The sequence below is a fragment of the Homalodisca vitripennis genome, chromosome 3, assembly GCF_021130785.1.
Source record: "Homalodisca vitripennis isolate AUS2020 chromosome 3, UT_GWSS_2.1, whole genome shotgun sequence".
NCBI classification, from domain to species: Eukaryota; Metazoa; Arthropoda; class Insecta; order Hemiptera; family Cicadellidae; genus Homalodisca; species Homalodisca vitripennis.
Genome location: NC_060209.1, coordinates 207,019,388 through 207,091,476, shown reverse-complemented (window position 1 = coordinate 207,091,476; position 72,089 = coordinate 207,019,388).

Genomic DNA, 72,089 nt, shown 5'->3' with positions numbered 1-72,089 from the left:
TGTTAGGAGAGCGTTGAAACAGTTCCAAGACTGCCGTTGAAGACTCATCACTTGTAGCTGTTCGAAGTCGACCTGAATGACCTTTATGCACATCACACACTGTTCCATGAACTTCGAATTTGTCTCGTATGTGTGTAACTGTTAATCTTGAAGGTGGTTCTGTATCATAATCCCTTTTCCACTGTCTTTGAACTTCATTTACATTCTCAAACTTCCAGTACCACTTAATAACTTGCTTACGTTCTTCAAAACTCAAACGTACGTCCGCCATTTTGATATTAAAAATTCTAACTATCAATATAACATAAAGGGACGATTATTCTGCCACCTGCCGAAGAAATATAACATTAGCCTTGTAGAGCGGTAAAACTACGATAGTTTAAAGTGCGTATACATTTTTTTGAAGCACCCGGTATAGTACGCCCAGTTAATTATTATTAATATTTCTTTTGTTTTTAGTGCTAGTTACTGGTTTTGACACTACCAAACTATGAGTAGGTGTCATATCTTGTTATCGGGCAATGATAACCCAAGTGTTTTTTTGCCCTTAAAAAAAAAAAAAAGAAGGTGACATACTAATGGTACAAAAGGTAACAAGGACATAAGGTCATCATACTTTTGTTTACTAATGGAATGTAGCTGATTGGTTACAACACTAAGATCTTCGGTCCATAGTACTTCATTCCTTCTTTGGGATGGTGCAAAGTCCATGCATTTAAATTCTTCATTGAAAGATGTTTTGGAAAATAACTGCCTTTGGTTTTCTTCCCTTATCTGCAAATGCACACACTGTGAGATGTACAGATGCCTTTTCACAGTTTACCTTCCTTTAAACAAAAGGTACATCCCTTCCAGGTAACATATCAAATTTCAGAAAATCATCCAATTCCATGTTGTAGACAGAATACTTGTTAGATTTGCTGCGAACCACTTGTTGCTAATCCCATGGCGTAGGTATGGTCGTGTTTGCTGTTTTCTTCATTTTCTTCTCGATTAGTGTATGGATGGTGTCAGCCTCCATATGTGTGTGACCTTTCAAAAGAAATTTGTGATTAATTTCCTTGATCCTAGGGTATTTATGTACAATGCAAAAGAAGCCCATTATAATACTTATTCTGCCCGCAGACTTCTATCATTTTAGTTTGTCAAACTTTGGAGTAAGTTACAGACAGGCCTTAGGTTATAATTAAATAACACAACAGACGCACTTTAGTTAGTGCACTCTTGTCTGGAGAATTTTAATTAAATCTCGTAGATCATACACAAATGACGTACTCTCTTCTCACTGGATGTCTGAATTAGAACAAACGACCAAACCGCTAAAACAAAATAGCCACATACATCACAAGATGATGCAGCAAAAGTTTCAAAAGTAAAACATGGTTATGCATTTGTAATAAAAATTATAAAGTAATATCAGATAAACCACATGAATCAACCTTAAAAATAGTGTATATGTGTACTGGTTCAATATTTTGTCAACAGTTCGTGCTCTCCTTGATAGGTCTTTCAGTTCATCATTAAAACTTAATTTGTACATTATCTTCCCCACAGGCAAGTATTGTAGTACATGCATGTCTGTAACTAATGGATCACCTGAAATATAAAATTTTCTGGACTTTAGTTATGGATGTAAAAATAACATCATAATAGGTAAAATAAAAATTTAAATGGTGTGCATGGTCTCAGGTACTATACCAGTGAATTGTAACACGTCAGTGCTAAAGTTTAAGAAAGTACTAAAACACTTTCTTCTAAACAAGTGTTAATTTATTATTTGCCCAATATTTATGTGACTTTACCAAATTTCTCTTTCGCATGTTAAAATTATTCTGATTCTCGTCAACTCTTCTATACCCACTACAACCGCCAAAGTCAAAAATAGTTGTTAAAATTAGTAGTAAGGAGTGAATATATCACAACATCACATTTGTTTATAGTACGTAGAAGATAATCTAATAATGAAGTCGACAAACCTGGTTTCCTTCCAGGGCGAATTGAGTCATAATAGTTGATATGACTGTAGTCCTTGAAGAAATCATAGTAGAGGTACTTAGCTTCATATGGGAAAGGTTTTTCTCTTGCTTCCTTGTATATTTCACCAGCTCATATGGGATGTAGACTTCTTTGTTTTTAAGTTTTCTTTCAATCATGGCATGGACACTGTCACCCTCCATTTGGGTATGGCCTTTGACTAAACATTTTTGGGTAACAGTAACGTTGTGTTGTCTTGAGAAGTGGAGGAGAGCATTGGCCAGGAATTGGTTCCTATTTTGATTTGTGCAACCATCCGTGTATATGACAATAGGAAGTGGAGGCTGAGTACACTTTTCTTTTATGTAGTCAATTAGAAATGATGAAAATGCATTACCAGTCAAGTCCCCCCTCTACTTCGCTTTATAACATAAGGCAGCAACTAGTCACTATTGGCATTACCACAGAACATGACACTTACGAGTGTATGTTAGATTTGGTCGAATTTATTATCCGTTCTGGGTACTTGCAGCCTCTCCTACAAATCACTTTTTTCTTCCCAGGGTCATCTGACATACAAGTCTCGTCGTAGTTATAAATTTTATCTGGAGATACATCTTTTATCGCCTCTTTCAAGTTCTCAATGTACTCTGTTATTATTTTTTTCATCAATCTGAGCTCGATTCCGTTTGATGTTAGACGAAAACTTTTATGAATTCTTAGATGAAAACTTGACCAATTCCTTGAGTCAAAAATTCCGTAACATCTTCTATGTCCTTTAATCATCGGAGTAATGTCTTTATCATCGCTCCCGATATTAGATCAATCTGAACCCGCTGGAATATCAAGATCATTGAACGCAGTCTTCAATAACTTAGTCTTATATCATCTTCTGGCACTCAATATCCCCATTCTTGACTGTAAAAATACATTCATTATTATTATTATTAAGGCTGTATCCTACATAGGATGTATATAAAATAATAACAGTATGCCTAAAAGCTAAGAAACCACAAGAGATCATCCAATTTGACATGACATGGTGCGGCGTGTTATACACTAAAGGTCACGTTTTTAGATAACATTTAAGTATTATCTTTTATCACATTTTGTATCTTTAATCTATACATTTCATTGGATAATAAGTATTTTTATTTACCACTATACACAAATAATCATCATAAAATAAAATATTTACAATGTCAAGTCTCCCAATATTCGTCCAACAGATTTTCGGTGGTGAAAGCAAGAATAAATTAGAAAAAGCATTTTATCAGCTGATTACTTCTAATTTATTTTCTGGTACCGGGTACCTAATGTTTCACTATGCAGTAATAGTGTCAAAACGTGTATCCAATAATTAATTCTAAGGTTTAAAAGATTTGGCACCATACAGTACCTCCATACGAGAAAAGGTTAATCCATCACCTTTTTGGTAACATTTACATACATCTCGTCTTCCGAGTGCTATACATGTCTCTTTTATCAGTTTGATCAGAAGTAGAAGCAGTTCCGATCCTTGGAAAAACGGTCAGTTACCGACGTCTGGACCACAGTTCCTATAGCCATTGCTGTGCCTCTTCCATTTTTATTTAAATATGCTTCTATTATATTTATAGTTTCTGTACATTTACTTTCCAGTGAATAAGATGTTTTCTTCCTTGACTTCATCATATTGTCTCTTAACAATGTTTTGATATAATTCAGTGTCCACTGCATGTGGAGGCTTTTTTTCGTATTCTCAAATTTCCTTCCTCTTTTAGGTTTGATACGTTATATTCCTTTTGGAGTCTAGTTAGGCTTCTAAGCAAAGCCTAGAAAGTCTTCTGAATGCGCACCTACGTATATCCGGCTGGTTTCACTGCCACTACAGCAAGTCCGTGACTAACTGACGTAGATATCGGTTTTGGTGGTAACTTGGTGTTTACACTCTTTAGAAACCATTCTTCAGATTTTTTATTTTTCTACTGGTTCATTTCAATTTTTTGTTTAAAAATCGTGTTGGTTAATGAGTTTATTGCCTAAACTCAAATTTCATCTGTCATAGACGCCACTGCTTTACTTTCCAGACAGTGGTTAGAGCTGCTCCAAAGTTCCAGTACAATATGGATTTAAAATGTTGTCACTACGCCAAAATCAATTTTTTTTAAATTACCCTATTTAAAAAAAATTTATAAGGTACAAATAGGTTATATAAATACAAATAACAACAAAAAATTAATTTATATTTTTTTATTACCTGTTTTACAGTTAGAAAAGTAAACAAAAAATATTAAAAGTTATTTACATTTAGATTTAAAGTAGTAAAATATATGAATAAAGATAAAATAATTGTGAATTGAAAAGAAACATAATGTTGTAATAAGAGCATCAATATATGAGACTGACATTCAATAATTTATGCATAATTATCCAAGGTGTGAAATGCTTCGAAGCAAATTTCGGGGTGTAAGGCTGGATGGTCTCCACAGGTTTTGCAGGAATATATACAGTTTCTTTCCGTAAACCTTTTTTAGAAAGACTACACATCTAGCAGTACCCTTCGGTCTCTTCTGAATGAATTGGAGTTTCCCGTTTAGGCGTTCTACGGAGGGCGTTGCTCCGTGGTTGGGTCGACCGCGACGTCCACGCCTAGGCGTAGGTTGAGCTACTTTGTCAGCCACAAGATCTTTCACCAAACTCTTTCTAAACTGTTCATGTGTCATCGGCTTTTTGAGATTTCTGTTTTGGATATCTTTGTACAAAATGTAGGAGTTGACAGTTGCTACCTCCAGTAACAAAAAACATGTTTTCCTGTACCATTTCTTCGTACGTCTCATAAATTGGTATGAGGATATAAAGGGGGCCATTTACCCAAAACCAAAAGTTTTTTAATTATAATTTTTTTTTTAATTTGACTATTTTATTATAACCTGGTTAGTTTTGTAAAAAAAATTTCAATGAAAAAAACTTTCTTTCCCCCCACCCTCCATTTGCCTTAGGGGGGGGGGGAGAGCAGTTTTTTTTTTTCACGGGAAACACTCTAGTTTTATTAGTATTATAGATAATTAAGTATTTCTTTTTTTTAATTGTAGGGTAAGCAAATACCTACACACTGTAGCATGGGTTTTAATAAATTCAGTCATTTATTACCATAAAAAAATTTTTTTTCCTCAAAAAATCAGGTTTAAAAAAAAAATTTCAAAAAGATTTTTTTTTGTGGGGTTATTTGTAGTATTTTTGTAATTTCCATGCTACAGTGTGTAGATAAAGTATCTAGGAGAGTACATAAAAAATTTCAAGTTGATATATTAACAAATAAAAAAGTTAGAGTGTTTTCCTGCGACGCAAAAACACAGAAATTTAAAACTTTCGGAAAAAGTCCAAAAAACAAAAGCTTGACACAATTCTTACATTTTATTTAGTTTAAACACTTACTTATAAGGATATAAGTTCCTAGAAGTTCCCTGCTCCATAAGTAGGCCCTTCTTTCTTCTTCTTCTTGTCTTCTAGTCTCTGCTTCTTCAGCTTCAAATTCCTTCGATATCTCTTGTAATGCAGATTGTTCTTGCGCACAGTGCTAGTAACTCTCTTTTTGTCTCTGATATTTATTATTCTACCACTGAACCTTCCAGGAGAGACTCCAGCAGCACTCATGCTCAATGAAAATACAGAGTTTCCAAAATTAAACTGTGAAACAGCCTCAGCTACTGCGCCCTCAAGAGTCTTTTTCGAAACGTTTCTTGTTTTAGGACTCTTTTTCCATATGGGTACCATGCAAACTCTCATTTGCATTTTGGGTCCTTCCTTTTACACATCTTTCCAACAAATCCTTTGCCACTAACCTTTGGTAAACAGGAAAGATGTGTCTGAGAACCTGTGGCGTGATGGCAGTACCCAAGTTGTCCTTATGCGGACCAGGTGTAACGTTTTGTAGCTTGCGCCCTTTTGTAAAAACACCAGCTCTTTTCTCCATCAGGACATTTTGAGTGGCGAGGCGCTTCATCTGTGGATGTACAATGATGTAAAGTGGCAAGTATGTCACTTTTCATTTTAGAAATGTCATCTTTATTCCTAAGGATGCTATTCTTGTAATATTTTGTCAGTTTTATAATTGTTGTTTCCTTGAGCATTCCGTAGCCTTTGCCACCAAGGGTTATACCTTTAGCACGACATGTCTTAATAATATTGCGAAGTCCCAGTCCCAAGGCGTTTGGCAACGTGGTTAACACATTCTTCTTTTGTTAGGACTAACTCATTTCCATAAATATGAAGGCTCTGGAGGTGACCAAATACAGAAGAATCACCGTCCGACAAAATAGTGACATAACGAAAGTTATAGGTCAAAGATATCTCTGCCAAAGGATTTCCGCAGCTTTTGTTTCCATTGCTGGGGATGACCCATCATAGTTTTTGTAGCACAAGTCTTTATGTCCACTAAACCAAATATTATATTCTGGAGAATCTTCACCTAACTCTGTCTTAGTAATTTCACACACCTGACAATACTTTGACAGTACGCAATAGTCTACGGACTAGGCCAGTTTGTAGCTCTATCACACATCCAATGCCTTAATTGGATGTATGGCCTCTCTTTGTGCCACGATCCATCGTAGCTTACACGAGATCAATGACAGAATCGTCAGTTACAGTACAATCCATTTCTTTGTATACTTCACGCACTCTTTTTTCGAGCCATTTCAAGATTACTTTGACTGACATCAATGGCAGTATTTGCTACAACTGAAGCATGCTTGTGAAATGTTTTGCTACTCAAAATATGTTCATAATCATACAAAACTGCTCTACAGCAGCATAACCTTTTCCTAATGCTGTAAAACTTTTCACAACTCTACGGTTTTACATTCAAAGTTGTTAGATTCATCAATTGTATCAGAAGTAAAAGAAGAAGCTTTTAATTCTTCGCAAGTACTACATGAAATCGTTAAGTTTTTTATTGCAAACCCACGTTGTCTGATGTCTTCAAAACTAAATTTTGTTGAAAGCATAGAGGGCAAGCTAGGCTAGTAACAAGAGGCTTCAAACACCTAATGTCAACCACTGCGTACTCCGGTGTGTTATGCGTACTGCCGTGAAGGCTTGTGTTATCCTCGCAGCTAACTTCCGAGTTACGCCTAGTAAAAGCTGTGTTTATATCTTTTACTCTAATAGTAGGTAGGCCTAATGATTTTGTAGACCTAATTAAATCACTCTTAATTCTCAGATGTTTTAGAAGTACTGGGAACAGGGTTAGAATCATCACAGGATGTGGTAGGCCTATAAGTTTTTTTCCACTTGCCCCCATCTTTTACTGGCTGCTAAAGCAGCTTTTAGTTTTTTGTTACTCTTAGTTCTAGCACTTTTCTGAATAGTAGAATGTTTTATCGGTGCCATTTTCACTAACAATTACAAAAATTCATAAGCTCACCACCAAAATTCTTCAAAACAAATCTGTCTACCTTCAAAACAAATCAAAGAAGACAGCACCGTCCTTCAAACACTTCCACTAACATATAAAACTAATATCAATTCACTATTTATAGTTTGTGCTTTTTCTACTGAAAATAAAAGCAAACTTCAAAAATTAACACACTGTGTTTTACTGACCACAACAAAACAAGGCTAGAGAAGTAAACAAAAACACAAACAGCTGGCTTTCTGCTTGCCAGTACAAAAAATCAGATTGTTTCTGGCTGGTATAGCCAACCTAACAAATCAAAAACTCTGAGAAACAACCACTGTTTATATTGTATAATTATATAATAATAATTATATAATAATTTGTATAATAATAATAATTTTGTTGGATAGTTGTATTTGGGTGTAGCATAATGAAGGTTTCTGCATGCAGGCGAAAAAATGGGAGTCAGGCAGTGGTATGCATGTACAAAACCACACAAAAAACCATGATTTAGTCAATAAAAACTTATTTAAATGTCAAAAACATGTCTTCCAGAATGTTTAAGAAATAAAAAACAGAAAAAAAAATTTTTGAAAAAAAAAAATCATTTTTATGGGTAAATGGCCCCCTAAAGTGATCACTTCGATCTACTCTCCCATGTTTTAGTATAGTCTAGGACTACATTTGGTTTAGCTGTTGGTGGCTTATCTGGCCACTTACTTTGAACATTAGTCATATCAGCCCTACTTCCTTTATTGTTTGTAGACAACATGTGTACAATCCTTTTATCTTTCCATGATACCACCAAAATATTGTTGTTTCTCTGAGCTAGCACATCTCCCTTTTTCAGCTTCTTAGTAACACTGTTTAGATTAGGAGGCATCCCCACTCTTGTTGGCATAACAGTGCCTGTTAGGAAACAACCTAAACTGAGCAGTTCATTTGCTAGCTCAGGGCTAGTATAGTAGCAATCTGTATAAACAGTCAATCCCGTTACAGGTTTGGCCGGGTCCTTCATAATTACTGTTTGGCAAAAGGCCTTGAATATTTGTGTTGTCTTTAGAAGTGTTGAACCATGTATAATGTCTTGTTTTCCAAAGTAGGGGATGAAATCATATATATAACCATTTTGACTGTCTGAAAGGACAAAGATCTTCATACCAAACTTAGTTGGTTTCTGTGGGTTATATATACGGAAGCTAACTTTACCTTTGAAAGATCTAGTGCTTTTGTCGACTGCAATCCTACTTCTAGGATTGTAAAACAATTTACATATTCCGGTAATGTGATTAACGATAGGTTGTATTAGGGAACCTTTTCTTCTAACATCACCCTGCCCTTGTTCATGTGTGAAATGAAGTTGACAAAAAATATTTAGGAACTCGTTTTTTGAGAAAACATTGCTAAAAAAATGGGATCCGGGATTCTAATTTTGTACTAAAATAATCCTCAATGGAATTCAAGGATATTAGGCCCATGTTTATGACAACACCAAGGAAAGCTTTCAAGTCTATAGAATTTATGTTGTTCCATCTCGATAATCTAGATTGTGGTGGCAGATGTAGTTGTATTTTTTTTGTTTGCATATAAGTTAGTTTCTTTAACAATATGATCAATTATGTCTTCATTGAAAAAGATAGAAATATTTAATAGGTGTTGTGTCTGATGTAAAATTTTCTGGTAAGTTTGGGCCATGATTGACATTATAAAGTGGTATAGTGTGACTAGAACCACAATCATTTACAGTCACATCAGTCAAAGTATTGTTTTGAGCACGTACAGTTGAAGGCTGAATTTGGCTTTGTTCTGAATCTGAATCACTAAAATGATCTTCACTTTCACTGACATTAAGTAGAACGATGTCATCTTGCTCATTTTCCTCAACTTCATTAACCACGGTTGAAAACGATGCATCCATAACACCTAAAACGAAGTCATCAAAATGTTCGTCGTCTGGGTTAAACATTATAAACAACACGTATTATATTTGTTCTATTTACAAACTTTTCACAAACACTATTCTAAACCTTAGGCAGTAGGTTAGGAGGTAATTCCAGTTCTTCATTTATCTCTATTGTCTTCACCAATCCAACTGTATTGTTTATCCAGCTCTTCAGGCATTGTTAGTAGTTCTAGTAGTGCAATTAGGAAGCTAATTGTAAAGTCTACGCTTATATTTAGGTACATGCGTAGTTTATGCTGTGTTAGCGTAGCTGTCATCACTTGTGATTTGAGGTCTGTGGTTACCGCACATTTTCACTGTTGACTACATATCACAAATATTATACAAGAACTTTGTTTTCATAAGAGTGGATGAACTTGTGCCCCCTATAAACTTTCTCAATAAATACACATTGTAATGTTGGGGCCATTTTCGAACAAAACTGTCATAAACTAAAACATATTATAAACTTTAATACTTATTCTAGTAACTTATGCAAATAATAAATACACTATTTCTTTAACTTAATGTGATATAAGTACCTTTTAAATAATGTATATTAAATTGAATATATTCAACTACATTCATGTAATTACTCCAGTCTAAATGGTTATCTACTTCCAATCCTAAACACTGTACGTTTTACTACTTAGCCCGTATAAAAGGAGTCAATTTGTTCTGCTTCGTTATTTTGATAAGTTTTAAATTCCATGATTAGCGTTTTATTATTGTTTAGTTTCAGGCCCTTTACTGAAAACTAATTCGATAATTCTGCCATTGTATCTTTAGTGCATTGAACAAGATTTTCCAAATTGTTTGCTTATATCACCACTTATGTGTCATCAGCATATAAAATTTCACTGTGTGTTAAGTTTCATGACTGGTCATAAATATATATATATATATATATTACGTTATAGTTAATGGAAGTTGACTTGTTTCCAGTAATACCAGGTCTAATATTGTCTTAGGCTTTGTTTTCTAACACCCAAGATTGCTAATAAGGAATCATGTTTTAAAATCTGATATTGTAATAATATCAATATAAGTTGCCGAGAAAATTATGAAAAATAGAGTTCTGTATATTCTACAGAATATTATGGTATACAACAACCATTGCATTATATGCAATTTCTAGAATGATTCTTGTTGCTCTCCTGATGATGTCATCCTTTTGCACATTAACCTTAGGTAATAGGATAGGAGGTCATTCCAGCTCTTCAGGCATTGTTAGTTGTTCTACTATTGCAATTAGTCAGCTAATGCTTAAGTCTAAGCCTATATTTAGGTACATGCGTAGTTTATGATGTGTTAACGGAGCTGTCATCACTGGTTATTTGAAGTCTGTGGTTACCACACATTTTCACTGTAAATTGGAATTCATCGTGGATTCATGTAGTCACACATCTTACATAAGAACTCTGTTTTCACTAGACTGAATGAATTTGTGCTGACTATACACTTTCTCAATAAATACACATTTTAATGTTGGGGCCATTTTCGAACAAAACTGTCATGAACTAAAATATACTATAAACTTTAATGCTTATTATATTTACTTTTGCAAATAATGAATACACTATGTTTTTAACTCACTAACAGTACAATATGGTTCATGGAATTTAATTTATTTCTAGTAATACCAAGCCTAATATTGTCGTAGGCTTAGTTTACTAACACTCACCATTGCTGATAAGTTATCACGTTTTAAAATATGATATTGTAACAATGTTAATATAAGTAGACTGTACAATTACGAATAATAGAGTTTTGGATATTCTACAGAATAGTATGGTATACAACAACCATTGCATTATATGCAATTTCTAGAATAATTCTGGTTGCTCTCCTGGTGGTGTCATGCAATTTCTAGAATAATTATTGTTGCTCTCCAGGTGGTGTCATCCTTTAGCATTTTGACTTTAGGCAGTAGGTTAGGAGGTAATTCCAGCTCTTCATTTATCTTTATTGTCTACTTCAAGCTGTATTGTTTATCGAGCTCTTCGTTTATCTCTATTGTCTGCATCCAGCTGTATTGTTTATCCAGTCATTGATAATAGTTCTAGTAGTGCAATTAGAAACTATTAGAAAGCTAATGCTGAAGTTTAAGCCTATATTTAGGTACATGCGTAGTTTATGCTGTGCAGCGTAGCTGCTATCACTTGTGATTTGAAGTCTGTGGTTACCGCACATTTTCATTGTACATTGGAATTCATTGTGGATTAAATGTCACACGTCTTACATAAGAACTCTGTTTTCATAAGACTTGATGAATTTGTGCTCACTATATATACACTTTCTCAATAAATACATAATTTAGTGTTGGAGCCATTTTTGAGCAAAACTATCATAAACTAAAAAAATATATTATAAACTTTAATGCTTATTATATTAACTTATGCAAATAATGAATACAATATGTATTTAACTTCATGTGATATAAATACCTTTTGAAATAAATGTCTATTACACTTAATATATTCAACTACATCCATTCTATATATTTATGGACTGCTTAATTCGAATGAAATATTGTGCTCTGAAGAGTGAGAAACTTTTATTCAGGAAATGGACGAAGACAAATAGTTCGTAGGCTATTAATTTTTAAACAGTTTAGTACATTTTGAACTATTACCTGTGATGTGTGAATGCTCATCTCAATCAATTCTAAGAACAAGAAATGAGGGCTGTACTCTTCGCTGAACTCACATTTTAAATACTCTTTTATATTAGATTTTGAGCCTACAGTTGTTGACTCGTCTACCCGAATGTTTTACCCGTAGTCTTTAAAGAATTGACTTGATAATTTTTGTTCTTATTTCACTTGAAACGTGATCAATTATTTCTGCAACAGTATTTCTAGAGTGTAGCCCAATTGCATTTCTAACAGCTCAAAGAAGTCTGAGTAAGGTCTATTGCTCTTGGCTAGATAGTAAGCAGTTCTTAAAACAACTTTTGGTTTTTTAGGTTTTCGTGCAGTAGAACGATTCACCCGGTGGGTTCACCGTATTAATAATATGGCACTATGTCACAAAACTTAAAATTTTCAGTACAGTGGTTTAAATTGTTTTTCCAATTTTCTTTGCATATAGAAAGTTAATTTATGTATACATTTTAACTAAACTTTGTAAATTTAATATTTGCACTATTTTCTTTCAAAATAATATAGTTATGGATTTTTAAAATTGTATTTTTTAATGCAAAATAATTATTTTTTCAAAAGTGACTGACATAGTGCCTTTTACTTCTTAATATACCCTTGAATAGTAGGGGTGGTATTTATGAATGAGTAAGGCATAGTGCACTGTGTCAATGTATAAAAAGTTTTATTGCCTTAAAATAATTATAATAGGTCGATAAGAAAACACTGTCATTCGATAGTTGGTTGGATGAGGGTGGTCGGCTCCAGGTATTTGGTGGTGGGCACATTGCTTGTGTTATGAGACGAGTTATTTGGTCTTGCAGTCTCATTGCCGTTGGTGGTCCTAGGTTCCGCAGCATAGATGCCACATATTTTCCAAAATAGTCATAGCAGTCTTCTTTTGGAATTTGAGCAGCACGAGTTGAAATTTCATCCAATTTTTGTATGGCACTACACATGTAATTAATTTGGGAATCTTGAACTATATTTTCTTCCTCTTGTGATGGCGAAGGTTCAGGTGGGGTTTACAGTTTACCATTTGGTGTCGCTGGAGCCTCCTCCATTTTTTCACTTTGCACTGTAGTATTTATAGCATCTGGAGTGACAGTGCTCTAGGAATGGCTTGCTGTATTTGGTGTATTTTCGCTGCAGATGTCGATAGAGTGTTCCTGCTGATCATCACCAACTGAGTGTGGACTAGTTCGATTCGCTGGCATCATCTGAAATAGAAAATTACAAGATATATATTTTTTAGATACCATATACTAAATATGAGTGGAAGAACGTTGAATATAACTTCAGAGAGCACTGGTTGTGCAGGAAGTCTCGATGGAAAGCATGTGATTATACGAGCCCCTTCACACAGTGGATCGGATTTTTACAACTACAAGAACAGTGTCAGCATTGTACTACTGGCGGTAGCAGACGCCAATTACAATTTTCTATATCTTGACGTGGGTGCAAAAGGAAGAGGTTCTGTTAGTGGCATTCTTCAAAATAGCTCATTACACGCAGCTTTGGAGACGAATTGCTTAAAATATGCTCAGAGACTTTGTCATTGTAGGAGATGATGCATTTCCTTTAAAAACATATTTGATGAAACCCTATAGTCGGCATAATACGACCCAAGAGGAGAGAATCTACAACTACCAGATCTACAGTCGGTGACTGTCAAGAGGTCGAAGAGTGATAGAAAACATTTTTGGTATTCTTGTTAGTAAATTCAGAATTTTTGAAAAACCAATATCATTGAAAATTGAGTGGGTAGATGATGTAGTCCTCGCCTGTTGTTCATTACACAATTGGTTACGGAAAACAAACCCCACTTACGTTTCTAGTGGTTTGATAGACTACGAAGATGAAAGCCATCGCGTCATCCGTGGCTCCTGGCGTGAAACCCCAACTGCCAGCTTGCAGGACTTCCGCGAAGTTTCTTCAGCTCTTGACAGTATGAACTTCTAAGATTCTTAAATTTAGTAATTACCTTTTTCGGTCCAAATCCGTTAATCCCCATTGCTTCGCTAATTCTCTTCGCTGTGGATAATCTTAAATCTCTGTCCTTGTAGTCTTTGCAATTCGAATCATACAGCACTCTCTCACTAGCTTACAATTCAATGAACTTAATTGATTCGTTGTCTTGTAACTTCACTACTCTAGGCTCACACATCTTACCCACTAATAAATAAATCGCTCACAACTAAAAAAGGTTCTACTAAACAACCCACTAAATAAATACGTGTCGACTCGTCAAAATCTGGCTGGCAACTGTCGTGTCCAAGCTTCAAAATCAAACACGTTTTATATGGAGCGTGAGCGGTCATGGACTCTCCACGATTCCGAAGGCTACTGAGGCAGACTCACTACACATCGTTCAGACGGGTCGTCTTTCACGAATGCGTGAGTCACGCCAGCGTGCCACGCCCCTTGGGAACGGGGCTTAAGGGTGCGCTCTACCATAGGCCAGAAATCGCAGTACGATGTTTAAAAAATCCGCTTGGAGCGCTGGAAAAATCGGTTGTAGGGAGGGCAATGAGTAGTTGCTGTGGAAGGGATCGGAACTTACCGAGCGCCTCCGACATTTGCCGAGCGGGGGACCCGAGCCAGGTGCGCGACGTCCGACTCACACACGCGCAGGAGTGCACAGCTTCGTTTTTAACAGGCCTTTCACTCTTCAGCCACTTTACCCACGCCACATGCGAATAAAGCAGACTATGCTTTATTCACATTAGTCTGCCCCTATACAGGGTGTCCAGCAATCATTCGAACAAACTTTGCCACATTGTTCAGCAGGCCAAAACTAACAAATAATGCAATATAACAGGTGCCCTATTTCACTTCGTTTAGCGTCTGTCTGTCTGTATGTCTTTTTTGGGAAAAAAAATTACTACTCAAAAACCACTTAAGATACAGAATTCAAACTTAACAGTTATGTTAACCTAGTGTTGGTCCTTTTCAGTGAAAAAAAATAAAACAAATATCTCATTGCATTTCAAAATGGCGGCCGTTCAAAATTTTCAAATTGTATTAGCTTTGAAACGGCTACTTTGACAACAAATTCACCAGGATAACTTTTTTAGCGTATTTTATTACCAATTTTTGTTTCAAAAAGATTGAATAACAAATAACTGAGTTACAGCACCAAACGCAAAAACAAGTTAAATCCATGCATTGCAAGTACATACAACAATGTAGTGGATTTTTACGAATAAACTTTTTAAGGTTCTTTATTAAAATACTGAACAATTATTATAACCTAAAAAAATATTACTATCATTTTTGTTCCATTTACAGTAATCAATGTGTTACACACACACACAAATAAAAAAGAAACAAACTATTCTCAATGCTCTTAAAAAACAATAGCATAATATTACATGAAAACAGCTGACCAACAATCAGCAACCAAATCAGGTGTTTTAAATGAAGAAAAACTAATGAACAAACTATCAAGACATTATTGAGCAAGTCTATGTTTTGAACGTGATTGTCACTGTTTGAATGTAATTCTTCTTTGTAATTCCTGTTAGTTTTTTCTGTTAATTTAAATTTCTTTTATTACTTTGTTTCTTGTACGATATGAACCGTTTTACTTTTGAAGAGTATGCTGATATTCACTTTGTGTACGGACTTGCTGGAGGCAATGCCAGATTAGCTAGCAGATTGTACAGAGAACGCTTTCCAGATAGGCTGCACCCAGTTCATAGCGTCTTCAGTGCCGTTCATATTCGTCTTAGGGAAACTGGACATTTGAAAAATAATGTTGTAGAACGGGTAAAATCCGTACGGCCTGTTGATTTTGAAGAAGAGGTTTTATTATTCGTAGAAGAAAACCCCTCCACCAGCGTTCGCGCTATTGCTCATAATTTAGATGTATGCAAAAGTTATGTGTGGAAAGTGTTAAATGAAGAACGTTTGTGCCCTTACAGACATCAGAAAGTACAAGCCTTAGAACCTTAGAACAATGGAGTTCAATGCGCATTCCCATCACAAAACCCGTAAATAAAGTTTATATCAGCGTATTCTCCAGTAGTGAACTCCATGGCAGCCTACACTTGACTAAATTGAGCAGAAAAATAGTTTATTGGAGGTAGATTTAATTCATGTGGACACTGGTCTTACAAAACAAGATAAGGAATGAATGTACAATACTGGTGAAAGTGATAAGATAAGGAATTAAAACATTGATAAAGGATGTGACCATTAATCCGTAACTAGCATCCACAAAATTATTTTAAACTGCTTTACGTTTTTGTAATCTTCAATTCCTTGTTTTATGAGGCATTTTATAAAACATAAAAATTAAGTACAGTTGTTATTAAATTGCTTTAATCTTTTTATAGCTTGCGTCTTTTAATATTCAAACCGATAAAAGTAGATAACAGAATACTTAACTATGGTCATATGGCATACCATTTTAAAGCCTATTAAATGGCAAAGTTTTTAATATGACTTGACACATTCTTTTGTACAGGGTGTGGTAAAAAGATGGGGTTCAATGATATTTCAGTTTTTCTTAGCCCTTTCAGGTCGCAAATTTTTTTATCCTTGATTTCAGCCAGGTCGCGACTGTTTTTAGTGATTTTAGCATGCATACATTTCTAGTTGTTTAAACAACTGTAGATGTTTAATTTGCCAAACAAAAATATATTCTTTTTTGTTAGGACTGTTAAAATTATTAAAATATAAATGAAAATACAGTTTTTTATCAAACTGGTAATTTTTTTTATTGTTAAAAAAATATATATCTAAAATTCAAATATGTATACAAAATTTTACATAACTTGATATTAGTTTATCATTACCTTCTAAAAATTAAACACATAACCTATTTATAACTTTTTTATGAATGTTTTATGATAGTTTCTTACCTTTTATGAAGATCTTTTGAAGGTTGAATACATACGCATTGTATAATAAAAAAACTATTTATAACACTAAAATATGTCACTTTATCGAATTCATTTGGAACACAACCAAAAAATTTTTTTGGTACTAAATAATTTACACTATGGAAACAATTAGATTACATATTTACAATAAAAGGCTATAAAGTTTCTAAACTGTGAAAATCAAATTTTCTATAATTATTTATATGTTTTGAGAGAGTGTGATACTTCTCAAAACACTCTGTAGGACACAAACTTGGTTTCTGGGTGCAGGTGGCGCAATAAAACATTGTCTCTTTCCTCTTAATTTTTTCTGTTGCTGCACACTTTTACAGTCTTTTTTCTTATTTTCAAAGCTTCTTAGGAAGTGCTGTTTACCATCAAGACGTTCAGGGTTGTCGGTGGTGGACTTGCGCTTGCGAGTTGCTGAGCTCCGAACGTTTCCAACAAGCTCAGTTACTAACAACTCCCTAAACTTTCGGTGTTCAATTTGTTTGGAAGATTTATTCAACTGTTCCATATTATATAGAAGGTAACTGTTAACAACTGAGACCTCTAGAAGCCAGAAAAATAATTTTCTCCACCACTTTACAGTTTTTCTCATAAATTTGTATGATGAAAGGTAGTGGTCAATGAGATCAACACCTCCCATGAATTTATTATATTCACAAATAACTGTTGGCTTCTCAATGTCTGTTGTAGCACCATTTTTTCCTTTCCTTTTTGACAATTGTTTTATCATTGTTATATAAAGTACTAAGCATAAGGACATCACGTTTATCACGCCAAGCGGAAAGTAAAACATCTTTATTGTGTCGAAATGCTTTTGTTTTGTGTTGTTGCAATTTTAAATTTTTTTTTCTTTATACCATCAGGTAACCCTTTTCCTGTTTTGGTTAATTGTGCCAGTCAGATGTATATTTAGATTTTTTAATTCTAAAGCCAATTCTAAGCCAGTGTAATACCGATCTGTAAACAAATGAAAGCCACAACCAGGATGGTTTTCACTCAACTTTGTAGCAAGGTGTACCACAATTTCTGGCAGTAAATGGTAAATCAGGTCTCGAATGAGAGATTCTGTGGTTGTTTTCCCCAAAATAAGGTTCAAAGTTATACACATAACCAGATCTAGAATCGCTCAAAACAAACACTTTGAGCCCCCATTTGTTAGGCTTGAGCGCATTATATGTTTTAAAATTTACTCGACCTTTGAAGGCAACAGTACTTTCGTCAATACTATTTTCAAAAAGTGGTACAAAATATTCCATAAATTTTGTTTGTAAATAATTTACAACAGATTTGATTTTGTCACTTCTTGACCTAACATTTGGATTTGGTCACTGGAGCAGGTAAGTGTAAACACCAAAAATATTTGGAAAAATCTCGTGCGAGAAAAAACAGAATGGAAAAAATGATTTGCTCAAAAAGCCAATTGTTTAGAAGTAGTCTTTTAGTGAAGGTTTTGGAGAGAGAGCCATAGCCAGAATTACACCAATAAAAGCTTTTAGTTCTTCCAAAGTAACATCAATCCATGAGTGCCAGATTGACCTAGGCTTTAGAGGTTGGGCTAAATGAATTTTTTCTGATGCAAATCGGTTGGTCTCTTTGACTATATTTGACAGTAGCTCTGATGTAAAAAACAATTGAAAAAACTGTAAAACACTTACAGGTTTGTTTGTAGATGGTGGTTTGTAGCCCCCACTTGCATTTGTGTATGAATATTGAACAAAGTCTGGCCCGTTGTAAGCACACCAATCAGTAGAGGGCCTATTAGATTGAGAAGGTCCTTGTCCTAAATTGCCTTCATCACTGTCATCAACTATCTTCATCAGATAAATTTTCTAACGTTGGTAAAATCACTTCTTCATCACTGTCACTACTGAATCCTGATAGTTCTTCATCTACGCCTAGTTCATCTGCAATTGCAGTGTCACTAAGAGCACTTGTAGAAGGCCTTGGGTTATCCATTTTATTATAATCACTGGATAAATGTCATAAAATATAACTGTTCATTGAAAAACTAAAAGATAATATTGTTTAGTCTGTAACTAAATAAAAACTAATTTTCAGCTGAGGCTAGTAGCTCAAAACTTACAACTATACACTTGTCTTCAAACTCCTTATTGCACACGAATAATTTATTTACATAAAAAGACACATTCCTGAACACATTATTACTTATACTACTTCTAACAACACCTACTCATTTATAAAACAAATATCTAAAACATTACGTTTAACCTCAACAACAACTCACGATCGAAACTCAGTGAGAAGTAAACACTGGCTAGCATTCGCATAGCAACAGACGCACGTGGCCGTGAGTCACGCCGGAAACAGCTGTCAACAGAAAAGAAAACCTCTAGAAGTTCGAAAATCGGCCACTAGAGCGCAACAGTTCACGGGCTTGCATAATGGCGCGGTACCGCGCCATACGCGCGATGTTGAAATATTTTATTGGCGCCGTACTGCGCCATACGACCGGAAAGGGTTAAACTTAGCAACTTTGCCATTTCAATCGACCTGAAGCTTAATTTTCTTTTCTTACCGTTTGAACCGATAACTTTTTCAAATTGAAAATTTAACGGAGAATCTAAAAATGATGTAGTTTGCTCACATATGTCTATACTTTGCTGATAAATATCAGATTTACGTAAAAGAAACACGGGTTTTTTTTAGAAAAACAAAATAATTCATTTCAGACCTAATTTTTGGAGTTAGACTTGTTTATAACCACCATTGTATCACATTTACATTGCATTATAACCCAAAAAATTTTGTCACAACCAAGAGCCACTCACTCTGTATACTGGATTAGATGCAAAATGAATTAAATGTCTCTAACATCTTTCTTCAAATTTTGGAAACAACTCATTTTAGTTATAAAAATACAATTTCTATTACAGTAGAACCCCTCATATCCGGCCTCGGTTTTACCGCACCTCGGTTTATCCGGTCACTTCCCGGAAGCCAATATCAAAATTTATTTCCCACGGCTTACAGACGCGCAGTTACACGCACTAGTCTCCCACGACTGGTGCGTTATCTTGGTGTATCTGTTTGTTTACACTTTCTTGTGTTTACTTTTCAGTAGCTGTGTTGTCCTCAGTTGAGCTAGTAGGTTTAACCTCTAAACAGTTCGTTGATTATTTCCAGTGCGGTTAGTTACAGTACAGTACAATTGTTTTGTTTCGTCAAGTGTTGTGTATTGTGTTGCAGTGTCGTTTTTATGTACAGTATTGAAAAAGGAAAAATGAGTGCGTCAAAACGAAAACGTAACGTGGTGACAGTGGAACAAAAAACTTAACGCGATCGAACGAATTGATAAAGGCGAATCAGTGGCCAAAATATATAGTGAACTAAACGTGGGAAAGAGCACGGTTAATGACTGGCGTCGTAATCGAAAAACTTTGATGGACTATTGTACACAAATAGAGAGTGAAAAGGTTTTTTCCGAACGGCGTTATTTGAGAAAACCTTCCAATGAGATTGGTTGATAACGCTTTGTGGCTTTGGTTTTTACAAGAGAGAAAGAAGGGGTACTCCTATTTCAGGACCAGTTTTAAAAGAGAAAGACTATGATTTTACATACTAAATTGGGAGTAAACACTGAGCTCGTAGCCAGTAATGGCTGGCTAGACCGCTGGAAAAAAGACATAGAGTTACATTTGTAAATATTTGCGGCGAGAAAATGTCAGCATATGCACCATCGGCGAGTGAATTTTTTGTCAAACTGGCAAAGATGATACAACAAGAGAAGCTTGTCCCAGATCAGGTGTATAACATCGACGAGACCGGGCTGAATTTCAAACGTTTGCCACAAAAGACATTCTCTGTTGGGGACTCAAGTTCAGCTTCAGGGTTTAAACTAAACAAAGAGCGTATAACGGTTGCCCTGTGTTCAAATGCATCTGGGTGAGCATAAACACCCACTTTTGGGCATCGTTAAATCCAAGAAACCCAGAGCCTTCAAACAAATTAATGTTTCTTCTCTTCCTGTGGTCTATCGTGCCCAGAAGTCAGCGTGGATGGACTCATACATTTTTATTGACTGGTTCGTAAACGAATTCATTCCCAAAGTCAAGAAATTCTTAAAGGAGCATAAGTTGCTAGAAAAAGCTATTTTAGTGCTTGATAACGCTGGAACCCATCCCCATGAACTAGAGTGTGAAGATGCTCCCGGAATAAAATTTTTTTTTCTACCTGCCAATGTCACAAGTCTTATCCAACCTGTGGACCAGGGTGTAATCGAATGTATGAAAAGACGATATCGGCGCAAACTTCTATCTGAGATTTTAGGAAAAATGGACACTGACGGTGTAGATCTCGTCTCGGCTCTGAAGCAAATTAACATAAAGGATGTTATCTACATGACTGCTGAATCGTATGATGATGAAATCCCCAGTACAACATTTGTCAAGTCTTGGCGGAAGGCCTGGTCAGATATTTGAGAAATTGGTCAATAGCACAGTTAATGAAGATTTGATCCAGGTAGCAGATGAGCAGCAAGAGAATTGTAATGCAGAACTTTATAAATGACCTGGCGAAGTTAGCATTAACTGGCGGTGGAAGAAATCTTAAATCAAGATCTTCAGGAATGGGTAACTGGTGATGATGATTTGGAAAACGAATATCTAAGTGATGAACAAATCGTGCAGAGTGTTGTAGAAGAGTATGAAAATGAAGAAGCAGAAAAATCAGATGATGACACTTCGGAAGAAGATAAAAATAAGCCATGAGGAGGCGAGAAATGCACTTCAGACATCACTAGCCTACATAGAGCAACAGGACCACTCAACAGCTGTTGACGTTATGTTATTCAAAAAATTGGAGGGACTATGCCTTCAAAAAAACAATGGACAACAAAGTTCAGCAGAAAATTACGGACTATTATAAGGCCTGATGTAATCTTCAAAGCAAATTTATTGTGAATAAGTTTTATATCTCCATTCTTTATTTAACATTAATTTATCTTATCTGAATTCTCAAATGTACTGTATTTTTATGTTAATTATTTAACCACTTTTTCTTATACATTAAATTTATTATTCGTTTTACAAACGTGTGTATTTTTATAAAAAATTATCCCAAAAGAGATTTAAACACTACTTTTGACTATATTTATTAATTACATATTATTATTAGGTATAAATTATCGTTTTTTATAATAGGTTGGTTTATCCGGCCGAATCGTTATCCGGCCATGGCCTCGGTCCCTTGGAGGCCGGTTATGAGGGGTTCTACTGTATCCTCATTACCCAAAAATATTAATGTTGCATTGAAACTAATAACACATACGGACCTATCTGTCATATTTAATTGTGTAGTTTGTTTTTTAACAGGTACCACTAGTCTCCATGACTGTAAGGGATAATATAGGTATACATGTGAATTAAATGAATTACTATATCAGCTGCTCTTGTCACGTCTATTGCATTATACTAACATAAAATTGTAGTTATAAAACATCTAGTCTGTCTCTCACAGGAAGCCCTCGAGGGTATCTTGGGTCAACTAGTTCTGGCAATATGCATTTGTGTTTAAAAGTTAAAAGTGAAATTTTAATTTAAAATGTTAAAATTGTAATTCCTTTATTTTGTAATGGGTAATAGCTGCTCATGTAATGAGATTTGTTTAACAATCAAATGAAGCAATCATACATTAAGTCAAATAAAACCTATTATAGTTAGACTATAATATTGCACTAAACAAAATACCTCATAATGAGGTATGTCACTCATATTTTGAAAATATTGACATAAATCAATAATTTATTGTTCCCCAGGAGGTAGAGGTAGTTGTTACACGTTACGAATGTATTGTTACGGAAAGAGTTCGCCAACACTATTTCGGTGATATGAAGATGTATATAGAGCTTCCACACGACACGATCATTCATTCCATGGGCGCGCAACGGTGGCGCGTAAGTAGTGTTTCGTCCATGGCCGCTGGAAAGACCCGGCGCGGCGCGATCCTTAGACACCGCCGCCCGTAAGCTCAGTGGCGCCTGTCATCCTATGCGATCCTACCCTTTCACACTGATCGGATGACGAATAAATAAAAATATTTTAGTTCATACTTTATACATACTTGTTCATAATTTATTATTATTTAAAAACCAAATATTTACTACAATTTTTCATTTGTGCAAGATAGGAACTTGATTATTAATGTATGAATAGATATTATAAATCAGCAAATTGAAGGAACACTAACACTGAAAGGCCACACGTTATAACCTAGCGAAAGCGGGTGAGGGGAAATATGCAGCAGGTAGTGGTGGGATAGTTGCCTACAGTTTCCGGCTGTAGCCGCCACGCGCGCCACCTGACAGAGCGTTGAATAGCGCTTGCAGACCTTTCATGTCTGCCTTATTGTACCTTAACTTTAGAACTTTTTAATAAACCGTTTGCAGTTTTACTCTTAATATTTTCCAATCTACGAATGTCTGTATTTTATTCTTTAATAAAAATTCACGTTTTTATTTTATGGAACGTTGAAAATACCCTTTTTTAAAGACTTTCCACCTGATGTGCAGCTTAAGTTGAATCGAAATTGAAATTTCAAAAACTAATGCACTTATATGAATATTTAGTTACTTAAATGACATTAATGTGTTTGTAATAGCTCAAAAAATGAGCCTACAATGAGGCAGATTCAAAACCCTTGCATCAGCGTTCACCAGAGTGGTAGAGCGCAGCCTTAAGGCATCATGCACTGTGTCAATGTATAAAAACATTTATTGCCGTAAGTTAATTAAAGCTAGTACAATGTTTATAATGGGTCGATAAGAAAAAACGGGCCTGCCATAATTTAGCTTTCAGGATTTTCTTCGTCTTGAGAACTCGGGTAATCACCTGCTAAGTTTGAGCACTTCAACGATTTGTAAAATGGGTGACATACAAAAGGTACAATGATGGTACAAAAGGTAACAAGGACATAAGGTCATCATACTTTTGTTTACTAATGGGATGTAGCTGATTGGTTACAACACTAAGATCTTCGGGCCATAGTACTTCATTCCTTCTTTGGGATGGTACAAAGTCAATGCATTTAAATTCTTCATTGAAAGATGTTTTGGAAAAGAACTGCCTTTGGGTTTCTTTCCTTATCTGCAAATGGCCACACTGTGAGATGTACAGATGCTTCATTTACATTCTCAAACTTCCAGTACCACTTAATAACTTGCTTACGTTCTTCAAAACTCAAACGTACGTCCGCCATTTTGATATTAAAAATTCTAACTATCAATATAACATAAAGGGACGATTATTCTGCCACCTGCCGAAGAAATATAACATTAGCCTTGTAGAGCGGTAAAACTACGATAGTTTAAAGTGCGTATACATTTTTTTTGAAGCACCCGGTATAGTACGCCCAGTTAATTATTATTAATATTTCTTTTGTTTTTAGTGCTAGTTACTGGTTTTGACACTACCAAACTATGAGTAGGTGTCATATCTTGTTATCGGGCAATGATAACCCAAGTGTTTTTTGCCCTTAAAAAAAAAAAAAAGAAGGTGACATACTAATGGTACAAAAGGTAACAAGGACATAAGGTCATCATACTTTTGTTTTACTAATGGAATGTAGCTGATTGGTTACAACACTAAGATCTTCGGTCCATAGTACTTCATTCCTTCTTTGGGATGGTGCAAAGTCCATGCATTTAAATTCTTCATTGAAAGATGTTTTGGAAAATAACTGCCTTTGGTTTTCTTCCCTTATCTGCAAATGCACACACTGTGAGATGTACAGATGCCTTTTCACAGTTTACCTTCCTTTAAACAAAAGGTACATCCCTTCCAGGTAACATATCAAATTTCAGAAAATCATCCAATTCCATGTTGTAGACAGAATACTTGTTAGATTTGCTGCGAACCACTTGTTGCTAATCCCATGGCGTAGGTATGGTCGTGTTTGCTGTTTTCTTCATTTTCTTCTCGATTAGTGTATGGATGGTGTCAGCCTCCATATGTGTGTGACCTTTCAAAAGAAATTTGTGATTAATTTCCTTGATCCTAGGGTATTTATGTACAATGCAAAAGAAGCCCATTATAATACTTATTCTGCCCGCAGACTTCTATCATTTTAGTTTGTCAAACTTTGGAGTAAGTTACAGACAGGCCTTAGGTTATAATTAAATAACACAACAGACGCACTTTAGTGCACTCTTGTCTGGAGAATTTTAATTAAATCTCGTAGATCATACACAAATGACGTACTCTCTTCTCACTGGATGTCTGAATTAGAACAAACGACCAAACCGCTAAAACAAAATAGCCACATACATCACAAGATGATGCAGCAAAAGTTTCAAAAGTAAAACATGGTTATGCATTTGTAATAAAAATTATAAAGTAATATCAGATAAACCACATGAATCAACCTTAAAAATAGTGTATATACTGGTTCAATATTTTGTCAACAGTTCGTCCTCTCCTTTTGATAGGTCTTTGAGTTCATCATTAAAACTTACATTATCTTCCCCACAGGCAAGTATTGTAGTACATGCATGTCTGTAACTACTGGATCACCTGAAATATAAAATGTTCTGGACTTTAGTTATGGATGTAAAATTAACATCATAATAGGTAAAATAAAAATTTAAATCGTGTGCATGGTCTCAGGTACTATACCAGTGAAATGTAACACGTCAGTGCTAAAGTTTAAGAAAGTACTAAAACACTTTCTTCTAAACAAGTGTTAATTTATTACACAGGTTTACAAAAAAATATTTTTTTTCTGTAACATTGATCAAAATAGGTGTTTCTTATGTATTTTGCCTTGCTAAACACGAAAATAACAATAAAAAGTATGTAGGACGTACGGATTTTTTGATACAAGACATCCTAAGAAACTTAAGAAAAGTATAGTTTAACAACTATGAGAATAGGGATTTTCAATAAATTGTTGACAGAAATGTTCCAACCAAACTTAAGTTTATTATTATATACATTAAAGTGAATGAATAAAGAACATTTTCACTTCAAGTTGACACTAAAGGCTGTTATTATTATTTTACTTCTTTCTCTTGTGGGGTGTGAAATCTTCCCGTTTCAGGAACCAACAATAGTCGCCCATCATGGAAGGATCCCAGCGGCCTTGATATCTGCTTTCAATTGTTCTGATGTCCTGGTGGAACCTCTCGCCTTGTTCGTCACTTACGGCTCCCAGATTTTCCGGAAAAAAGTCCAAGTGAGAGTGGAGAAAGTGTATTTTTAAAGACATTCGACAACCCATAGATTGGTACGCTTTCAAAAGATCTTGCCAGTTCTAATATACACTCCTCAAAACAATTAAAGGATCACTTTTTTAACAGAATGCACTCGGTTAACGGTTCGAAATTTTCTAATAATTTTTTTTTAATTTCAAAGTCGGTGTTGAAAGTAAAATACATCGTATATGTTTTTTTTATATGATATTTTATTTTGGGCTAGAACAGTAAACAAAGTTTAAAAACCGCAAAATTAAAACGAAAACAACTCTCTTAATAAAGTACAAATGTAATAAGAAATGGTCTGGTCTTTTGAATCTCACTTTCAATACCTTGTATTGCCACCTCTAGCTGATATAACCGCAAGAACACGCTGTGGCATGGTTCTGATGAGTCGTCTGAGGCTATCTTGAGGTAACCGCTCCCATTCTTCTCGTAATGGCCATTTCCTCCAGCTCATCCAAAGTCCTGGGTTGGTTTGGGCGGCGCCGGATACTTCGTCCTAGTTGGTCCCAGACGTGCTCAATCGGGTTTAGGTCCGGACTGCAGGCTGGCCACTCCAGCAGTGGTATGTTGTGTTCGCCCAGGTACTCACGGACCAATCTTGCTGCATGTGGTCGAGCTCCGTCTTGCATAAATAAAAAATTTTGACCTGCTTGCTCTGCTCTCGGACGAATATGAACGTCTAACACCTCGTCCACATAACGCTGGGCTGTCAAAGTACCGTTTCGGATTATGACAAGGTCTGTACGACCGTCCATTGTTATGCCACCCCACACTAATACCACAGACAATGGATACGTTTCTATACAGACAGTTAGCGACCGTGCGCAAAATTTAGTTAGTGGATGACAGCATCAGAGAGCACTAGTGTCGCGCTAGGCCTCACTCCCGTTGCCAATAGCAACAGCAGTAAACACACGCGCTGGCACTGGCGCGGCGCGGCAGATACACTTCCTCGTCACCTCACCGCTGCTCTTGCTCAGTGCTCGCTCAGAGTCTTGCTGCCTCGTACAGTACACACTCCTGTCTTTGCCTGAGTGTTTTCAATACCTCAAAATATAATTCTGCGGTCAGGAAAATCTCGTTCAATTCCCATCTTTCCTCTAATGCAAATTAAGTTAAACAACATTAAGGTATTAAAAGTAATTCTTGAAAAATGTTGTTCCCGTTACTAAACACAGAAATAAATATTTCTTTTATTTTGTAACTAATAAAATTATATATATTGAATCGTTGAATTGAACTATGCATTGAATCATGTTTTGTCTATAGACTATACAGTACCTACGTCTTAATCCCAATACTGTACGCAATGTAACTTGTATTTTTGAAATTGAGAAATCTTATACAACGTTAAGCTTGTTAATTAGGTTATATTCCAATAATATAGGATATTAACAACAACAACAACAACAAAAACACCAATCAAATAAGCTTCATTGTATAAAAAGCCTTATACGTGCATCTTATGAAATCCTAACCATGATACTACATGAATCAATCAGCCTAACTTTTTTCTCAGTTAGTAAAATCATAGAAATATTAAATGTAACTAGAATGCTAAAATCGAATGTCTGTATTTTAAAAATCAGGTTAATCAGATGACGTTAAGTTCTAATCATGACAATAAATTCAACTAGAGCAAAAAGAAAACAAATATTGTGGAAATAAAATGAAAAGTTTTATTTAGAACAAATCTTCTAAAATAATTTTCAGCTGAACAATAATAAGTAACAGTACATTAAAATATATTGATGAAAATATTATTCTAAGAATTAAACAAAAGATAAGTATCAGCACTGAAATACGAAAACAATTAAAAAGCAGAATTTATCATTTATGTGGCACACAATGTTAAAAATACTAGATTAAATTAAATATTCTTCAGTAAAGCCCCTGCAGGACTTACATTCACATGAGATCTGATGAATCACTCAAATATTAAGTGAAAATGATCAGCAAAAATCCCTTATTTATCTTAAGTACAAATGTTTACTTTGAGAAAATACAAACTTTATATTTCTAAATACACGCAGACCAAGTTCGTAATTAATATTTATAAAATACATAAACCATAAATTGTAGTGTAGAGCAATCTGACATACAATACACAATGGAATAAACCCTGAGTTACAAAAGCTGATACAAGTTATTACTACACTGTATTTACATCGATACAAATTTCATTTTATAAATAAACAATTTTTTTTGAAACAAAAATAATATTTACAACATGTAAAAAACAGAACGTATCTTAATTGCAATTAAGCTGTCCGAGCAAGAGCAGGTTTAGTCGGATATCACAGTGCACAATATTCTTGTTAAATTAATAACATATATTAATTAATTATTACGTAACACTAAATTGCACTTTTTAAGCAAGGAAGGGACAAGAAAAGGCATAGGTGTTCATAGTGTGTCTTAAAACACTGAAACCTTTTTATCTACCAGTATTTAATCACATTTCACCCATACATAATTTTTACTCGTGTCCGAGGATTTTAATTTTTCCTTCAGTAGTTTTTTTCATTTGACTTGAAATCCATTTACACTGTTTATGCAGCAAAACTTTGAACAAATGTTTAAGCACAAATGTTGAGTTTTCTTTACACTGTACGCATGAAATGGCATCGCATGAGATGACTTTGTCAGTTGCTTTCATGAGTCTTTTCACAACATTTGCTTTATGAGCCACTTTCTTAAATAACTTTTTGTAGGTTTTGATGGCAATCTCAACAACATACATTAAGTTGACTGAGGGAGCTAAAAGTCCACTTGAGTCACTCACTTTCACGTTTGAAAAAGTTCTGTTCAGAATTAGAAGTTCTTTGTGACTTGACAGCTTAGATTGTTTGTCGCACATTTTGCTTAAACACTGTTCACATTTAAACTTTCTATGATATGTGTGGGCCAAATAACCTGCAAAATATACTGTAGAACATTCTTCTAAGGTAACAATACTGAAATCGTCCGAATTGAGGATCATTTGACTTTGGAAATCATTTGCTGATGCTTCGTCTTCTTCAGACGAATTTGATGAATCTGAAAGCGGTGTTGCTTCCTTACTCTGGACTGTGACGTCTTCCCACCTGTTGCCTAGGTCTAGAAGTGCATCATAGTCAGGATTATATGATGTGGTTTTGGGTGGTTCTAGGAATTGCTGAATAGTGAGTATACGCATTGTACCTCTAAGTACTCGGACACTTGGATTTCGATTCCACCCACCCCTTTGTCTGATTGAAGAAAATAAATTTTCAAGTGGGTCTTGGTTTAGTCTTGATGTAAGTATGTATTTACAGCCTTCTGATGATAAAAGTTCAGTGTATGCGCGGATTGTTAGTATGAAGCCATCGAAACAGGGTGGTCTTGAAACTTTGGGACTTAATTTCTTAAGGTTGGTAAACAGGTCCAAGGCGTTGGCAAAAAGGGCATTTATATGGCTGTTACTTGAGCTTAATGCACAAGAGTCTGGATTTTTAGAATGGTGTGTTCTGCTGTTCATTGCATCAAATAAAGAATTTATTTGATTCAGAAAAGAGGACGTATCCAAAGCCGTATCGCTTTTTAGCTGGCCAATTTCGGTAACAGTTTTTAATGCCGCTGCTGTCGTGTGGCTGAATATCTGAGTTGCAAGAGAAACAGAGAGTTTTTGAAAGGGGTTTGGCCAGATATGTGCTGGTGTTAGTTGAGGAGCTGCTCTTGTACTTTCACTTTTTGCTATCAATATCAAATAATTGTCTTATATCGGAAAATGAAATGGTCCGACCATCATAGACAAAGTCGTGGGTCAACAGATTGTTCCTAAGGGACTTCAAAAGATGAGGTGGATCAAAAAGTGCAACAACTTTTTGTCCACGACTTGTATAAAAATATGGTTTGTCAACAAATACACCTAAAGTCTTGTAGGCTTTTGACATTTGTTGTTGACTGGTCACATACCATAGCTTTAACATTGAGGCCTGCATCTGTTATGTTATTGATGCATTCTTCGATTATAAGCCTTGTCTGACTACCCATCAGGCCTTTATCGGAAACAAAGTAACCAATTGGGAGTTTCCATTGATAAAACAATCCCCTAACCATAAAAACAGTTGCTTCCTTTGCAATCCTTTTGTGTCGACCAAGACTACCTATGTCTTCATAGCCTTCAATTAGGTCGTATTGTGGTGAATATTCTAAACATTTCTTTATAGACATTTCGTCGAACATCAAAACACATGCTTTTTCCAAAGTATTCATACTGTTTGATTTTAATTTAATTTGTTCCATTAGTGCTCTATTAAATCCTGTCATGAAGCATTTTTTTGTCGATATCCATATCCTTATTGTTGATTCTGCTGGCAAAAATCAAACACTTTCGTAAATAGGTATACGTAGATGGAGATCTCAGGAACAAAGCGGTAGCAAATTTTTTTTTCGTCGGAACTCCAATGCATGTTCTTTTTATGAATTTGCATTCCTAAACAATATTTCGGCTTCTTTGGATTTGAATTTCAAACCTCCAAGCCTGCTGAACTTTAATAATTGGCATTTTAATCTTGAAATCTTGGCTCTTTTAGATGCCAAGTTTTTAGTTTGTGAGTTTATTTTAGACAGAAGCTTGTTTTTAGTTGGTGACTGAAATAAGGCTCTCTTAATCTTAGAAAGACATTGTCTTGCAGGTGATGCACTTTCTATCCATCCATGAACAGACGGCGAAACAGTTCCAACACTGAAGCTGGCTGAAGAGGTGCTCACGGTCGGAGATGGATGTTCTGTTAGAGACCTTCCGAGATATCTTCTAGGTGACTCTGCAGTACGTTTCACACGAGGAGAAGGAGAAGTTTGATGTGAAGGACCTGGAGTTGGCTCTTTTTCCTCTGAAGAATACTGTATAGGTACAGCATTATGGACGAGTCGACCACTAGGTAGAATGTCACCTTGTCGGAAATGCCTCTCACATAGCAGCTTCTTCTTCATCGATAACGGCGACAGTCCAATAAGATCTGGATTTCCTAGAATAAATTAATTTTTAATATAAATCTTATAATTTGATGTTAGGTCAAGGAATTCCAGTGTTCATTTCATCTGTGAATAAAAGCCGGCGCTTAATGGAAAAATTAAACTTCTGAACATCACACGTGTTCACACAAATATAGTGTAAGCATATATTATAAATGACTAATATCCTGTTATAACAATTTAATTCTTACCTGTTTTCTGAATCCATATATCACTATTTTCTCGTGGAAACCTAAACATCTTTAAACCCTTTCACTTTAAACCTACTGTTAGAACAGTTTTTGTACGAACACCTAGTACCCGACATTTTCAACTAACAAATATAACTAACTGAACATCACACGTGTTCACACAAATATAGTGTAAGCATATATTATAAATGACTAATATCCTGTTATAACAATTTAATTCTTACCTGTTTTCTGAATCCATATATCACTATTTTCTCGTGGAAACCTAAACATCTTTAACCCTTTCACTTTAAACCTACTGTTAGAAACAGTTTTTGTACGAACACCTAGTACCCGACATTTTCAACTAACAAATATAACTAACTGAACATCACACGTGTTCACACAAATATAGTGTAAGCATATATTATAAATGACTAATATCCTGTTATAACAATTTAATTCTTACCTGTTTTCTGAATCCATATATCACTATTTTCTCGTAGAAACCTAAACATCTTTAACCCTTTCACTTTAAACCTACTGTTAGAACAGTTTTTTGTACGAACACCTAGTACCCGACATTTTCAACTAACAAATATAACTAACTGAACATCACACGTGTTCACACAAATATAGTGTAAGCATATATTATAAATGACTAATATCCTGTTATAACAATTTAATTCTTACCTGTTTTCTGAATCCATATTTCACTATTTTCTCGTGGAAACCTAAACATCTTTAACCCTTTCACTTTAAACCTACTGTTAGAACAGTTTTTGTACGAACACACCTAGTACCCGACATTTTCAACTTAACAAATACAACGCAGTAGCAGAACTTGAGTCAGTGGGAGGGTATCAGTACAGAGCGGGTGAGAGGCGGGGAAGTGAAGTGAGCCGCGCCAGCAGTAGAACGTGATCAGTAGGAGTGTGTCTGGTTCACAGCGGGTGAGTGGAGGGGATGCGAGCCGCGCCGCGCCGTTGAATTAGCAACAGTGGGACAAGAGAACTCGTGGCGGTACACCTAGCGCTCCACACGGCGCTCGCTGAAACTAAAGTCCAAATGTCTGTATAGAAACGTATCCATTGTCTGTGCTAATACTGAGCCCCCGCCAAACGGAACTCTGGGAGCTAGGCAACAGTTAATAAAACCGTTCATTTCCTCTTCTCCACACTCGAACGCGGCCGTCATTACCAAAAATTGTAAATTTTGACTCGTCTGAGAACATTACCTTACGCCACTGTCTCAGCTGCCAACGCCTATGGTCTCTTGCAAACTGCAATCTGGCTCTCTTATGACGCACAGTCAATCTCGGCACTCGGGCAGGTCTCCTAGATCTCAATCCAGCTTCCCGGAGTCGATTTCTAACAGTCTGATCCGACACACGATTTCCAGTCGCCTGGCTTAGGTCGTTTTGAAGTTCTCTAGCAGTTAAAAATCGATTACGAAGTGCATTAAACTCGTTAAAAATCGATCTTCTATGTGCGTGGTAGATCTCGAGCGGCCTTGTCCTGGGCGTCTTTGAAGAGTTCCTAGCTCCTGATGTCGGTTCCATAATCTTGAAATTACTGATTGACTCACACCTAAGCGCCTACCCACTTCTCGTTGGGAAACTCCCACTTCTATCAAAGTAACAGCTCTACTGACATCACTCTCAGACAAAAACCGTCTAACACCCGCCATAAACAATAAAAAACACACAGGCCTAACTATAGAAGTCTAATCCAGACTGAACGAGATCAACTTCTGACAAAACTGAGCCTGAACCTCTCCTTATCTCATTCTTGTTTGGACATGATATCGAAATAATCGCTCTTATCTTTTACTGAATTAGTCAGAAATAAACAAGAATTATTTATCTCTGCTACCGAGAGGTTCCTTTATCAGTGTGCAAAGTTCAAACATTCTTCTGTTATTAATACTTGTTTTACAAGACGCAATAAAAGTGATCCTTTAATTGTTTTGAGGTGTTGTATTTCTAATAGTTGACTATTCTAAACCTTAGGCAGTAGGTTAGGAGGTAATTGCAGTTCTTCATTTATCTCTATTGTCTTCACCAATCCAACTGTATTGTTTATCCAGCTCTTCAGGCATTGTTAGTAGTTCTAGTAGTGCAATTAGGAAGCTAATTGTAAAGTCTAAGCTTATATTTAGGTACATGCGTAGTTTTATTATGCTGTGTTAGCGTAGCTGTCATCACTTGTGATTTGAGGTCTGTGGTTACCGCACATTTTCACTGTTGACTACATATCAAAAATCTTATACAAGAACATTTGTTTTCATAAGAGTGGATGAACTTGTGCCCCCTATAAACTTTCTCAATAAATACACATTTTAATGTTGGGGCCATTTTCGAACAAAACTGACATAAACTAAAACATATTATAAACTTTAATACTTATTCTAGTAACTTATGCAAATAATAAATACACTATGTCTTTAACTTAATGTGATACAAGTACCTTTAAAAAATATTTATTAAACTTAATATTTTCAACTACATTCATTCTATATAATTATTGATTGCCTAATTCGAATGAAATAATGTCTTATATGAGAACTCCATTTTCAATAGACTTGTGAATTTGTGCTCACTATATATGCACTTTCTCAATAAATACATAATTTAGTGTTCAGGCCATTTTCGAGCTAACCTACCATAAACTGAAACATATTATAAACTTTAATGCTTATTATATTAACTGATACAAATAATGAATAATTCTAGGTAATTCTAGCTCTTCATTTATCTCTATTGTCTGCATCCAGCTGTATTGTTTATCCAGCTCTTCATTTATCTCTATTGTCTGCATCCAGCTGTATTGTTTTATCCAGTTCTTCATTTATCTCTATTGTCTACATCCAGCTGTATTGTTTTATTCAGCTCTTCTGGCATTGATAATAGTTCTACTAGTAAAGTTAGAAAGCTAATGCTTTCTATTATATTTAGCTACATGATTTCTATTGTATTAAGCTTATATTTAGGTACATGCGTAGTTTATGTATTTATGTATGCATTAGCTTTCTATTATATTTAGCTACATACTTTCTATTGTATTGAGCTTATATCTAGGTACATGTGTAGTTTATGTTGTGTAGCATAGCTGTTATCACTTGTGATTTGAAAGTCTGTGGTTACCACACATTTTCATTGTACATTGACATTTATTGTGGATTAAATGTCACACGTCTTATATGAAAACTTCGTTTTTTTACAAGACTGGATGAATTTGTGCTCACTATGCATCCAGCTGTATTGTTTATCCAGCTCTTCATTTGCCTCTATTGTCTACATCCTACTGTATTGTTTATCCAGTTCTTCATTTATCTCTATTGTCTACATCCAGCTGTATTGTTTATCCAGCTCTTCAGGCATTGATAATAGTTCTACTAGTAAAGTTAGAAAGCTAATGCTTTCTATTATATTTAGCTACATACTTTCTACTGTATTGAGCTTATATCTAGGTACATGCGTAGTTTATTTTGGTTAGCATTGCTGTTATCACTTGTGATTTGAAGTCTGTGGTTACCACACATTTTCATTGTACATTGAAATTTATTGTGGATCAAATGTCACACGTCTTATATGAAAACTTCGTTTTTACAAGACTGGATGAATTTGTGCTCACTATAAAGTTTCCTAATAAATACATAATTTAGTGTTGGAGCCATTTTCGAGCAAAACTATCATAAACTTAAACATATTATAAACTTTAATACTTATTATATTAACTTATGCAAATAATGAATACACTATGTCTTTAACTTAATGTGATACAAGTACCTTTGAAAAAATATATATTAAACTTAATATATTCAACTACATTCATTCTATATAATTATTGATTGCCTAATTCGAATGAAATAATGTCTTATATGAGAACTCCATTTTCAATAGACTGGTGAATTTGTGCTCACTATATTTGCACTTTCTCAATAAATACATAATTTAGTGTTCAGGCCATTTTCGAGCTAACCTACCATAAACTGAAACATATTATAAACTTTAATGCTTATTATATTAACTGATACAAATAATGAATAATTCTAGGTAATTCTAGCTCTTCATTTATCTCTATTGTCTGCATCCAGCTGTATTGTTTATCCAGCTCTTAATTTATCTCTATTGTCTGCATCCAGCTGTATTGTTTTTATCCAGTTCTTCATTTATCTCTATTGTCTACATCCAGCTGTATTGTTTATTCAGCTCTTCTGGCATTGATAATAGTTCTACTAGTAAAGTTAGAAAGCTAATGCTTTCTATTATATTTAGCTACATACTTTCTATTGTATTAAGCTTATATCTAGGTACATGCACCCCCTCAAACCATATATATTTTTTGTTCAGGAGGATGAGCAGAACACGTTGATAACGTCAAATTCGTGATTTGCCACCTCGGCCTTTAATCTTATAATTTCCGTTATTTTTAAATTAAATCTATTGTGGGGTGTATGACAAAAATTTTGCCATGCTTTGTACAATGTGGCCATCGTTGTACAATGTGTACAATTCAGGCAATAAAAATCTGATTTGATATTATTAGCAGCATCATAAGATTTGCAAGTTATCACTAAGTTAAAAATTGATTTATTTTATTGATTGATTGATTTATTTCTATCTTGAACCAGAAGGACCAACATTGGTTACAGTTCTATATATAATTAATTTCCTGGCCTGATTTAATTTCCTTTTATTTTGTAATTCTTTTGACTCATGTTAACTTCAGAATAAGAATAGGTGTGGTGTGTTACCAAATTACTTATTTATATCTGTGATAGTTAATAAAAATGTTAGATAATTATTAGATATTTAGTAATAACTAAATAGTGAGTGACAAATAAAGTGAACGACGCTACTCACCCAAGGCTGCAAGATGTCACTCATCCAAGGCTGCAAGGACGCCACTAATAAACCAAGATGTCGACGATGTCGATTCTCCTAAATTTCTTAGTTGTAACGGCGTCGGTTTCGTTATCACGACTATTTCAAAACATGGCCAACCGCTCATCTCTTTACAGTACATAGAGGTATTCGCGACGAGCTTCTCATGCGTCACCTGGATGAGGTGATCGCACGCTGCGGAGAGAAAGAGTGGTGGCAGAGCCGAGCAGTACTGATAAATCCCGATAATTCGACTGATCAGAGCCAAGCAGTTCCGACAAATCCTGAACATGCGGCTGATAGCGACCTCAGTTCGTAACGGTACTGATTTCTATTATCTATTACGAATTAATGAGTCGTTTTATATCCGAACATATCTGAAAAATTATATAGAACGTATACTACATTAATGTTTATCGAATTAATTATATTAATATTGAACTTTCTTTAGAACTCCAAAGACACTTGACAAAATGTGAGATTGTGCACAACTAATAAAGTGTCATAATTTCATCATATTTTGCATATAGGCTTAAAACGACGATAAATATATTTTTGTTTTATTGGAAAGCTATTCAAATTAATAGGGCAAAAGCAACATATTATAATGTAGAGCCCTTAATTGGTAGTAAATAAATTAATAATTACGCTACAAAAGCTGTAATAAGAGTTATGTAATAGCTGTAATAACTAAGGGGATTAAAAAAGAAACTTGTGCGTAAATATTCAACCAAAAACATAATTATAGTAAATATGACAAAATCAATGCCACCTACCTGACTTAAATACCTAACATAGCACGTGACATCATTAATAAAAACAAAATTTTCCTAATTATATTATAGTAATGTAACTGACAAATTCAGTTTAAGATCATATGAGTATATGTTTGGTTTACAATTTAAACACCACTTTTATGGTTGCGTAGAAATATTTATGTAGTACATGTGATGAAAATAATTTAGTCCTACTGATCTGTAATGCTACAAATATACAGATTTATGATACAATTATATTTACACTGATTTATATTATAATTTATTGAAGTCTCCCATTGTCACTGAGAAGGCTTAATTCCAGAGAAATTTCTATCTTTTCTCCTCTGTGAGGCCTCTCTGCTAGGATTTTTTTGTTCTTTTTTGTGGAAATAAAACGTCTCTCTTTAGTAAAATTGGTATTGCCTGGTTGCCTTCTGTTACACCCTTCTTCCTAAAACATAAAGTCGATAAATTTAATTTGTAATTAAAATGTAATTTAAATGTATGTATGCTGTACCAAACTACGGAAAGGGGTTTAACTCAAGAGTATAAGCTGAAAATACAGTGATACATTTTAATAGGTTTGCCAGGTACTGAACTAAATTAAAATCCAGAGGAGTACGGAGCGAGAACGCGCGGACTGCTCATTCCTCGTATTCCAATACACGGGTTATCAGTAGTTGGCAGGAGGGACCTATCCATCCCCACTCTTTCCGCAGCGTGCGATCACCCCATTCAGGTGACGCATGAGGAGCTCGTGGTATTCGTGTCACAGCACTTCAATTAAACCGTCCAATAAGGTTGATTTTCATGGCACGTATGCCGTAGTAACTAATCCCAAAAGATATAAAGAATTGCCCTTGAGTCGCACGGCACCTACAGAATCCAGCCGGAGTTTTATAGCACCTGATATCACAGCAAATGGTAAGGCGCAGTGGAGGGGTAGGCCGACACCACTATCAGTGGACTGTGTGCGATCCTCCATGCTTAGGCAGAAACTCTTTGAATTGATTATATTGACACGTGCTGTGCGTGTTGCATTTAGGCGCTCGCTAGTAGAATGAAGGCGGTCAACACCGCAGATTACTGAAATTTCAATAATATACATAAATATAAATTTGTTACAACGCTCAATGTTAAATCATAAATTATGAATTGTTAAGTTATTTGAAATACATGTTGGTACGAAAATTAAACTAAGAACTTATATAGTTGTAATATTTTACAAAATCTAAATGCATGAAAAATATTTGTGATGATCTTAATATCCCAACATCACATTTCAAGTAGTGTGATTTACTACTGTGTATCTTACATATAAATTAAATTAATTCAGTTATCTCAAAACAAGCTATACGTGCTATCCTCCAAGACGTCTCAAGGATAATATTACAGTCTGTTTTTTCTAAATAAGATCCCTGATGAATCCCGGCGATCTCTATCACGCTCTAAACATCTCACTTAAACGTCTATCACATTAAAATATACACTTATTAAAATATACATTGGAAACTATTTTTACTGTTGGGTGGTATTCACTCATGTATTAGAGCGAAACATATGTTTATGTTTTTTATGGATTGTGATAAAAGAAATATGGAGAAAACACAGTTTTATGTGTACAATTTAAGCTTGCCCCAGTTTAACTTCTCAATATTAAAAGAATAATAGTAAAAAAAAATTATCCAGAATTTGGTGTGTCTTTTGAAGAACGACATATTAAAAAATTATAGTTTTAAGTTAATAATTAAATACGTAGGTAATTCTTTTGTAAACTTCTACGAAATCGGTATTCGCTATCATTTTGAGATATTGGAAATACTGTAACTGTAGGATACCATACGTACCTGATGTGAACACTGATTTGGATTTTATTCTCATCAGACTTGTATTTATTTATAAATCAAACAATATTTATTACTGACCGTCTTTACTTGTGAGTGACGGTCAAGGTACAGATTAAGCAAGATACAGTCAGTCATAAGACTGAATACTAGACATGCTACGCTTGGCCCGGTTCGCCACTGTGCCGGGACCGTGCTTTATTAATCTTTAAATGTAGTACTGAAACATAGAAAAAAACCCAATATGGCTGACTACCAAACAAGTTAGTGAAGTAGCTCCAGAGAAAAAGTGTATTCCAGCAGGTAATAGATCAACAAATAATACTTACTGTACACAACATTCATCTGGAAAACTGCAAAAGTCCATTTCTGAATTATTTCACAAAACGCCAAACAAGCAAGCATAATATGTCCATATTAAGTTTATCTCAAATAACTCTCAACGCCATACTAATTTGAACAAACTACTTGTTGAATTTTAAGATATTAATAAAAATCAAGATTAAATATTAAAGAAATCAAGTTAAAAAGTACCCTAGTTGACAACCAAAGCAGTGACATAAAAAGAGCCACACACTCACATCGATTCCGAAAAATACCAGTTGGCGTATTGTGCAAGTGTGTCACAGGCAAAATTGAAAGACTAGGAGGGTTAACCCCTAGGTGCTGATCAAGCAACACTTACATCAGGCATTCTGTCCCAGACCACAGCAGCTGCTGTCGTATTACTGTATATACAGCTAACTTGCATCAATCTTCCTGACTGAATAATCTGACATTGTTATATAACTTCACTAATATATAGCCAACTTTTTACCTTTAATATGGATCAATCCTGACTGATTTTAGCAAGAACAGATAGTCTAGACTCACTTATCAGAATTACTTGCATATCAATTTCAATACTTATGTCATTGTTTTTGAACCTTTTGACATAGCAGTTGGTTATTTCCAAAACTCATAACATAGCAAGAATGCCCACAAAACATCCCAGTGGCCTATGCTCAATTGGAGTAAAATACTCAGGACTAAAATGCACAGGTCCTTGTGAGATGTATCACCACGCCGGTTGCCAAAACCTTAGTGATAAATCTTTAAAAAAATAAGTTCCATAGAAACAACCAACTGGAAATGTAATAATTGTATATGGGACACTCCAGAGCAGTCACAAACCCATCTTAGTTCTAACAACTCCATCTCATTTAACTTGTCTGCTAAATATCTGGAAGTTAGCATACTCGAAAATAGTCTTCTGGAGAGGGAAAGAATTGACGAGGAAAAAGTAACAATAAGTGGAGTGATTAAAAAAGTAGTTATTGCTACCACTTCAGTATTTTAATAGTTAGAGCTTCACTTAATGTGATTAAAAAGAAGCTAGAACTACCCCCTGTAGTTGTATCTTAACTTTTCTAGAATAGAAGTTGTAACTTCACTTTTGGTGTGATTAAAGTATAGTTTACATCTACCTACCTATAGATATATCTCCATTATTTTGGAGTCTGTAGATAGGCACACTTCACTTTTATGTCTTGCGTGACTTTTAATGGCGATGTTTATGCAAGTACGGGAAAGAAGAGTGTACGGTGAAAGAAGAGTATTGACTAAGTGCAAGGAGCTGATGCGGTTTTGAAAGTGAGAATATAGACTTTTTAGCAGAACAATTTCTACCGCCTAGTGACGAAACTCGGGGGAAAGCACTCACTCCAAGACAACGATTGGAGATTTTTCTTCGTTATACAGCTGATCCGGGGTTTCAAAGTGGTGTAGCAGAAGATATTGGAGTGGACCGTTCGACAGTTTTGTAAGAACATTAATTATGTGATGAAACTGTATTTTGGAAAACGCAGACAAACTGGATACATTTTCCTTCTACAGTACAAGAAATAAATAATGCAAAGTTGATGTGGCAAAGAAATTTTGATTTACCAACTGTTGTAGGTGCATTAGATTGCACGCATATCGAAATAAAAAAACCATCAATGTTCGGTGATGAGTATATAAACCGGAAAGGGTTACCCCAGCATCAACGTGCAAGCAACATGTGACAGTCAAGAAAGGTTCACTAGCGTTGCTGCAGAGTGGCCAGGATCAGTGCACGATTCTAGAATATGGAGAGAAGGAGTCCTGTTCGGGATATTATTTTCTCGTTATGACGGTGCTGCGTGTTTACTTGGTGTGACTCTGGCTATGGTATTTCTCCTTGGTTAATCACCCCGTTCAAACCTCCTCAAACCGATATTCAGCGTCGATTTAATCGTGTTCATGCAAAGGAAAGGGTGGTGATAGAAAGGGTGTTCGGACAGTTAAAGAAGAGATTCCCGATACTTGGCAACTGTGTTAGATTGTCTCTAGACAGAGTACCAAAAGTAATTTGTCACCTGTACTGTGCTGCACAATGTAGCTAAACACCTCAGAGATCCTTTAAATTTTGAAGGACGACGCGAATGAAGATGGGTGTAACGAGGATGAAGGAGGCGAAGAAGTGTTCGAAAACCAAGCAACAAAACAACGTGGCGAACAGAAGCGGAATGAAATGCTGGGTTTTATTTAAATGTAAGTAAATTGTACAAAAAATAAAATTGTTAAAAAGTAAAGAGACTTTTTTTGAAAACCTAGATTAAAATACAACCATACAAATACAAATAAAACCATAGGCCTAGTACAAATGTGCAGGGCCTTTGACATAACCCACAGCTCAATGAACACTGTTGGCAGGCATGCACATAACGTACGTGGTGCATTCATGCCATGTAAGCTATAAATCTTTTTTTTTTTTTTTTTTTTTTTTTTTTTTTTTTTTTTTTTTTTTTTTTTTTTTTGTAGTATAAGGATAGTTTATTATTGGGTAACTGGAGTTGGGTTTAACTAACCGCTAAGTTACATATTAAACATCAGATTAAATGAATAGTCATCAGTTTGAGTTTCTTTCTCAACTGTTCCTCCTTTCAACTTTTGTAACTCAATTTTTTTCTTTTTCAATTTGAATTTTCTGTAATTCTAACTGTTGCAAGAGAACAAGTCTCTGTAGTTGCGGCGTATTCAAATCTTTTGTTTTCACTCTGTTTCGTATGCCAATAGTTTTTTGTTTGCGGGCCTTGTATACGAGTTGTCAGCTTGAGTTCTCAACTTTTTCTCAGGTTCAGATTCATGAGGTTGGGTAGTTATTGCGATTGCGGCTGCAGCTAAGTTTTTTCCACTCGTCACTGCTGTCATTTCTTGTCGCTTCTACTGAGGTTGACTGACATGCTCCAGCTGCAAAACTGCCTGGTACTTTTGTAAAAACTGGGTTTTCAGCCTCACCCAATAATGCCAAAAGCATTTTTTCCCACTCACGTAGTTTAATTTTTTTTATTTCCTGTAGCTTTCACATCAGATTTCTTTTTTATTTTTGTTTTCATATTTTGGAGCATTTTGTTCATTTGAGTAGCATTTACTTCATTTCCTGTAGTTTGGGAATACGTAGAACACAAGGTTTCCCACGCTTTCTTCTTTTTCTAATAAGGACTTTTGGGAACCCTTGACTTTTCCAACAACACAGTATTTCTGATAATATTTTTACAAATAGCTCCCTATCCGCAACCAATTTCTTATCAACGTCTCCTTCATCTTCAGATGATGTCATGATACCTATAAAACAGGATAAGCAAGAGAACACGAGTGGGGTAACAGGAACACGACTCAGAACGGCACGTGAGTTGTCTGTATGGCCTGCGCCGCACTTCACCGCTTCAGACTGGAAGAGTGCGGAGTGGGGGAAACAAGTCTGAACATGAAAAAGTAGCTGCATCTACACTAGAGTTTGTATCTACCCGTAAGTTGTATCTCCAATTTTTATAGAATAGGGTAGTTGCAAACTACGGGAGTGTTAGCGCGTGTTTTATCACTCCAGTTTGAGATAAAGCTATCACTACACTGTAGTGTCCTACTATGAAGTTGCTACGTTTTAATCACTTCACTCAATGGCTGCCAAAATCGGAGCAGCTTTGTTGGAAAAAATGAATCACTGTAGAAACAGAAACAAGGACTAGAAATGAAACTGGCAAGTGTAGATGCATTGCAAGAGGAGTTTGAAGAAGACAAACTACATATATTAATAAAATAGAGAGGTTACTGCATCAAATGTCTGACATGGAAAGTCAACTGGAGAAAGAAAAACAACTGCGAGTAGAGATGCAACATATTTTTGAGGAGCATGACAGAAATCAAAGTGATACAGTCAATCTCTAAAAATTAGTGATTTATAACAAACTGTAAACATTTTAGAAAGTAATCACAAAAATCAAACCGGATTGAATAGAAAACTCGGTAATATATGTGAGCACTGATACACAAACTGGTACATCAACTTTTCTCCACCAAACGGAAATGGTTATGCCTGAAACTTCATTGATTCTCATAGAGATTTGCCTAATCAAAATTAAAGGAAAATAATAGACTTAGCTGTAAATAGTTTGAAATCAGAAATATTCTAGGTAATTCTAGCTCTTCATTTATCTCTATTGTCTGCATCCAGCTGTATTGTTTATCCAGCTCTTCATTTATCTTTATTGTCTGCATCCAGCTGTATTGTTTATCCAGTTCTTCATTTATCTATATTGTCTACATCCAGCTGTATTGTTTATCCAGTTCTTCATTTATCTCTATTGTCTACATCCAGCTGTATTGTTTATCCAGTTCTTCATTTATCTCTATTGTCTACATCCAGCTGTATTGTTTATCCAGTTCTTCATTTATCGCTATTGTCTACATCCAGCTGTATTGTTTATTCAGCTCTTCAGGCATTGATAATAGTTCTACTAGTAAAGTTAGAAAGCTAATGCTTTCTTTTATATTTAGCTACATGATTTCTATTTTATTAAGCTTATATTTAGGTACCTGCGTAGTTTATGTATTGTAGCATAGCTGTTATCACTTGTGATTTGTAGTCTGTGGTTACCGCACATTTTCATTGTACATTGGAATTTATTGTGGATTAAATGTCACACGTCTTATATGAAAACTTCGTTTTTACAAGACTGGATGAATTTGTGCTCACTATGCATCCAGCTGTATTGTTTATCCAGCTCTTCATTTGCCCCTATTGTCTACATCCTACTGTATTGTTTATCCAGTTCTTCATTTATCTCTATTGTCTACATCCAGCTGTATTGTTTATCCAGCTCTTCAGGCATTGATAATAGTTCTACTAGTAAAGTTAGAAAGCTAATGCTTTCTATTATATTTAGCTACATACTTTCTATTGTATTAAGCTTATATCTAGGTACATGCGTAGTTTATGTTGTGTAGCATAGCTGTTATCACTTGTGATTTGAAGTCTGTGGTTACCACACATTTTCATTGTACATTGGAATTCCTTGTAGATTACATGTCACACGTCTCTTATATGAGAACTTCGTTTTTACAAGACTGGATGAATTTGTGCTCACTATATACTTTCTCAATAAATACACTCTCTAATTTTGTGGCCATTTTAGAGCAAAACTGTCATAAACTAAAACATATTGTAAACTTTAATACGTATCATATAACTTATACAAATAATAAATACACTATGTCTTTAACTCCATGTGATACAAGTACCTTTGAAAAAATATGTATTAAACTTAATATATTTAACCACATTCATTATATATATTTATAAACCGTCTGTGGTATACATTTAGTTTTTATGATTGTGGATGTATTAATGTAGAAGAGATAGGGGAGAGTGGGGCAAAACCGACCTCAAAAGCTTTGATCATAAAAAATAAAAAATCTGTAACATATTTTGAAACGATAAACATGAATATGAAAACTATGTTTGTTAACAAAAGCTGAAGGGTTTTTTATTCTATCTTCTCATATTTTTATTTTATGATTTTTTTTTTCAAAGCTTGCAAAGTGACGGTTTTGACCCACCGGTGGGGTTTAAAACCGACTCACATGTTATTTAAATGCGAAAATTATTTTATTAACAATTTGTATGAAAACTACAAAAAAATGTTGTCAAATAAAAGATAATGTTAAAAGTATGCACACAAATTACATTCAAAGTCATCGTCCATCTCTTCGCATTTTGAACATGCTTCATGAGCCCATCCCCTGCAGCTTCTGCACTGGATCCAACCTTCGTTGGCTTTTGAGTGGCAATATAGTTCGTTAAGAATATGCACGCCTCTTCTGCCTCTTCTTCGTCTGAGCTCGAATCGGAGACTTCATCAGTTTTTTCTTTTTACTTTTAGAATCAAGGATTTTGTTTGAGTTAGGAGTTTTAGTGGTAGAGGGTTGGGATTTCTTGGGATTGTCTTCTGAATTGTTCTCACTGTCATCGAAAGGATAAGGTAGCTTTCTCTTTAATTTTTTTGACTTTTGCTTTACTTGTTTTCCGTTGTTTTCTTTTCCATTCTGTTCTTTTGCTTTTGCATCTCTTTTTTCCTTTCGTTCTTTTTTTATTTTTTCTTCCAATTGCTTTTTTGCAACAGCGGCCTCTAACTCTGCTTTATAAGGCGATGATGTTAGAATAGCCGTTTTTTCCTTGCTTTCTAACTATTTTCTTTTTTGCCTTACTGCTTCTTGCGGGACAGGCATTAACGCCGTAGGCGAAATTTTAAATGCTGTTTTAGCTGGTGGACCTGAGGACGTTGAGGGCTGGGATAGTTGAGCTATGAAGGAGGTTGATGGTAGGACTTGTGGAACTGAGGGGGTTGATGACAATTTTGGTGGAGTAGAGGAGGTCAGCTGCAGTGCTAAACCTGGAGAAGAGGTTGATGGCAGTGCTGGTGAGGCCGAGGAGGTCAGCTGCAGTGCTACCTCTGGAGCAGATGAGGTCAGTGCTGCGCCTGGAGCAGAGGAGGTTGATGGCAGTGCTGGTGTGGCCGAGGAGGTCAGCTGCAGTGCTACGTCTGGAGCAGATGAGGTCAGTGCTGCGCCTGGAACAGAGGAGGTTGATGGCAGTGCTGGTGAGGCCGAGGAGGTCAGCTGCAGTGCTACGTCTGGAGCAGAGGAGGTTGATGGCAGTGCTGGTGAGGCTGAGGAGGTCAGCTGCAGCACTGGAGCTTCCCGCTCAGTCGTTTTCTGATGAAGCAAATAAATGGTCTGGGAAAATGTCTCTATTAAAAGGATATATTCCAGTGTTCAAGAAACCGTTGATAGCCGTTTGCATTACAGCTGCTCGAGGAAATGCTCTGCTCATTAGCTGGCCAATCTGATATAATAGTCCACGCTTCTCTTCCAGGGTGAGCTAATAGCCACTTTCTGACCTCCTGTTCGTAATATGTACTTATTGGGGCCATACAAGTTACATCTAGGGGTTTGGAGTCGGTGTGTTGTGTGTGGTGGAAAGCACAACAGTATCACGTTGTGTTCCCGCGCCAGCTGAATTAGTTCTAGGCTCTTTGCATGTGATTCATGTCCATCTAGCAATAGAAGGACTGGTTTGTCAGGTCTAGGATTTGAAAACCTCTACAAACCTTTTAAACCATACAACAAAAGATTGTTTGGTTATCCATTCTGTCTCGTAGTAGCATGCAAATGATCCCGGAGGAGCTTCATCCATCAACAATGGATTTTCCTTTTTCCTTGGCACATACACACTCCTGATGCACTTATGCACGTTTCAGCTGTCACAAGTACTCCACGTTCAGCCGATGATAGACTACCGACTTGGTTTTTTTTACCCACGAAGTGCCAAAATCTTTGAAGGTTTGTTGGCCACTGTCAGTATTCCCGTTTCATCCACGTTGTATATGTCACTTGGTTGAATGTTGAACTCTTTGTAAATTGATTCAAGTAGATCGAAGGATCTTCCAACTGCAAATTTGTTAAATCCTTTAGCGCGAGCCAAGGACGTGGCTTCAGGTGATCTAAGTGACAATTCTTGGTGTCTGCGTATGAACCCACAATACCAGTCTTTCCCGGCCATTTGTTTTTCTTGGTTGAAAGAATGTCTAATTTGGTTTTGCTCTGCAAGCTCAAATGCTAATGACCGAAGGTCTCTAATCGTTAGGCCAAACAATCTTCCTTCCAAACGTAAGATGTGCTCTACCAGTTCAGTTTCTTGATCCGGAGATAAAACAGTCAAGTACCGCCCTAACCTTTTGCAAGCTGCTACTTCAGCTGTTGATTGATTTTGCCGAGCCTTCTTTACTCTGTCAATCAAAGTTTGTACGTGGAACGTTGAATGTCGCAGATGCTGTTGTGTAGCCCATTCTTCCGTCAAGAACAGCTTCAATTGCCTCTGTCATACCTTCGAAAGACCAGCTCTGTCTGTCGGTTTTTCTTTTGTAGTTTCGTACCATTTCTGAAAAAAACACACTATTGTTTGATTCAGAAACGGTGCAGTTGGTAGAATATGGAGCCGTCCACATATTACGTAACGTTCCAAGAGGTGAAGAGAATGTGCTTACGTTATAAAGCGTTACGTTAGAAACAGAAAAGGCTTCAGCATATGTACGTGACACAATATAGGGCATTTTTTAATGGTATTTTGTTTACTAATTTGTGCGGCCCCAATCAAAACCTATACGTTAAGGGCCTAATCTTATTTATTTTAAAGTAAAAATACTTCTAAATAGAAGTAAGCCTTTGAGTGAATAAAATAGCTTAGGTTACGTAATATATGGGCGAACCAAGAGTTCAAATATTATTGTTAATGATAAAAAACTTAAATATTTACGTAGGTTTCAGGCAGAATACAAAAGTTTACCTTTTACAAGGCTACTATATATAGCTTTAAATTATATGAGACACTGTTGCTATTTAATTTTAGGTAGGTTTTTTTACAAGGTAAAATAATAAAAAAAGTTTTTTTAAACTTTGTTAAATAAGACTTAGAAAATAGACAAACCGCGGGGCATAACCGACCCCGGTCGGTTTTGCCCCGCGGTACTCGATTATACTAAAATGGCGTCTACATCCTACAGATCAGCAGTTGGTCTTTCAATTTATGTTAAAATTTAAGATAAAACACAGTGATTCAAGAGCGGTTACTTACCGAATTCGATCTCAACTCTGTTGGTGGACGAGGAGCGAACAAAACTTAACCAAAATCGGTTAGTAAAATTATCCGTCAAAACTTATTCAACTGCATCAAAGCGTAAGTACGTAACGCGACGGGACCAAGCTACATCGGACTGTCATGGCCGCTGCGTGCGCATGCCCGCCAGTGGTGCCAACTAGACAAAATCGCCGGGGTCGGTTTTGCCCCACTCTCCCCTAAAGATATCGTACAATTACCCATGCACGATAAGGCCGTGGAGGGACCATAATCGCATTAATTGCACCCATTCTCCTGTGAGCCTTGGTAAATTAAATAATATAATATTAAAGAAAAGAACTAAAAGATTTTTTACAAATAATTAAATTAAACCGGACAAAATAAGATCACACACACACACATAACAACACCACGCCGATCCTCAATCACGCTAAAACCCGTCCTTGCATATTTTAATTTAAAAACCCAATTCACCCCTCATAATTTTTGTAGCACTTACCTCTTCCCTACTAATTATTTATTATTTGCTGGGGGGGAACATATAAGTTCTTAATAGAGAAGTTAAGAGTAGTTCAGAACCATTTTATGAGAAATATTTTGTACAAACAGAGGAGAGATAGTTCTTTCCCACTTTTTTGTCGACTTAAAAATATTGCCTTTGCAGAATTTATTTATCTTTAAGGTATTAAGGGTTCTTTTTATCTCAGAAGTGGCAATTTGGGAACTACTGATCTAAAATATGAGACCAGAAGTATAGAAAATCGAATTTTCCGAATTCCTAAAGTGAATGTCTGCATTTTAAACATTCTTTTTCCTATTTTGGTCCCAAGTTTTTTAATAGATTGCCATACGAAATAAAGTTAGCAAACAATATAAATTCTTTCAGTTTTAAGCTAAAGACATTTTTACTATCTTTTGAAGAGTGTAATTGGTTTTATGATTAACTTCAAATTTCAAAATTAGCACTGATTTACAGTAACTTTAATTTAAATAAAATAAGATGAGTATGTTTATGTTCTTAATAAAAATTGATTTTTCAATCAGTGTCTGTATATTTGCCGGGTTTTTTTATTTTATTCTTACTTGTTACTGTGGAAGCATAATTTTCTTTGTTTTATATTGTAAGCCTTTTGTTATCTAGTGAGTAAGGTATATAAGTGTATTGATAAGCCAAATGCTAGTGTTAAGAAGACACAGATGCCATAGAGAGCGACTCGGCTGTTGAAAACACATTAAGAAACTGGCCAGTTTAATTCCAGGATGTTCATTTATTCAATATTAACTTTGTTGTTTGTGGAAGGAATAAAATCATTTATTCATTTATTCAATTAAATTATTCTATAATAACGCTAATATAAAATACGCTATTAATTAAGGTAAGACTTGCGGTATTCCTCGCCACCGTAAATGATACACTACAGTCCACCACTCACCTCCCAACTCCCTTTCTGCTTTCCTTCCCCACACCCCTTTATCAGTCTGTCCCCAGATCTACTTATCAGTCCGACGAACCGGTCGGTGATCCACAGTTAGGCCAGCTACCTTATCAGCACATGATAAGTCCTGGTTCCAGCTGTCGATAAGATCCTCTGATATGTTGTGGTGATTAGCCACCACACGCCTAAGAGCCCTTTAGGCATGCGTTTTTCGTACGGACGTTAAAAAAAACGGACCGTAAATTTTGTAACGTGCGTTTCAGTTTTATATCGTGCGTCTTGAATTTTCTGTCGTGCGTATGCAAAAGATTGATGGTGGGGGTAGCAGTGCTACCACAATAATATTATTGTAATAATAATTATTATTATTTTATAGAGAAGTTTAAGGTGGCAATAATTAATAAAATTACTATTTTTTTCTCTTATTTAATTCAATATTATTATTAAGTCAGTTACAGTTAAAATTTCTTTTCTTCCAAGTATTTTTAATTAAAGTCATTTTCACTAAAATTGGAGTTCTACACCTGACAGTATTAGAACAACTAATAGGACTTTCAATGTTCCGGGTGCAATTCTCCAGATCTTGTGCAATGGGTGCAGTCTGCGAAGACGACGACAGAGTAGACTGGGGTCCATTATTCATTTCACTGAAAGTATTTCCACTGTGGGAAGATTTTGAGTTGTGTGATGCTTGTGGAGCAACTTACATGTTGCAGCCTTTTCTTTAGGAGTCTGGTCTTCGAAATTAGAGCAGAAGATAGAACATAGTTTGTGACCACTGGTTTTTTCTTCAGTACTCGGTCCTTGTAAGTCTCCGAAGAAGAATTCCAAATCGCTTTTGGGGGGGGGGGGGTGGGGGGGGGGGGGGGTGGGGGGGGGGGGGGGTGGGGGGGGGGGGGGGTGGGGGGGGGGGGGGGTGGGGGGGGGGGGGGGTGGGGGGAGTATTTATCTTGATTTAGAGTATTCGAAAGGGGTGTTTTGATATCTTTAATGGAATGGGGGTATTGTTACAATCGTCGTCTTTAATATTATATATAACCATGATAACGTGATTTACAATCAATATTAAAGGCTTTAGTCTTTAGTGATTAATTATTTATGCGATTATTTACGTTAATTTGTTGTTGTATAAGACTGATATGTTATGACTGTTCTAATGCAAGTAATGTTTTACAGGTATGGATACCATTCACTGAAGTCTACATCTGTAAGTAACATTTCCAGTGCTGCATGTTTCCTCATATTTGCCCACTCACGAAGGACACAGGTTGCCACTCGTGTGTCATAAAATTCGCCCGAGTCGACCGCACTAAGGAAGCCCGCCTCCGAGTATTGCGTCATCGATTCGTTTGTTGTAATGCCGGGTCCACACCAAACCAACAAAAGAAAAACAAAAAACAGCAACTCAATGTTTCCCAACATTTTTGAAACAAAAGCGAAACATTTCGGCAACAATTTTGTTTTGTTTCGTGTTTTCAAACAACTTTTTGTTTTCCCGTCGCCTGGCGGTTAAAGATCAAACTGTTGCTGTTTTGTTTGTGTTTCTGGCAACTTTGTTGGTCTAGTGTGTACGCTTTCCACAGGAAGAAAAACAAAAACTTAAAATTTGTGGTTCAGTTTGTCTCGTGCTGTGTGCAAAATGACTTCATCGGGAAAAAGCAATAAAATGGAGTGTTGAAAATACATGTAAATTAATCGGAACTTTATAGAGAAAGTAAATTGTTATGGGATGCCCGAACACCCTGATTATAAAAAATCGTTATAAAAAGGCAGACGCCTTAAAGGAAATAGGAATATTGTGTAATGTTTCTTCAGAGGAAGTAGACAGAAAGATAAAAAACATCAATACCCAGTACCAAAGAGAATACAGAAATTATCAGTTATTGAAAAAATCCGGAGCTGGTAAAACTTTCGTTTCGAAGTGGTTTGGTTATTCACTATTAAGTTTCTTAAAAGATAAAAACAAGCCAAGACCAAGTGGGAATATAGGCGGATTATCGAATACACAGGTAGATATTTATTTATTTATTTTTATTTATTAGATATAAAATTTACATATATTTATGCATTATTTATTTACTTATATTTATTCATTATACATTCTATCATTTTATCCTTAAAAATCAGTACTTTTGCTTCAATAGATTAACAAAATTTTAACTGCCATGGGAACTTGTTATTAAGTTATTAATAATTAGAATAATAAATCATTAAATCAATTAAAAAAATCATTTTCCCCTAAAAAAATCAGTACTTTTGCTCAATAGATTAACAAAATTTTAACTTGCCATGGAACTTGACCTTGCTCAGACATTAAAATATTCAGCAAATTCTTTTCTTATTTCCATAGCTTCTACAGATGATTTTCTTGCAGTCTGTTGTAGATTAAAAAACGACTGTAAAAGTTTGTTGATCTTTTCTCATGCGCCATCTTCTAGTGTACCACTATCAATATGTTCTACATCAAAGCTGTTTGGTGGATTATATTTATTTTTCGACAAGACACACCTTAGATAATTATGCAAACAAAATGCATGCCAAAGTCACTTTTTCTACCTTTTCTGGTTGTAACAGCATTGGTTTGCGAAACACTCGAAACAACAGACGCTAAAATGCCAAAACACATTTTCAACTATTCTTCGAGCACGTGAAATTCGGTAATTGAAGGACACGTTCTATTGACCCCTTATCTTGATGGCCGCTATATGGTTTCATAATGCATGGTTTAAGGGGGGAAAGCATCATCTGCGACTAAAACATAAGGACTTTCTTTGTCCCTTCCAAGAAGAACACGTTTTTGTGGCAAATTTTAGTTTTCCTTCAACCAATAGTTTGTAAAATGGCGTATTTTTAAAAACACCTCCGTCAGAGATTCGTCCTTGACAACCAATACGTTTGCATACAGAAAATTATAATTTGCGTCAACAACAGCAAAAAGAACTACACTGAATGTTCCTTTTATAGTTAAAAAATTCACTGCCACTGAATGTAGGTGCCTCGATTACAATGTGCTTTCCGTCCATTGCGCCTATGCAATGTGGAAAGTGCCAAATCTTGTTGAAATCATCGCTAACTTTTTCCCATTCCTCTTCACTTTTAGGAGTCTGAAATAAAATACAAATTAAATTTAATTGAAAGTTCTTATTATATATTTTTTTTAATATACATTTTTTTAATATATTTTTATGCAGTTTTTAATAACATACATTCTTTACTTTACAGGAAAGTGATGATTCAGACAGTGATGAAGAGGCAAAAGAATTCCGAAAACCAAATGACGATGATACCGCTAGCGTCAGCCAGAGTACAAGTAATATGGGAGAATTACAAAGAAAGCTACGAAGATTTGCAGGCTCAAAAGGAAATTACTGATAAAAACACACCAAAAGCTTAAAAGCAAAATCTACCACACCAAAGAAAAGAGTTCTAACCACTAGTGAGAAGCAAAATGCAGAAGTTTATGGAATGCTACAAGAAGTATATAAAAAAAATCAGCAAGGAACATCTGTACAACCCGATGATTTTGATATATTTGGTGAGCTAGTTGCTAGAAAAGTGCGAAAACTTCGTACTCCTTATGCGCAAGCTACTGTGCAGCATTTGATCAATGATCTTCTCTACAAAGCAGAAATAGGAGAATATGACCAACCAAAAAACACAGAAACTCAAGAGCAATTGACACCGTTCCTTCATTTTCGATCTCCAATTGCAGTTCACACTAGTTCTACAGATTACAAACAACCACAATTATATGAGTCCAGATAGCATTCGGTCTTGCGCAAGTACCCTTAGCGTTGGAACCTACTCAAATCCAGGCGGCATACAACCTTATTCAAAACCCACCCAGCGTTCAAACCTACGAGATACTGACTAGTCCGTCTTGCTCATCGAATCAACATACCACCCAGATTGATGAATCCTGGCCAGCTACGCGGATAACAACAAATGAATCAGCTCAGTCATACATGTAATTTTCAGATACATTCCAAATAAAAGTTATTTTAAAAAAATCAGTTTATTTTTTAACAGCTACCTATTAATAATGTTAAATTTTACCTTGACATATGTATTTAGGGCACTTATGAGAGCATCGCAGGTTTCTGGAATTATTACTGATATTGCCTGTTTGGATACTTTGAAAAGATACATCAGACTCTGGTCAATACTCCCCAGTTGCCAAAAAATCTTAAAGTAATCACTAAACGTTCTGTTACACTAATGGCATTTCGAAAATTTGTATTTTTCTTCTGTATCGAGGGTCCAATGATTTCTATTAGATTTTCAAGATCAGTACTGGTCATTCTTAAAAAGTTTTTGAAGCTGCATCGCATTTCTCCACTAATACCTCTATCGTCTTTTCTTAAATCTTCCAATTAGTTCCTCAACATAGTTTTTTTGTCGGTTCTTCAAGCTCGGCCTAACCCAAAAACGTTTTTTCTTTTTTTGGTTTAGGAATAGAAAACCAGCTGCCATAATAAATAATTCATTGTTCCTTTGTAATTCCAAATTTCGAGCTCGCCACATTTTCTATCGGGATCACAAAGTTGACTGATTTTTGTTTTCATAATGTGGACAGCAGTTGACAATTAGTTCCTGTTTTCGAAAAACTTGCAGTTTTGTTGTGTTGCTGATTTGTTGGAGTTTTTGTTTTGTTGGTTTGGTGTGGGACCCGGCATAACTGACGTCGGAGTTGGCGGAAATTGGATCGTTAACCACTTCACGAGAAGGCCGTCGAGAGGACCAGATATTCAGAAGTTTATTCCTATGATTGACTTTAATGGTAACGATTCCTTAGACGGTATCTCGTATCAGTGCTTCAGTTTTGTGAAAATAATTTCACAGTACATATTAAACCTATTAAAGAGGTGAAAATAACAACATAGTGACGTGGAAGTGGAAGTGAAGCCGTACGTCGTACTACTGGGCCTGTCAAATAACCAGCGTCATTAGGGAACAATGGGGACGGTAACACACTGTGACACAGGGCGTAAAGGCGTGTGTGGAGTTGTGAAAAAGGCGGACAAATTGAATGGTTCGTTACTTAAATGGTCGCGATATTGTGTGTGTGTGTAAACAAGAGTGGAGCTAAGAGTGAACCTTGTGGCACTCCGCGTTCCGCCCCGCCCGCCTGCTGATTGGGCCAGCAATAGTCGCCACAATGCGGGCACAATTGACTATGTAAATAACCAGCCACGGGTCACCACAACTCACTTTCTATCCCGTAACTCACGGCGGACTGTCGACTCTCGTGACGAGAATCTCGTCCTGTCGACGTTCCTCTCAGTGAAAACACAACATGGAAACATAGTTCCGGTCTCACATAGAAAATAATATCACAGTATGTTTTACGTTCTTACAAATTGGAAATCGTTGCTCTTCATTTTGTACCGTAGAGAATACTAAATAATAATTTATGTTTCTATTTAACGCTAAAATTTAATCTCTTTAGGTGTTGTTAGAGTTTTTTTTCTATTACAAGCTAAATTGAATCTTTTTTATACAAGCAGTTATAATCCAAAATACAAATTACAAAGTAATCTGTGGAAGAGAACGTAAGGCAAGTCTAGATGCCGAATAAGAATGAAGGCGAGATGTCCATATAACAATACGTGTTATGGTAGCGTGTGTGCGTTTAGAAATTGTATTAAATAATCACAAAATATAGTTGAATGTGGTTAGTTATATTTTGAATAACAGGAAAGTCATAAGTTTGTTTACATAGCAAACACTTTAATCGCCATCAGAATTGTGTGCACGGATAAAATAAATAAATTCATAGTTAAATTCCATTTGTAATTTTTATTTGATTAAGGTATTGTATTATTTAAATAATGTAAAATAAAATCACATTTAAAAATAAATATTATTTTCAATTGCTCGTACTTCTAAGCTGACGTTTGCAATTAAAATATAATCGTATTGTAGTATTGTGAATATATTACATTGAATAAACAAGAAACGTTCGAGTTATATATTTATTTCTAGCAACTGTAAAATTTTAGATGAACGTATGCAAATATCCACATTACTTGCACAATGCACTGTATACAGATTCCAAATGTATCTATGTTTGGACGTAAATTATTGCATAGTTTAATTTAATTTTGTTGAGACTGGTTTTCTTCTCTAATAGTTAAAGGTTTAATGTATAGTTAGATTCATAATTCTATTTGACGTATAGGCTATTATCACATCTAGGAAAATAAATGTTTTTATATACAAAATTTGTTTTATTAAAGTGTATATAAATCAATAAAGATTACATTCAAGACTTATTTCGTGTAAAATTCGCAGATCAGGTGAAATTTGAAATAAATTATGACGCGAAAACTAGACGAATCCCTTTTGTACAACAAAATATTCGTAAAGGCTAATAATAATTTTAACGTATTTCCATATGTATAGTAGAGTGCTTACATTACAAACCGGGTTTTTGTTATTTTTTATTAGTGGCGTTGGCAGCGCAAGAAAAAAGTAGGCTTCTTTTGGAGACCTATGTAATTTTAAAATTGTGACTTAAGTTTAGGTAAAGAAATGGTAGAAATTGAAGAGGTCACAATCTAGCCGGTGGAGCTGTAAACTACAAACCTAAGACAGGCAGGGTTTATAGGATGAGACCTGTGTGAGCACACCAACACACGCACTCGCGGTACGTAGGTATATCCAAGTGGCACAGAGACACGACACTACATTGTCTGGCGGTACTCGGGCGCGTACTGACAGCGTACTGACCCAGCGCTCACCGCCATGTGGACCTGCGCCTCGCCCTCTCTCTCCGGCCTGCTGGCGGCTGCTCCTGACCTTGCCTGTCTGCCATTCATACTGCACACACTGAGCAGTGGAGAGCAATCGGCTCAACTGTTTTGAGGTTGATCTGTGGATTTGAGCATCTTTATGATATATATAAAAATAATGAAATATGTTTTAAACAAGACTCAAAATTAAGACACTTTCGTGCTATGTGAGTAATTTAGCGAGTTTCTCGTGGTGGAGTTTAACTCACATACTTAAACTAGACAATATGTGGAAATAGTGTTTAAAAATGTATGCACATAAAAAGAGGCTCCATTGATCACAAGTTTGGTTTTTAAGATTATATCATCGCGAGTAAAGGAAAATAAAGAAAAGGATCAAGTAATAAATATTTTGTCCGTTATTTTGGAAATTAACCATTAGATTTACTAGATATGGTTTTCAAAATTAGCAGGCCGATATCGTCATACGTGTCGGATCGAAAATAATATTAGGGTAACAGTTGATATTTAACCGCAAGTGTACGGGAATCGTCGCAAGGGGGTCGTCGTGGGCCCTGCGCCCGCCCACTTCTGTGCCATACATCTGCGGTAGCAAGGGACAAGATAGTACTTTGGTATTATCCGGGGGCCACTCTGTCCCTGTCTACTATTTGTTATTACGCTATATAAGTAAGCCAGTGCATGCACACGTGATCTGAGGTACTGTATCGAGGTAAGTGTAGCAAGGGACAAGATAGTACTTTGGTATTATCCGGGGGCCACTCTGTCCCTGTCTACTATTTGTTTATTACGCTATATAAGTAAGCCAGTGCAAGCACACGTGATCTGAGGTACTGTATCGAGGTAAGTGTAGCAAGGGACAAGATAGTACTTTGGTATTATCCGGGGGCCACTCTGTCCCTGTCTACTATTTGTTATTACGCTATATAAGTAAGCCAGTGCAAGCACACGTGATCTGAGGTACTGTATCGAGGTAAGTGTAGCAAGGGACAAGATAGTACTTTGGTATTATCCGGGGCCACTCTGTCCCTGTCTACTATTTGTTATTACGCTATATAAGTAAGCCAGTGCAAGCACACGTGATCTGAGGTACTGTATCGAGGTAAGTGTAGCAAGGGACAAGATAGTACTTTGGTATTATCCGTGGCCACTCTGTCCCTGTCTACTATTTGTTATTACGCTATATAAGTAAGCCAGTGCAAGCACACGTGATCTGAGGTACTGTATCGAGGTAACTGTAGCAAGGGACAAGATAGTACTGTTGGTATTATCCGTGGCCACTCTGTCCCTGTCTACTATTTGTTATTACGCTATATAAGTAAGCCAGTGCATGCACACGTGATCTGAGGTACTGTATCGAGGTAAGTGTAGCAAGGGACAAGATAGTACTTTGGTATTATCCGTGGCCACTCTGTCCCTGTCTACTATTTGTTATTACGCTATATAAGTAAGCCAGTGCATGCACACGTGATCTGAGGTACTGTATCGAGGTAAGTGTAGCAAGGGACAAGATAGTACTTTGGTATTATCCGTGGCCACTCTGTCCCTGTCTACTATTTGTTATTACGCTATATAAGTAAGCCAGTGCATGCACACGTGATCTGAGGTACTGTATCGAGGTAAGTGTAGCAAGGGACAAGATAGTACTTTGGTATTATCCGTGGCCACTCTGTCCCCTGTCTACTATTTGTTATTACGCTATATAAGTAAGCCAGTGCATGCACACGTGATCTGAGGTACTGTATCGAGGTAAGTGTAGCAAGGGACAAGATAGTACTTTGGTATTATCCGTGGCCACTCTGTCCCTGTCTACTATTTGTTATTACGCTATATAAGTAAGCCAGTGCATGCACACGTGATCTGAGGTACTGTATCGAGGTAAGTGTAGCAAGGGACAAGATAGTACTTTGGTATTATCCGTGGCCACTCTGTCCCTGTCTACTATTTGTTACTACGCTATATAAGTAAGCCAGTGCATGCACACGTGATCTGAGGTACTGTATCGAGGTAAGTGTAGCAAGGGACAAGATAGTACTTTGGTATTATCCGTGGCCACTCTGTCCCTGTCTACTATTTGTTACTACGCTATATAAGTAAGCCAGTGCAATGCACACGTGATCTGAGGTACTGTATCGAGGTAAGTGTAAGCAAGGGGACAAGATAGTACTTTGGTATTATCCGGGGCCACTCTGTCCCTGTCTACTATTTGTTACTACGCTATATAAGTAAGCCAGTGCAAGCACACGTGATCTGAGGTACTGTATCGAGGTAAGTGTAGGGCCGGGAACTGTTGACCAGGGGCATTTCCGATCGGTACTTTCCCGACCTCAGGTCACATCCCTGATCGTCCAAATCTTCCGACGGCAGATGACGTTGGACGATGTGGCACGTGATCTTAGGTACTGTATCGAGGTAACTGTAGGGCCGGGAACTGTTGATCAGGGGCATTTCCGATCGGTACTTTCCCGACCTCAGGTCACATCCCTGATCGTCCAAATCTTCCGACGGCAGATCGCGTTGGACGATGTGGCACGTGATCTGAGGTACTGTATCGAGGTAACTGTAGGGCCGGGAACTGTTGACCAGGGGCATTTCCGATCGGTACTTTCCCGACCTCAGGTCACATCCCTGATCGTCCAAATCTTCCGAAGGCAGATCGCGTTGGACGATGTGGCACGTGATCTGAGGTACTGTATCGAGGTAAGTGTAGGGACGGGCAGATGATGGCGCCACAGAAGCCTCCCCACTGTTGGCCAAGGGCATTTCTGATCGGTATTTTCCCGACCTCAGGTCACATCCCTAATGTTCCAAATCTTCCGACTGCAGAAGACGTTGGACGATGTGGTACGTGATCTGAGGTCCGGAAAATACCGATCGGAAATGCCCCTGGCCAACAGTGCGGGCCTCCGGCGCCATTTTCCATATATAGCGAAAATATATCTCGGGGTAGTGTCCAAGTTCAAGGTCAGATCTCGTGAGTATCGGGACAGAGTGGTCTCCGAATAATTAAAAGTAGGTACTTATAGCAAGGGATAAATAAAAAATATTTATGAACTTTATACTCGTACACAATATATCAACTACTTTAATTCAATTTATCAATAAAAATATCCCAAATCATGTTTTTGGGACCTGGTTTAAATTAATTGGGGTATTTGGACAATCCTTATCATTAAATGTCCAGTTATAGATAGGTGTGTGAAATTTTTTCACCATCGGGGTTGACGAGACATTATATAAAAGTTATTGATAGCAAAATCTTATATCAGTGCTGATATTTTCTTTTCCTAATTTAGTGGTGGCACAATTTTCTCGGAGAAATCAACATCCCTGTTAAGACTATGCGTGTAGTATGAGCGCAGAAATGTGCGAGTATACAGAAGTGTGGGAACCAGTTGACAGGAGCGCCGAGCCGCGCAGTATTATCATACAGCCTGGTATCGACACCTGTCAATCACTCGTACCGTTACAGTTCGTAATTATGCAACTCTAGGAAGTACTGGGGCTAACGAATTAAACGCTCAATTTACTTTAAAACGTCGTAAAATCTGTTGAGATTGTGCGAGAAAGCTATTATTTACTGGCTGGTAGAATGATTAGTTAGTTATTAGCAACTTTTTTGTAACCGGACTGTTGTACAGTAATTGATGTAGACACAACTTTAGTTTATCTTCATTTAAGAAAACTATTATATTTATATGTTGTGAGATGTTTATTTCAATTTACGAAAAGAAATAAAAAAATAAATATTCGTGGTATCTTATTTTTAAACCTTACATACTTCTATCAAAATATCGCAATCATAAACTTACCAAAGAATCGGTGAAATTCGGTGAAAATAATGGAATAAATGCTCCAAGAACACCTAATCATCAACACCACAAAGATAACAAAGTCTCAAGGACCGTTCCTCCACATTACTCAGATAACATTGCGAGTCTTGTTTCTTTACTAGAAGCAGGACACAAACAAAACAACTGTAGTTTGATAATAGTTGTGAGTTGTGTTTAGCATGAAATGGTCCAATACTGATCTAATTCCTGAAATATCACGCTGTGTATCCGTCCGATTAGTTGTGTGTTGTGTTTAGCATGAAATGGTCCAATACTGATCTAATTCCTGAAATATAACTCTGTGTATCCGTCCGATTAGTTGTGTGTTGTGTTTAGCATGAAATGGTCCAATACTGATCTAATTCCTGAAATATCACGCTGTGTATCCGTCTGATTAGTTGTGTGTTGTGTTTAGCATGAAATGGTCCAATACTGATCTAATTCCTGAAATATCACGCTGTGTATCCGTCCGATTAGTTGTGTGTTGTGTATAGCATGAAATGGTCCAATACTGATCTAATTCCTGAAATATCACTCTGTGTATCCGTCTGATTAGTTGTGTGTTGTGTTAAGCATGAAATGGTCCAATACTGATCTAATTCCTGAAATATCACGCTGTGTATCCGTCCGATTAGTTGTGTGTTGTGTTTAGCATGAAATGGTCCAGTACTGATCTAATTCCTGAAATATCACTCTGTGTATCCGTCCGATTAGTTGTGTGTTGTGTTTAGCATGAAATGGTCCAGTACTGATCTAATTCCTGAAATATCACGCTGTGTATCCGTCCGATTAGTTGTGTGTTGTGTTTAGCATGAAATGGTCCAGTACTGATCTAATTCCTGAAATATCACTCTGTGTATCCGTCCGATTAGTTGTGTGTTGTGTTTAGCATGAAATGGTCCAATACTGATCTAATTCCTGAAATATCACGCTGTGTATCCGTCCGATTAGTTGTGTGTTGTGTTTAGCATGAAATGGTCCAATACTGATCTAATTCCTGAAATATCACGCTGTGTATCCGTCCGATTAGTTGTGTGTTGTGTTTAGCATGAAATGGTCCAATACTGATCTAATTCCTGAAATATCACGCTGTGTATCCGTCCGATTAGTTGTGTGTTGTGTTCAGCATTAAATAATAATAATTCTTTATTGCAGTAAAACAATTAACAAAATTGCCATGCAAGCGTCATTTCAACATTTGGATTTAAAAATCTATAAACTAAAACCTATCTTAACATAGGCACAGTTAATTCCACATACTCATGTGTGAACCTAACAACATATTGTATTTTGCATGTTTTGGATATCAGAAAAGGATAAATAGAATAATAATAATAAAATATTAATTTTCATCCCAGCGGCCCATCGTAAACTCATCAACGGAGTAAAATGCCTTTGACAACAAAAAGTGTCTTAATCGAGATTTGAATTGTTTGGGTTCATTAATTCGTTTGAGATCTCCAGGGAGCTTATTGATTAACTTGACACCCATTTGAGATGGTAAGTGTTCGAACATAGCCGTTCTATGCTGTTCTGTCCTGAAATTGTTCCTGCCTCTGGTCTCGTACTGATGGACGTCCCTGCCCTGAACCAGTTCACATTTGAATCGGCAGTACAGGGTAACGTCGAGAATATAGACGCTGGGTAAGGTTAGAAATCCAAGCTCCCTGAAGGCAATTTTACACGACTCTCTGGGTTTTAATTTCGAAATTATTCGAACAGCTTTCTTTTGTGTTCTAAATACTCTGTCAAATTTGTATTTAGAACAGCTGCCCCATAGTCTCAAACCGTAGGTCAAATGTGGATGTACTATACCAAAGTAGGCAGTTTTCAGTACATCAAACGAGCAGAATTTTGCTAGATTGCGTAAGACATAAGTGCCTGAGGCAACCTTTGAGCAAACTCTGTCAATGTGATCGCTCCAGGTCAGTCCCCTGTCCAGGTACATCCCCAGAAACTTGGTGGATTCGGCTTCATCTAAGATAGCTTCATCCGCCATCACAATTGGTCTGTATTCGTCTTCTTGTTGACGGAGACAAAATTTTATTACGTTAGTTTTGGCATAGTTAGTTTTTAAATTTATCTTTGAAAAGTGCTCGATGCATGCGTTTAGTTCAATAAAGGCTTTGATCTCAAGATCTTGTTTCGTACTTGATCTGATGCAGAGAGTCGTATCGTCCGCATATTGAATCACCTCTCCATTTTGAATTGATGAATTCAATCTGTTGACGTAAATGAGAAAAAGTATGGGCCCCAAAATTGAACCCTGGGGAACACCGTACTGCATTTTTACTTTGCCTGACAGGGTGTTTCGCGATCTGCACACACTGCTCTCTGCCACTGAGGTATGACGAAAGCCATTTATGCGGCTGACCTCGAACACCACATGTCCTTAACTGATGCAACAATGTCCCATGATGCACACAGTCAAAGGCCTTTGAAAGGTCGAGAAATATGCTGAGCACTTGTTCTCGCCTCTCCAAGCCATCAACAACACAGTCAATGAGTTTTGTTACAGCATCAATCGTCGATTTATTTTTCCTGAATCCGTACTGCTCAGGGTTAAGAATTTCAAACTGTTCAAGAAAACCTTCAAGCCTTCTAATGAAAACCTTTTCGAAAATTTTGCTCATGACAGGAAGAATGGATACAGGACGGTAATTACTTGCGATGCAAGGATCATCCTTTTTAAAGATCGGAACCACTCTTGCTGTCTTCAAAGCTGAAGGGAAAACGCCTTGGGCGAAGGACAGATTTATCAATTTAGTAAGTGGTGTCAAAATGTGCTTGAAGCAACGCTTGATCAGCCACACGGACATTCCGTTGATGTCGCTGGACTTCTTCGGCTTGAGGTCTCTCAAGACGACTGCCATCTCCACCTCCCCCACAGGAAACAGAACCATGGAAGAGACCGGTCTCACTACTACATTTTCTACAAGATTGTCACAACTGAAAGATGTGCTTGGTACAGCCACAGTCGAAAAAAAAATTATTAAATTCGCTAGCCACTAGAAGTGGGTCGTCTGTTAATTTACCGTCAATTTTTAGTTTCGGATTTGATTGTTTTGAGTTATTTGTTTGTGATGTAACGCTTTTTATTACTTCCCACGCACTTTTTGAAAAATTTTCTGCGTTCTCCAATTTTTGTTCAATATCTCGTGCTTTAGCGGCTTTTATTTCCTTGCGATAATTTTGTTTAAATGTTCTATAACAATTTTTGAAGTTTTCGTTATTTGATTTTAAATAAATTGAATGGTAAAATTTGAGTAAATAGTCCAGTAAATGGACAGTAAATGGTCCAATACTGATCTAATTCCTGAAATATCACGCTGTGTATCCGTCCGATTAGTTGTGTGTTGTGTTTAGCATGAAATGGTCCAATACTGATCTAATTCCTGAAATATCACGCTGTGTATCCGTCCGATTAGTTGTGTGTTGTGTTTAGCATGAAATGGTCCAGTACTGATCTAATTCCTGAAATATCACTCTGTGTATCCGTCCGATTAGTTGTGTGTTGTGTTTAGCATGAAATGGTCCAATACTGATCTAATTCCTGAAATATCACGCTGTGTATCCGTCCGATTAGTTGTGTGTTGTGTTTAGCATGAAATGGTCCAATACTGATCTAATTCCTGAAATATCACGCTGTGTATCCGTCCGATTAGTTGTGTGTTGTGTTTAGCATGAAATGGTCCAATACTGATCTAATTCCTGAAATATCACGCTGTGTATCCGTCCGATTAGTTGTGTGTTGTGTTTAGCATGAAATGGTCCAATACTGATCTAATTCCTGAAATATCACGCTGTGTATCCGTCCGATTAGTTGTGTGTTGTGTTTAGCATGAAATGGTCCAATACTGATCTAATTCCTGAAATATCACGCTGTGTATCCGTCCGATTAGTTGTGTGTTGTGTTTAGCATGAAATGGTCCAATACTGATCTAATTCCTGAAATATCACGCTGTGTATCCGTCCGATTAGTTGTGTGTTGTGTTTAGCATGAAATGGTCTAATACTGATCTAATTCCTGAAATATCACGCTGTGTATCCGTCCGATTAGTTGTGTGTTGTGTTTAGCATGAAATGGTCCAATACTGATCTAATTCCTGAAATATCACGCTGTGTATCCGTCCGATTAGTTGTGTGTTGTGTTTAGCATGAAATGGTCCAATACTGATCTAATTCCTGAAATATCACTCTGTGTATCCGTCCGAGCGACCTCAATAACAATTTTGTAGATCGTCCGTAACACGAGCGTAATCCTGATGACACGTAAATAATCTGATATTAGAATGAAAACATCGTTTACGTGTTTTGTATACGTAAATAATTAGGCACATATCAAAAGATAGATTGAGAAAAATGTACCATTAGAACTGAGAAAAAAACCATTTAAATTATAGTTTATAAAATATGTATAAGTCAATTTACATGTGATTTCCGTTCATGTACAGGATTTTGATTAGTTCACGTCCAATTTTGACAGACGCGAACGTATATTCACGTCTTTGTATTCAGCTTTCGTCTTATTTTTTTACTAAGAAATGATTGAACATTTACTTATTATATATTACTTCCATTGCATAGTCTTTCTTATTGATTTGTAAGTTTGTGAACAAATTAATGGACGCTTTTTGTAACTGATAAATACATGGGTGAATGAATACAACATTAGTGCATTTAGGTTTGGTCGCGAGCCGCTCATGTCACAAGCTAGATATAGTCAAAGTTCTTTGTAACTAAGATTCCCTCCAGAAAGTGACACTGACTGGATGGTGGGTTAGGAATGTACACTAGAGACAGTAGTACAGTGCGGACACAGCTCTAGTCTCTAGTCGCAGTTTGGAGCAAGTTACCCAACAGTTGGGCCGCGAGCCGCTCATGTCACAAGCTAGACATAGTCAATGTTCTTTGTGAGTAAGATTCCCTCCAGAAAGTGACACTGACTGGATGGTGGGTTAGGAATGTACGCTAGAGACAGTAGTACAGTGCGGACACAGCTCTAGTCTCTAGTCGCAGTCTGGAGCAAGTTACCCAACAGTTGGGCCGCGAGCCGCTCACTGGACTGTGACGTGTTACATGGTCCTGACTTACTTCACATCTGATGCATATACATGGTCAGGTTCTGTAACAGTTGACCGTGGAAACCGTTCTTCCTTTGCTACTGTTCTCGTACCTAGTAGATTCAATATGTTGCATCAATAATAGAGAAGTGATTATCAATTAAAAGTATGACTTAACGATTTGGACATAATGTATATTATATGTTTACAGTATATGCAGGAAACTAATTAATTAGAAGTGTGGAATCCTGCCCGGAGGACCAAACAATGAGTGAGTGTGCGTGAGCGTTTGAATGTTGTTATGTAGTTATACGATATGTCTGTTCTATTCAGTAGGAGGAACAAACTGGGTTAGCATTAAACATGGCACAGCAAGGACGGCTCGTGTGTGAAAGGAGGGCGTGGCTCGATCGAGTATTCCAGGTAATTTGACCCTGGCCTTATGGAAATGTATGGATGCAAAATCCCGCATCTCGCATGTTGGTTCGGTGAGTTTACCGCGTGTAGAGTCAGTAGCAGGGAATCCCGACCCTGGAATGTGTGGATGAGTCACGACACCGGTGCCGTGAACTTGGTACGGGCGCGAGGTCACGGCCTGACCTTGGGTCGTGACCGGTTCATCTCTCGTGTATCACGGCGCATCTCTGCCGTCTCTATTACCTCATCCGCTCACCACCACCATCATCATCGTCGTCATCATTAGCAACTTGTACTAGAGTTGTCACAATTAATGAGTCCAGCCGTCATCACTGTAATGTCTACTTTCGCTATCCGTTTAACAAAAAAGAGAAAGTGGTCTATTGAAGCCAGTGTCAAGTGTGACTGTATACTTGCTTTCTCCGTACTTCGTACAACACATGTTTCATTCATGGTTAAACTATTAGACATAGACCCGTGGTTTAAATATAAAAAACCATCTTCAAATGCGTGAGGTACTAAGTATTCTTTAATTAAAATCTTTTAGTAATAACCTTTTTAACTATTTAAAGAAGTAATAGTTTTTGGTGGGAGTGGACAAATCAATTTTAGTTATTATGTTTATGTGGTGTAATGATAAAGATTTATTGCAGACAAAGAATTAGCAAATTTCGCTATTTTAGTTTAAAATCTGTACATAATACTGGGTGTTGACCCAATGTTGTTATGCGTTAGTGTATACAGCTGACTCGCCCTGAGCACACGCGTTGACAGTGTCGCAGTTAAAATTTTATAAGAACTAAAATAACACTGTTTTCGTGTTAATAATTAAAATGTGCCAGTATTCTTGGAGTAAATTATAATTACTACACTTTTAACTGTAACTATTTGTCACATGGTACGGGGTTTAAACTAAGTTTAAAGATATAGATAGATTGGTTAATGTTTATAAAAATATAATCGTGCCAAAATGCGGACCAGAACATAAAAAGTTTTAAAGTTTAAAAATATTCTTTATTCTATATGTTTATGTAGTACAAATAAAATATAAAACAACACAAACAATAAATATTCCAGAATTTATTTATGTCACATGGAAACACTTTTATAAAATGTACCTCACCCTAAAATTAAGATATTTAGTAAAACTATCAAATGGTAGTAGAAGATCGATCAAATGGTAGTAGAAGGTCACTGCAGGTAGGTGTTGGCGCAACTTCCCGCACCATCTATCGGTCGGTAATTAGCAATAACTTCTTTAGTCACTTTGTGTCTCATGTACGCTATGTACTATGTGCCGTGTGAGTATCCTGGTGTTGTTGTGTAGTAGAAGGTAGCCACTGCAGGTAGGTGTTGGCGCAACTTCCCGCACTATCTATCAGTCGGTAATTAGCAATAATTTCATTAGTCACTTTGTGTCTCATGCACGCTTTGTGCTATGTGCCGTGTGAGTATCCTGGTGTTGTTGTGTAGTAGAAGGTAGCCACTGCAGGTAGGTGCTGTCGCAACTTCCCGCACCATCTATCGGTCGGTAATTAGCAATAACTTCTTTAGTCACTTTGTGTCTCATGCACGCTTTGTGCTATGTGCCGTGTGAGTATCCTGGTGTTGTTGTGTAGTAGAAGGTAGCCACTGCAGGTAGGTGTTGGCGCAACTTCCCGCACTATCTATCAGTCGGTAATTAGCAATAACTTCATTAGTCACTTTGTGTCTCATGTACGCTATGTACTATGTGCCGTGTGAGTATCATGGTGTTTGTGTTGTCGGTGTTGTTATGTAGTAGAAGGTAGCCACTGCAGGTAGGTGCTGTCGCAACTTCCCGCAACATCTATCGGTCGGTAATTAGCAATAACTTGTTTAGTCACTTTGTGTCTCATGCACGCTTTGTGCTATGTGCCGTGTGAGTATCCTGGTGTTGTTGTGTAGTAGAAGGTAGCCACTGCAGGTAGGTGTTGGCGCAACTTCCCGCACTATCTATCAGTCGGTAATTAGCAATAACTTCTTTAGTCACTTTGTGTCTCATGTACGCTATGTGCTATGTGCCGTGTGAGTATCCTGGTGTTGTTGTGTAGTAGAAGGTAGCCACTGCAGGTAGGTGCTGTCGCAACTTCCCGCACCATCTATCGGTCGGTAATGAGCAATAACTTCTTTAGTCACTTTGTGTCTCATGCACGCTTTGTGCTATGTGCCGTGTGAGTATCCTGGTGTTGTTGTGTAGTAGAAGGTAGCCACTGCAGGTAGGTGCTGTCGCAACTTCCCGCACCATCTATCGGTCGGTAATTAGCAATAACTTGTTTAGTCACTTTGTGTCTCATGCGCGCTATGTGCTATGTGCCGTGTGAGTATCCTGGTGTTGTTGTGTAGTAGAAGGTAGCCACTGCAGGTAGGTGCTGTCGCAACTTCCCGCACCATCTATCGGTCGGTAATTAGCAATAACTTGTTTAGTCACTTTGTGTCTCATGCACGCTTTGTGCTATGTGCCGTGTGAGTATCCTGGTGTTGTTGTGTAGTAGAAGGTCGCCACTGCAGGTAGGTGCTGTCGCAACTTCCCGCACCATCTATTGGTCGGTAATTAGCAATAACTTTATTAGTCACTTTGTGTCTCATGCACGCTTTGTGCTATGTGCCGTGTGAGTATCCTGGTGTTGTTGTGTAGTAGATGGTAGCCACTGCAGGTAGGTGCTGTCGCAACTTCCCGCACTATCTATCGGTCGGTAATTAGCAATAACTTCATTAGTCACTTTGTGTTTCATGCACGCTTTGTGCTATGTGCCGTGTGAGTATCCTGGTGTTGTTGTGTAGTAGAAGGTAGCCACTGCAGGTAGGTGTTGGCGCAACTTCCCGCACTATCTATCAGTCGGTAATTAGCAATAACTTCATTAGTCAATTTGTGTCTCATGTACGCTATGTACTATGTGCCGTGTGAGTATCATGGTGTTTGTGTTGTCGGTGTTGTTATGTAGTAGAAGGTAGCCACTGCAGGTAGGTGCTGTCGCAACTTCCCGCAACATCTATCGGTCGGTAATTAGCAATAACTTGTTTAGTCACTTTGTGTCTCATGCACGCTTTGTGCTATGTGCCGTGTGAGTATCCTGGTGTTGTTGTGTAGTAGAAGGTAGCCACTGCAGGTAGGTGTTGGCGCAACTTCCCGCACTATCTATCAGTCGGTAATTAGCAATAACTTCTTTAGTCACTTTGTGTCTCATGTACGCTATGTGCTATGTGCCGTGTGAGTATCCTGGTGTTGTTGTGTAGTAGAAGGTAGCCACTGCAGGTAGGTGCTGTCGCAACTTCCCGCACCATCTATCGGTCGGTAATGAGCAATAACTTCTTTAGTCACTTTGTGTCTCATGCACGCTTTGTGCTATGTGCCGTGTGAGTATCCTGGTGTTGTTGTGTAGTAGAAGGTAGCCACTGCAGGTAGGTGCTGTCGCAACTTCCCGCACCATCTATCGGTCGGTAATTAGCAATAACTTGTTTAGTCACTTTGTGTCTCATGCACGCTTTGTGCTATGTGCCGTGTGAGTATCCTGGTGTTGTTGTGTAGTAGATGGTAGCCACTGCAGGTAGGTGCTGTCGCAACTTCCCGCACTATCTATCGGTCGGTAATTAGCAATAACTTCATTAGTCACTTTGTGTTTCATGCACGCTTTGTGCTATGTGCCGTGTGAGTATCCTGGTGTTGTTGTGTAGTAGAAGGTAGCCACTGCAGGTAGGTGCTGTCGCAACTTCCCGCACTATCTATCGGTCGGTAATCAGCAATAACTTCATTAGTCACTTTGTGTCTCATGCACGCTTTGTGCTATGTGCCGTGTGAGTATCCTGGTGTTTTTGTGTAGTAGAAGGTAGCCACTGCAGGTAGGTGCTGTCGCAACTTCCCGCACTATCTATCGGTCGGTAATTAGCAATAACTTCATTAGTCACTTTGTGTCTCATGCACGCTTTGTGCTATGTGCCGTGTGAGTATCCTGGTGTTGTTGTGTAGTAGAAGGTAGCCACTGCAGGTAGGTGCCTGTCGCAACTTCCCGCACTATCTATCGGTCGGTAATTAGCAATAACTTCATTAGTCACTTTGTGTCTCATGCACGCTTTTGTGCTATGTGCCGTGTGAGTATCCTGGTGGTTGTTGTGTAGTAGAAGGTAGCCACTGCAGGTAGGTGCTGTCGCAACTTCCCCGCACCATCTATCGGTCGGTAATTAGCAATAACTTCATTAGTCACTTTGTGTCTCATGCACGCTTTGTGCTATGTGCCGTGTGAGTATCCTGGTGTTGTTTGTAGTAGAAGGTAGCCACTGCAGGTAGGTGCTGTCGCAACTTCCCGCACCATCTATCGGTGTAATTAGCAATAACTTCATTAGTCACTTTGTGTCTCATGCACGCTTTGTGCTATGTGCCGTGTTGTATCCTGGTGTTGTTGTGTAGTAGATGGTAGCCACTGCAGGTAGGTGCTGTCGCAACTTCCCGCACTATCTATCGGTCGGTAATTAGCAATAACTTCATTAGTCACTTTGTGTCTCATGCACGCTTTGTGCTATGTGCCGTGGTGAGTATCCTGGTTGTTGTTGTGTAGTAGAATTGGTAGCCACTGCAGGTAGGTGCTGTCGCAACTTCCCGCACCATCTATCGGTCGGTAATTAGCAATAACTTCATTTAGTCACTTTGTGTCTCATGCACGCTTTGGTGCTATGTGCCGTGTGAGTATCCTGGTGTTGTTCTGTAGTAGAAGGTAGCCACTGCAGGTAGGTGCTGTCGCAACTTCCCGCACCATCTATCGGTCGGTAATTAGCAATAACTTGTTTAGTCACTTTGTGTCTCATGCACGCTTTGTGCTATGTGCCGTGTGAGTATCCTGGTGTTGTTGTGTAGTAGAAGGTCGCCACTGCAGGTAGGTGCTGTCGCAACTTCCCGCACCATCTATTGGTCGGTAATTAGCAATAACTTTATTAGTCACTTTGTGTCTCATGCACGCTTTGTGCTATGTGCCGTGTGAGTATCCTGGTGTTGTTGTGTAGTAGATGGTAGCCACTGCAGGTAGGTGCTGTCGCAACTTACCGCACTATCTATCGGTCGGTAATTAGCAATAACTTCATTAGTCACTTTGTGTTTCATGCACGCTTTGTGCTATGTGCCGTGTGAGTATCCTGGTGTGTTGTTGTGTAGTAGAAGGTAGCCACTGCAGGTAGGTGCTGTCGCAACTTCCCGCACTATCTATCGGTCGGTTAATCAGCAATAACTTCAATTAGTCACTTTGTGTCTCATGCACGCTTTGTGCTATGTGCCGTGGTGAGTATCCTGGTGTTTTTGTGTAGTAGAAGGTAGCCACTGCAGGTAGGTGCTGTCGCAACTTCCCGCACTATCTATCGGTCGGTAATTAGCAATAACTTCATTAGTCACTTTGTGTCTCATGCACGCTTTGTGCTATGTGCCGTGTGAGTATCCTGGTGTTGTTGTGTAGTAGAAGGTAGCCACTGCAGGTAGGTGCTGTCGCAACTTCCCGCACTATCTATCGGTCGGTAATTAGCAATAACTTCATTAGTCACTTTGTGTCTCATGCACGCTTTGTGCTATGTGCCGTGTGAGTATCCTGGTGTTGTTGTGTAGTAGAAGGTAGCCACTGCAGGTAGGTGCTGTCGCAACTTCCCGCACCATCTATCGGTCGGTAATTAGCAATAACTTCATTAGTCACTTTGTGTCTCATGCACGCTTTGTGCTATGTGCCGTGTGTGAGTATCCTGGTGTTGTTCTGTAGTAGAAGGTAGCCACTGCAGGTAGGTGCTGTCGCAACTTCCCGCACCATCTATCGGTCGGTAATTAGCAATAACTTCATTAGTCACTTTGTGTCTCATGCACGCTTTGTGCTATGTGCCGTGTGAGTATCCTGGTGTTGTTGTGTAGTAGATGGTAGCCACTGCAGGTAGGTGCTGTCGCAACTTCCCGCACCATCTATCGGTCGGTAATTAGCAATAACTTCATTAGTCACTTTGTGTCTCATGCACGCTTTGTGCTATGTGCCGTGTGAGTATCCTGGTGTTGTTGTGTAGTAGAAGGTAGCCACTGCAGGTAGGTGCTGTCGCAACTTCCCGCACTATCTATCGGTCGGTAATTAGCAATAACTTCATTAGTCACTTTGTGTCTCATGCACGCTTTGTGCTATGTGCCGTGTGAGTATCCTGGTGTTGTTGTGTAGTAGAAGGTAGCCACTGCAGGTAGGTGCTGTCGCAACTTCCCGCACTATCTATCGGTCGGTAATTAGCAATAACTTCATTAGTCACTTTGTGTCTCATGCACGCTTTGTGCTATGTGCCGTGTGAGTATCCTGGTGTTGTTGTGTAGTAGAAGGTAGCCACTGCAGGTAGGTGCTGTCGCAACTTCCCGCACTATCTATCGGTCGGTAATTAGCAATAACTTCATTAGTCACTTTGTGTCTCATGCACGCTTTGTGCTATGTGCCGTGTGAGTATCCTGGTGTTGTTGTGTAGTAGAAGGTAGCCACTGCAGGTAGGTGCTGTCGCAACTTCCCGCACTATCTATCGGTCGGTAATTAGCAATAACTTCATTAGTCACTTTGTGTCTCATGCACGCTTTGTGCTATGTGCCGTGTGAGTATCCTGGTGTTGTTGTGTAGTAGAAGGTAGCCACTGCAGGTAGGTGCTGTCGCAACTTCCCGCACTATCTATCGGTCGGTAATTAGGAATAACTTCATTAGTCACTTTGTGTCTCATGCACGCTTTGTGCTATGTGCCGTGTGAGTATCCTGGTGTTGTTGTGTAGTAGAAGGTAGCCACTGCAGGTAGGTGCTGTCGCAACTTCCCGCACTATCTATCGGTCGGTAATTAGCAATAACTTCATTAGTCACTTTGTGTCTCATGCACGCTTTGTGCTATGTGCCGTGTGAGTATCCTGGTG